Consider the following 72,089-nt stretch of genomic DNA (forward strand, 5'->3'; position numbering starts at 1 on the left):
GATAGGAGGAAAAAACTCCTTTTAAGAGTGAGAAACCTTTAAGAGAAACAGGCTGAGGGAGGACATCTGATGGCCTCGAGTGGCTGTGGTAAAAGGAGAGTGAAAGGAGGAAAGACGAGCAGTGAGAATTAGAAACAATAAACATTGTGCAGGGTGGTGAGGTCAGTCCCTGCAAAACAAGAACCAGAGCCAGAGATATCAGCAAAGATGCACAGGAGAGAGGGAACAGTAACGAACCACATGATCAAGGGGACAAAGTTTACAACATGCAAAAGTTGCAAATGAGCTGCATGAAACATGAAAGAGAAGTGAGCAGAGACAACGCGTTCTCAGCACAGTTTGACACACAGTTCTCTTTTGTCAGCTTCTCTATGCTCTCATACAGAAGGCCTTAAGAGAGAACAATTGAGGCATACGAAGTCTGCATTAAGAGGCTCGAGGGGCAGTGGCGTCAGACATCTCATGATTATCAACTGAGCAGACATTAAAGAAGGATGTGACAGACGAACGTCGCTTTCATTAAATCCCATGCACCATGGAGACCCTGTGCCTAATTGACACACCCCAGCAGTTTGGCCAAAACAGCATTATTTTATACTATAAAGAGGAGAGGTTCACCTTGAATTGCCCGGGAATCCAGCTCAAACTGTAGCTCTTTAAGTTTTCTCATTTACCAAGCAGTGCCTCAGAAGACCCGAGCCACTGCTTGCAAGATTTATAGACAAGAAGCAGGATTTCAATCTCTGCTCTGACACATTTGAAGCAGTGCAGAGACCTAAGAAATTCTGTTATATGTTCATTTTTCTTTGTTCTTTGTTGTGACTCTGCTTTCTAGGAGACCAGACTATTGATGCTTTTGGATAGGAAAAGCTTCTCTCATTTCTGTATGGGCATATATCTTTTGATTCGCTTTCTTTTTCAGATGACAGACTTTGTAACCAATTTATCTCTGATTTCAGGATTACATCATGATGTCTGACAGGTCTCAGATTTTCAGAGAGCACAGTCCAGGTAAGTGTTAACGCTCACCATTTTTCTTCTTTTTCAGCTAAATCATTGGTTTTATCTGCATCTAGCAGAGGTGTTTCAGGCACATCCCTTTTATTTGTCCCTTGCGGAGATAATCTATGGAGCAGTTGTCACCTGGTGAATTAGGATGGTGATATTGTCATCTGCATAATTATGTTACAGTGTAGTTGTTTACTGTGGCTCAATGAATGCTAGTAAGAAGGGGTGCCCCCTGCCCCCTCGCCCCAAAACACCCACAGAACCCATTAACTCTGGTCTGTCCAACAGAACTATAACTGCAAGATTTAATCAGACCAGGAGAGAAATTTTGCCTGAATCACTTTGTAAAAAAAAATAATTAAATGTTGGATTCTCTTATCACCAATGTTTAAATGCAGCTTTTTTCAGTAAACCTTGTTGATAAAACTCTGCTCCCAAAGCTCAATTTCACACAGTTCTTTCTACTCTTTGTACTGCATGATGTCAGTGAGTGCAGATATCATCTGCTGTGAGCACAGAAGCCCCTCCCTTATTACATTTCTTTAGAAGCAGCCAATCAAAAGAAAGTTGTCTTAAAAATGGCTTGTGGGAGACAAGACATGATTTAAGAAGCTACACCACAGACAGTCTAAGACAGAAATTATTTTAAACCATAAATCTAATGTAGTACAAACCAAGAATATAAAATCACTAATGAAGAAACTAAAAAATGGAGCACATTATGTGAATAGGTCTCCTTTTATCACAGCGGTCACAGCCCTTTGGTGGCAACAAACTTCAGACTGACATTTATCTAAAGCAGGCATTATACTTTCTGCATCCGTGGGTCCGCTCAGATCCCAGTGATGTAATTTTCATCATCAAACAGTTATTGCAAGAATCCACGTAGATGTCCACATGCCGGCTTGTTTTCTGATACTGCACGGACTTAACACTGTAATGCAACAGCTACCCGTGCTCCCCAGGCTGCAGACTTCACATGTCAAAAGAGTGTAACAGGTCTCCAGCTGTCCATGTCCACCAGTTTAATATAGGTTTAAGTAAGCATTTGAGGTTATATTGTATTAAATAGACAATGTTTCATAGTGATATATCAGTAATACATATACATACATGTTTATGTATGTATATATATATATATACATACATATATATATATATATATATATATATATATATATATATATATATATATATATATATATATACACATATATACATACACACACACACACACACATTCTCTTTTATGTTTACTCTCCATGAAACAGTTTGTGAATTTAAATTTGGAAATATTCCCACTGTATCCCTGGAATGTTTAAGTACGGTAACCAAGAATAAGCCTAAGCTGTCAGTCAGAGAACAATACAAACATGTTTTTTAAAATACTCCTTTAGCACATATTTATCTAGGGGTTACTCCTTATCTAACTGATAACTAAGACCTCCCAGGGTTACAGAGAAAGTTGTTATTACGAGGTAGACATGTTGCTGGTTGCACAAACACCTGATTTTCAAGTTCCCCTTTAACTTGCTGTTGGGATTTGTTTTGGGTAGGTTTACAACACTAAAGCACTAAGCTGAATTCACCAGGGTGCTTCATTGTGCCTCCTGGACGCCACATCACCAGCAGCCCCTTTTCACACAACCTCTAAAGGTCACTTATCTTTTTAAAAAAAAAAACAAAAAAAACAAACAACAGCTATGTGTTGTAATAAGAGTTTGCACAAACAACACAACATTGTTTTTTTTTTCCAAGGGAGGACAGTCTTGTTCAATGAGACCTCTTTTTTTTCTTTTTTTTTTAATGAAGAGTTTATTTTTATAGCTTCCAAGGCAGACAGATACTGTAATGATTGTTTAACTTTGATATAAATTATTTTTTACTCTGCCTGTTAATTATAGCTGTGATCTGTAGCAGCTGGCAGGGCGACAGACTACAGAACAACAGCTGATGTGTTTGTTTAAGATAAGAGAGCAGCAGATAATCAATCCTAACCTCATCAATAAACTCTGGAGATAACAGGCAGGGAGACAACAGCTCCTTCTGAAAATACCTACAGATAATAGAGTCACAGAGATGGAACGAAAGGAAAAGCTGCAATGCAATCATATTAATTTGGTAAACTGAGTGTTATAGTTTAAATGAAGACAAAGCAATTTTCTCACCATACAGACACCATCAGTGGCACAGTACTGTAAATCTTTAATAAACACAGTGCGTACATGTTTATATTTAAGGACAAAATGTCACACTGGCTGAGTTGGTGTCTTCTGTCTTTTTGCACAAAGTGTAAAAAACAGAAACTCTGTATCATCTTTTACAAAGAGAAAAAAATCTAGTGTTTAGTAAGAGATCCTAAAATTACCAAAGAAAAAATTTTATTTTTCATAAAAATCTTATGTACAGCTTCCTTCACATATTTCATTTCTTCTTCAAGACATCTGACACATATATGGGTATAGAAACAAAGAAATAGGGGTACATGGTTTGTCTGAACGAGAAGAAGTTCTGAATGATATATTGAACATTTTAATTGGGAGAATTATGTTGGCTGTATGTTGGGTCTTTTGGGTTGAATCGCGTTAACTTGGGAGTTCAGCAAATCCTTCAAAATGCAAACATTGAAAGAGAAAGGTTAAGTCTACTGAGCTCTTAGTGCTCACACGAGAAGGGGGTATAAATAGATCTGGTTAGGGGACAGGGTGGCCTGTGGATCCCTATAAACCACAGCATCAAAAAAAAAAAGAAAAAAAAAAGAGTCCCCATAAATCAGGACACAGTCCAGTCCAGCTACAGTTCAAAGTGTGTCTCTTCCTTCTGGATGCAAAATGATAGATTTCAGAAAATCTGTTTCTGTTACGGACTCACTTCTGATTTCAAGCTTTCAAAAATATCCTGCTGAGGCTAAGACACAGTTTCACATAAATCCAGGTGTTTCAAGGCATCAGATGAAGAAATACAAAGGAGAAAGCAGGATCAGATAGAAGAAGAAGCAGCCAGTGGGAATCATCCTGACAGCCGATGAACGATACCAGCGCACCTCATCAGAATCATCTGGAAAACAGAAACAGGAAAACTGTCATTTTGAGTAGAATTAAAGTTATGATTTGTTATCATTCTGTGTCTCAAAAGCCTTTTCACTAACTGTTTTATGGCCTTATTTTATGTTCTGTAGTTGGTCATTTTTTAAGGCCCTGTTTATTGCAGAAAAAACACATTTTCTCTCAAGAGGGCTCATCTTACACACAGCATGGTCACTTTACTTTTCACCCAAACCTGGCTTTGTACTGCACGGTGTCTCCTTTGTTATTTCTTGTGTTAGAAAAAAAGATGAAGAGTGGATTGTACTACTGACGGGCTAAAGAACCAACAAATATATTTTCTGCTTTTAATACTAAAAACATTTTGGGAGGGGGAAAAAAAAGCAGATACTTGCAGAAAAGGCATGAGGCGCTATCAGCAAAAAGAGCTGGAAAACTGCACAATTCTTAGATTAGAAGATTTAGGATGTCTGTATGTTCAGCAATGATAGGCCAATTTATCCAAAGTGTTGGCTTTAGGCTATTTAGAAAGTTGGCTAAGGAATTTTGAAATAATGGAGCTCATGATAAATAAAATAATCACTCAAAAAGCTGCAGCTACTCATACTTCAAAACAAATGTTGGATAAGCTTTATCTTAAAAGTGCTTACACGTTGTCATTGTTTGTGCTGAAGAATGCATTGCCTTGAGTTGTAAATGAGTGGGTGGGGTGAGAGTTTGAATACGACACTTACACTTGAAGGGAATTGTTTTTGTTGCAAGTCTGAAAAAGTGTGAACGACAGTTTTCAAACTGTCTGATGGCCATCAACAGCTCATCCACACAGAAACAAAAATAGCCCTCGCTTACCTGATCATACATCTAAAGGACTGAATGAACCACATGGAAATATACAAATACAGTCAAGACACGCGGGCCCTCTAGATTCTGAAAAAAAGCTAAACCTGGTCTGAACTGCAGCAAGTCTCTATTTAGTCCTCATTGGATCTTACCACAGTCTTTATGGAAGACTTTGGCGAAGCAGTGCAGCGTGCCATAACCACAGCGGCAGTAGGAGCAGCCCTTTTGAACCCACTCGCCGTGAGGAATCAAACCACAGGTCCTGCACACAGATGACCGAAATTAAAACCACTCCCAAGCACTTGATTCTTTAAGATATTTAAGATTTTTTAAACCAGTGACATAAGAACCATATTGGTGATAATTTCTGGTCATAAAACAGTCAGAGACATTGAAGACATATTCTCAAAGTCTCAGTTAGATTAGACCAAGTTGGCTCAACCAGTATAGTCAATATTAATTTGCATTTTAGAGTAAGTAGAGCATTATACAGGAGCACACATCTAATATTTTTGTATTCGGGTTTACCTGATTCGTTGGTCATACTCGCAGGTTCTCCCGGTGAAATATGGAGGGCAGGCACAGAAGCTGCCCAAGATGCAGGTTCCTCCATTCTTACAGCAGCTTCGACTCTGTTCAGCACCTCAAAAAACCCAACAAAAACAGATATTTAAATGGGAACCAACAACAAATCCATCCAGGTCATTTACAATCTAACCTGCATCCAATTCCTCCTGTATCTGTAAGTCACTTTGCAGACCACCTCCACGCCAGCTCCTCTGTTTCTGATTTTACCAATATCCTGGCGGTCTGCTGTTATCTCTAACATCTAAGGGCACCCTGCTACTGCTCTTACCACCTTTATGCTTTCCATGTATGAAGGCAGGAATGTGTCCCATCTCAAAACTGTGTTTCTCTGCTACTTCTGTAGCAACTATACAGAAGAATTAACAGTCCTGTAATTAGTAATGGAGGTCTTTACAGAGCTGATCATCTCTTACATGAGCTTTTCAGAAATATTGATCATTTTAAGTGAGAAAGGAACAACAAAAGCAACAAAAGTGTGATTAAATGAGTGCTTGCAATTATAAGTGTGAATATAGTCTTAATCTAAAGTATCTTATAGAATGATTATTTTAACGTTTCTGCCAGCAAATATGTTGAAGTAAGCAACTCTACATAACTGTACAAGAGCTGGGCACATTGGGGATCTATACTATTTTCTTCAATATTTTGTAAGAATTAGATACAGAATATGGAGCTTGTGTCTGCAGAGCCATTAGGGATATGCCTTTTTCATATGAACACCAAACCTTATGTATGCATTTCATATTTGTCCAGGTAAATCTGTCTATATGACCTGTAAGCTCCATTACAGGTATTCAGTCCAGTATCATTAATTATACTCAATATATAAAACTTTCTTGTGTCTTCGTTTTTCTGATTGTCTTTCATGGAGTTTTCATTTAACAGATGAACTTAGACTTTCTGATTTTAAATTTTGTAAGATTTATTTTTAGTATAGTAAGACTTATTTTGTGTTTTAATTTGTTGTTCAGGGTGCCACTGCTGTGCCCTCAGACCTCAGGTCAAGCATTTCTTTTTTTACTGTATCGGTATCTGTGAGATAAACCAGAGTCTCCAGCTGGCAGCACATTCCTGTGATCCTCTGCTTCACATCAGCAAACACAGAGAGTCTGAACAAACCTCCGAAAATGGCAGAAAAACACTAGAAGTGAACCAACAACGGCCCACACAACCACGCCTTTTAATTAAGGGGTTTGTTTTAGTATCTATTTGGATGGGTAACAATGAAAATTCATTTGAATTCATTTTATTTTAAAAGCTCTCACTTAAATCAGAAGAGAGAATATACTGTTTTTATTTTAAACAATTGGCCCTTTGATCAAAGACTTTATTTAATCTGAATAGATGATGTTGCCCATTACCAGTTTTGTTTTCACAGTTTTTCATATGATGTTTTATTTGAAGGTATATGACAGCATAAGACAACAAAACTTTCTGAGCAACTGGAAATATATCTTAAATGCATTACAAAAAAGAAATCCTGGGGAAAATTACGGAACAGCATCAGGTAAACTGTTTTAGGTAAACTGCTGAATTCTTTCCTTCATTGGTTTTTGGGGTTCGTCTCCCCCTTCTGTCTACATCTGTGTGTGCATTACCGAAGTGTGAACTTACTGCTGGTCAGGCCGATGAAGGGCAGTACGGCGCTAGCGTCACGGTGTTTACGGTCCCCGTTGTTTGGTGACCTCACCTGGGTAAACTGACCCAGGAAGTCCTGGGAGGTCTGTAAGGATTTCGCCAAAGAAGAAGAAGAGGAGGAAGCAGAGCTTGAAGGAGGAGAGGAAATGGAGGAGGAAAGAGATGAAGTTACTGGAAGTGAAGGAGAAGAGGTAACAGAGGAGGAAGGAAGAGCGGGCATCGTAGGGAAGGTGCCTTGAGTACTGCATTTGTCTCCTTTGCAACCTGCAAAAGAGAAACGCAACAAATTTTAAATGTCACACAGAGCAAAGGCAAATGTGAGCCAAAGAAACTGACCCATAAAATAAAATCAAAGGAGATTGTGGGGTATTGGTCTGACTGAAGTCCCACTAACATCAACATAACGTTACAAACTGAAGTGAAAACAAGCATCAACCCTCCTGACAAGCAGACCAGAAGGTTCTGCAGCAAAGAAGTTCACTACAACCAGGCTTCTTTGTGTTAGCTGACTCAACAAAACCTAAAACCCCATTCAGAGATAAAGGGTACCACGACAGTGATTATCAACTTTCTCTTTTAAACTGGGCTCTCCGCTTTGGGCACATTCAAATAAAGAGGAATTTTACACATCATGCAGTTCTTCTGTATAAAATGATCCCCACGAGTGCCATCTACTCCAATTAAAAAAAATGCTATTATAGAAAACACAACAGTAAAACTCAACACTGTTGCCAATAAAACAGATTCCCGCTGCAGAAAACTGTTAAAGTGGTGATTTCGTGCACAGGGCAGTAAAATACACGCTTTCATTTGAGTTCAACATTTTAATGCTGATTGTGCTCTAAGAGATACTGTTTACATGAAACATTAAAAGTCACTGTGGGTGTTCTGTGCTCTAGCAGCTACAACCCCAGCCGATTAAAATCAATTATAACAACATTCAAACATGCTGTTCAAATACTGCCACTGTTCACTGACAACACAATACACAGTTTGAGCTGCTTTATGAAGTGGTACAACTTGTGATGTTAGTAAGGCATGGTTTAACAAGCTGCACAAATAAAACCCTCCCCCCAAACATTTTTGATCACCAGGAGCTCATATTTGTATCACATGAATTAATATTCTGAATCATGTGGCCATATAGGAACTGATGACAAATTAATGGAAGAAAACAGTTAAATAAATGTCTGAGTAAAGCGCTACAGCTCTGCATTCCAAGTCTCTGCAGTCTACTGACATTAGGAAACACCATTCTTCTCAATTTTCTAATTTGGTGATCTGATGGTGGTGGTGGTGGTTTACACAATCAGTCCAAAAATCTATTTGGAGGGCTATTCCAGGTAAACTGCTGAATTCTTTCCTTCATTGGTTTTTGGGGTTCGTCTCCCCCTTCTGTCTACATCTGTGTGTGCATTCCACAGGGCTATTCCACTCTATTCCATTTTTTTTCTCTCATATTCTATTCTAGACTCAGCAATCAGTATAGGCAGTTTAAGGGAGAAGGGACCTGTGGTGGTGACCAATTATATCTTACACCAACTTAAAAGAAAAAAAAAGTTTTTTTGTTGGCCCTAAATCATAAATGGAACTCGGCCCAGAGTCCCAGAGACCGGAACTAGACAAGTGACTCCAAAGCACGGCAACAACATGACCCCTACTGCATCATATCCACCAGATTCCCGCACTGCAGGGGTCAGAATTTAGCAACAGTTTGTAATTGTGGAATTTTCCAATTAATTGTCACATTTTTGTTCTTATTAGAAACAAAAAACAGACAAACAAGCACAGATGACCGTATGTTGAGTGTGATGATCAGACCTGAAGCAGACACAGCAGCAGCAGACTGGACACACATGAAGGCGCAGAGCACAAACCTGGAAACAGATACATTTGGTTTAAAACAAGTATTTAAAAAAACAAAACAAAACAAAAAAACAGAGCTATTTTCACAGAGAGTCATTTGGACTTACTTGAGCATCTCCTTCCAATTCATTTTAGCGAAGTGGTGAAAAAAAAATTTAAATAGTAAAAACTCCAAACCACCTTCTTGATTTCTTGGCCGTTCTTCAACTCACAGTGGAGGAAAAAGTACAATAAAACCGCGAATAGCCGAAGGTCGAAAAAAATTCCCTGAAGTTTACGTTTGTAGCTCCAGAAGTCAGAGAAAAGTATCCATAGACATAAAACCAACTCAGACGCTGAGAACCTGAGCAGGTGCTACTCCAAAATATATTTTAAAAACTTCATAAAAGCGAAAACGCCGTATAAGAATCTAGTGAATCCTCCTCCGGCCTGAGTCTCCCCCTCGCAGTTTTGTGTCTCTAAAACTTATCTTCTGTCCAGGTGATTCTCCTGCAAGGGGGAGGGGCTCCGGAAGCCACGCCCCCTCACGGCCGTCTGGGTGGAGGTGAAGGTGGAATCAACAATACTGGGAACTGGCTGAAAGCTGTTCTGGTGGCCCAGAAAAATAACGTGTTTCCTAATTTAGTTATCAGGTAATTGGTTTTGTTTGCTGAGCTTTGGATGGAAGAAGAAGAATTAGATGGCTCTTACCCACGTATGTCAAGAAAAGTACAGCAATTCACTCAAAGCTACTTCATGTGGAAATGGGTTTTGTAAAATGCTTCACATGCTGCACAAAGAAAGAAAATTTTGGAGAGCCAGAATCTCTCATCTGTTCTACACTGGGTATAAAATGAGCCCAGTGGTTTTTATACTGGTGGTGATTTTTAAAAAAAAATGAAAAGAATACTGGAAAAAGAAAGGTTAAATTACCACAAACATAAAATTTATCTCCTAAAAAAAGAAATCTGCAGAGTAGCAAGCTCCTGTAATTGTTCAAATAAAACCTCACCTTATATTTGAACAAAAGGAACGTTTATGGCTAAAATAATATGAGAGGAAGTAACTAAATGAAAACTTTTTGAAGTTTTTCAGGTGTTGCTGAAAATGTTTTTTTTTTTTTTAATTGACTTTATTTGGATGGTCACCAGGACATAAAGACAGATGCACATAAAGATTCTTCAGTTTAACTTGATAAAAACATAACATATAGATAAAAGCCTTTTAGTTTAGGGGTTAATGTCTAAGAGAATATTACTAGGGTGACTTAATAACTGATTTTAAAGGTTTAAAATTTATTTAAAGTGGAAAAAATATTAGTATATAATGATTTTTCAGCGGTTTTTGGGAAGCTGACATTGAGGCATTAAAGAATTAAAAGATCAAAGTACTTTTAACCATCTGTGGTTCAGTAGATTCAATTCTTTGCTCATATAAAACCTCACAGGCCTTCTTTCTTTCTTTGTTTCCTCCACCTCTCTCGCTGACATCCCCCACTCTCTCACCCTGTAAATATGCATATTAACCTCACCTTCACATGTTAATGACCCTGCTCCTGAAAGGAAATCCACCTAAACTGAAACTTTCCTCAGTGCACAACAAGAACACACACACACACACACACACACACACACACACACACACACACACACACACACACACACACACACACACACACTTCTGTATCACACTTTCTTAAGCAGAAAGAAACATATAGAAAACATAGAAATCTGTTCTTGGTATAGTAAGATGCTTAACTTTCAGCCGCTGATTTTTGGGAGTAAAATACCTTTTTAATAAGTTTTATTTTATGGGTTTTATAGTACTTTTAAATAATTTGGTGAATAATTCCAGGTTCTCCTAAATGTAATTTGGTAAATGTACAAAATAAAACAACTTAAAACCACTCCATGCCCAAAAACCAAAATCACAGCATTAAATTTAATTGCAAAGAATGGCTGTATTATTAGTCATGAACTATTCATTTATCCAGGGGTAAATGCTTAAACAGATGTTCTGATTTCTTCTCAAAAACTCTGCTTGCATTGTGATGAATGGTTTCGGTGGCCGGTGGGTGAGGCGTATTCAGTGAGAGTGTAAACAGCAACAGTCATATGGCTCTAAGTTCTGCACACTGTTTTTTTTTCTGCTCTGCGTTTTGGTGCATTTAATCTCAATCTAATCTTTTTTTAAATAGCTTTTTATGTCATTTCTGTGCAATAATATTTGTCCACACTTAGATCACAAAATGTTTGCCACCAACTTAATGGAGCAACAAATGCCAAAAATATCCCAAATGGTGAAAAAAATCTTCATTTAAATAACCTCAGTGATTTTAGAAAAGAAGAAGATTTGGAAGATGCTGAGTTTTCAGAACATGAGGCTTTTTGCCGTCACTGGATGGGACAGTGCAGACAGTAGTGTCGGGAGAGAGTGGGAGGGCGAATGACACACAGAAAATGTGAAGGTTCTCTGTCATCCAGGTCATGGTAATCTAAGGAGCTTCACTGATGAGAGGCGAAACATCTTCAAGAAACTTAAAGAAGTCCATTCACTTTTCTTTCCCACCTGCTAAGATCACACAGGTAATGGTCTGGGGCGGACTCAAAGCCAGTATATGGGTCACCTGCACAAGGTGACCGGCTATGGTATGTAATCAGACAGTTTGAAAATGATGATGAGTCTGGCTGTAACTCAGCTCCAAAACAAGTCCATCAGAGCCAGAAAGTGAAGCAATATGGATGTCCAGACATGGTACTCAATGTGTGGGCAACTTTTTCCCTCAGATACCTTCTAGAAATTCATCTGTATCACAAATTGTTCTCTGATCTAAATTTTGCTCTAATCCAGTAGCAACAATAACAGCTACAATGTGTATGTGGACCCAAGATAGTCAGGAAAACACAGTTTATATGAATCAACACACAAATATGCAAGTTGTTCTGTGGGTCTGAGTTGTACAGAGCAACATGAATCTGATCAAATCAGACATCATGTTTCATCTAACTTGCAAAGCAGCAGTAGAAAAGCTCCGTTTGTTGCCTGTATTAGCATTAGAAGCTAACAGACAGACTGTAAACACTGCAGAATGAGTTCATTTGAATGACCTCCTAGTAGCAGTCACCTCACAGACAACAAAGCTACAAATCAGTTGAAATGCACAATGACAGCTGGCATCAAATCTAGGGTGAGCAGAAGAATTTGAGTTTTTGGTTAACTTCCAGGAAGTTCATATAGTTTATTTATTTATTTGAAAGGTAACAGTTTCTTCTATGTTCTCCTAATAAATACAAAATGCCATTTTTTTCCACTTGCAAGTCAAATGTCATTATAATGAAAGCTAAACTCCTAATATATATCAATAATAAATATCGCATAGATTACATAAAGCATCTTTTTTTGGTTCTGGTGGTCACAGATGAAGTAACCAAACTATCCAAAACAGTATTACAGCTCTGCCCCACCCCCACTCCACTCACCTCTGTTAATCTGTCTCTACTTTGAGGACAGAGGGGCAATCAGAGGTGGAAATGGGTATTTTGTAATCTGCGCAGCATCACAATGCAGACTGATCTCATGCTAATACACAGCAGGAGAGTCAGCAGCAGGAGGGGAAGCCCTGATCTGAACACTACAGGAAATCTGCATGTGAAAGCTCACAAAATGCAGGGAGACTCGGAGGGGTAGAGGGAAACTTTGCAGGCTACAAGTTTATCATTATATAATGATGAAGAGAAGCTGTGGAAGCCATCTCCTGCTGTGGAGCCAGAGAGAAAATAGAGCACTGAATTATTGGACACCCTTTTTGTAAACTGCACTTGTGGCGGTTTCACAGTATTTGGTCTCTATTTGAGATAATAATGGCCATTCACGGAAAGTGATTTATAGGTTTAATATGAGTCTCAGAGTCTTTTATCCATCTTACCCATTCCAGACTGACCAGCAGTCTAATAAGAGATACATATTTTACTTATTACTCCAAATTGAGTTCATTATTTATCACTTCCTTCTAATATTATGTTAAGCGCTACATTATTTATGCTTATTTATCTTTTCCACTCTCACTGGTGTGTTCTGTGCACTGTCTGCTGGGCCTGTGCAGACTTCAGAGGTGAGCCAGACACTATTAGGAGTTCAAGGTACTCTGTCCTACATACAGATGAACCTCATGGAGACAGAGCAACATCTCCCTCTAGTGCCTGCTTTATAAAGAACAGTCAGCACAGAACTGAAAGCAGACGAGTGTTTTTCTCAACCTGGGTTTGTGCTTTTGTTATTTCTTGTACCATCACAAGTTACAGCAAAAGTTTCCAAACACATTCAATAAATTGATTTTGCTCTCTGTTTGAGAATGCACTGATGCACAAACCTAACAAAAACTTTAACACTAGTCACTAATCCCAAAGGACACTCAACTATGTTACTCCTCAGCACAAAAACACATTTGCAGTGTAATGCATTTGTTATGCAGTCTAAAGGTATAATGAGAAAGGCTCCACTCAATCTACAGCAGGCGGTGCTGGACCAAGTGAAGGACCTCGGCCATCCCAACAACGGACTGTTCTCTCTGTTGAGGTCAGGAAAGCGATTCTGCTCCCTGAAGACCAAAACAGAGAGACTGAGGAGGAGCTTCATCCCGCAGGCGATACGGTCTCTCAATCACACCACCACATAGTACTGACCCACACATATGGTTTTTACACACACACTGGACATTCTGGACATTTGTTTACACTAGTGGCCACTGCACAACTACACTGCGTGGTCATCTAATCGAATCACTTTATCACTAAGTCACTTAAATAAATCACTTTAAGCATATTTGCACTGCACAAGACACTTACACATGTGGATTGCACAACCCTGGACATTATATTTCTTAATTACCATTTAGTACTTGTACAGCTGCTGTTGTTGTTCTATATTTCTTCATATATTCTTATACATTTCTATATTGTGTGTTTGTGTATTGTGTATTTTGTTGTACAGTTATTTTATTTTTAACTTTAATTTTTATATTTTATTTATTCTTTCCTAGTGAAATTTACCCTTCATTTTAATTTTCCTATTTATTTCCTATCCTATTCATAGTCGTTTTTTCTTTAGGTCACGAGCAGTTGTCTAAGTATTTCACTGCATATCGTACTGTGTATGTGACAAATAAATTTTGAATTTGAATTTGAATTTGAATTTAAATCCAAGATCCAATTTAAATCCACACTAGAACTCAGTTTGGGTCTCTCTTTTCCTTCCTTTCTTCCTTTCTTCCTTTCTTTCTTTCTTTCTTTCTTTTTTTACTTTTAATGATTTCTCAAAATACTTTGGATAAACTTATTTCAATTTCTAAAGACAGAGATTTTGATCTGCACACATGAAGCAGACTGACATCAGTCTTGACCGCTCACTCTCAGGAAGAAACTAAAATACTGAAAATGTGCTTATGTAGTGCTATTAAGTGTGAATAAGTTGTGCGAAAACAAACACGCAGTTTTTTTCTGTAAAATTCACAGTTTATAACTTTAATAAAAGTTGCAGTTTGATCTTGACTGTATCATAAAAGAGTGCAGTAAAGACGCACATCACCATATAAATGTTTAAGACTGATCTCTGCACAGCCTCTTCCATCTACACAACACCAATATGACATTTTCTTACTTTAAAAATCAGACAAACCTCAGTCACCTCTCTTAAAGTGCTTCATATTTTACCCCGTCAGTACATTGTGTTAACCAATTACAGCCATTAGCTGCTCACTGCTTGGCTATTGATTTTTATGTTTTGATGTGGGGTAAATTGTACATCTTCACAACACCCTCAGAGCTTTGGTGTCTAATGACACAAACAGTCTAGCAGTAGAAGGCAGTTAGCAGAAATTTAGTAACACAGGATGAAAAAGCAGCTATAACTGTAAACGTGAAAATAATAATATGTAATCTTATAGCAGGACACTTCCTTGTATGTTATCATTTTTAATATCAAATTTCTAGTGTCAAAGATGAAGATTTTATAAAGTTTAATCAAATGATGCTCTGGAGCATCAGCAAGTGAAGAACCCATAACATTTTATGCTTTTGATCTGGATAACTTTTTTAAAAGTTAAATTGTGAAATTTATGCTGGCCTTTCTGGAGGATATCCTCCCTGAGTGTACTTATCAAATTAGTTTAGCATCGAATGCTGAGTGTAAAGAGGCCAACTGGCATTTGGCTCCTTTCCTACATTCTTCTTAAGCTGTCAACCACTTTATCTTTGTTTCAACCACTGCATTTTTAGTCCAGTACTTGTGTAATTTGGCACTTCTCAGCCTCTCTCCCTGTCTCCCCTCTGTATAAATGGCTTCTTGACAGCCACCTTTCCACTGAGACCACTTCTGATGGGACTTTGGGAAACAGGAGATGAATCAAATGCCAGATGCAGGACACTGGATAAAGATACTGTTACATATTGTTTTCATTTTCTGCACCTTCTTTGTCCTCCATTTGATCAGTTTCCTCAAAGTTGTTAAGGACACTCTGCACACCATGTCAATATAAGCCATGTTTTCCATTAATAATTGTTTGTTTTGTGCAGAAATACTGTTTCATGAGTTTTATTAAATTATGTGTCTTTGTAACAAAAAAACTTTGTAAAATAATGCTTTAAAACTGGTTCTTTGCTCAGTTGTTATGCATAGGTTACACTCTTTTATCCATTGAGTTAGGTGGCCAGTGTTAAGTGGCTCGTGCTTAACAAATACACAACAAAAAAAAATTTCTCTGAAAATGGGAAGGAAAAGGAATGGACTGAAAATGACTGAAAAGAACAACTCTCAAAGACCTTAAGAAAACCTGGAGAACTCTTGCTGAAAGCCACTGATAATGAACTGTGGATTTCCGGGCTTATGTAAATGCTATTGTTTTTACCGACTGAGAGTTGGCTAGCTTGCATAGCTACCGTTAATTGTCATGCTAACTTTGTACTTTTCATTGTTGACATTCACTCAAGCAAGAAGGATCACAAAACAGCACCAAACTATATAAGAAGCGTAAAGAAAGAAAAAAAAAATCACGACTCATCAGTAGTTTTCAAATCTGACCTAAAGTAAACACAGACATGTTGCTAACTGTATTAGTTACTTCCTTCTGGGCATGTGAGGTTGTTGATGGCATCAACAGTTGAAATAAATATCTTTTTGCAGTTTTCCAGTAGCCTAGCCTAAACGTAAACATGCAGAACAGAAGTTTGGATTAAAAGTATCTCTGGTCAGCATCTGAAATAAGACATGACAATCCCAGCTTTTGACACATTTAGTTCATATCAGGTATAAATAATACCCAGCACTTCTAATTTCCCCTCTCAGAAAATTTTAACTTTCTTCTTCTTCTTCTTCTTCTTCTTCTTCTTCTTCTTCTTCAGCATCTTCATCTTTTTCTTTGTTCATTTTCCAGCTCAGAGTCCACTCACTGTTTGGCATGCTGTCTTCTTCATGCGTCAGTCCCATATACCGCTGACTCCGGTGCTCCATAGAGAAACACACCACGTCATCATCATCTGGCTTTCTATAGCGACAAATCCTCCATGAGTCCTTCCAAGCTCTCAATTCCGATTCCTCACCCTCTTCGTAAGCCTCATCCTCAGCATCACAACCTCCTCTGTGAGCTACTGCCACCATCCATGACTGCTTCCAGGAGGGAAAGCAGGCGTTCAGTTTGTGGAACTGCAGATGGAGCGGGACATCGGGCTTATGTTTCATTCTTTTCTGTGACTTCTTCACCTTCTTTTCTTCTTCTGTGTTTTTCTCTACTATAACCTCTGCTTCATTTTCTTTCTCACCAGCCTCCTTCTCTTCATCCTCCTCCTCCTCTTCCTCATCCTTGTGATGGTCAGCTTTTTTGTCATTCTCTTTAATTTCTTCTTCATCTTTCTCAAATATTACACCACCTTCCTCCTCGTCAACATTTTCATTCTCCTCTCTGTCTTTACCATCCTCATCATTCTCCTGGTCGTTGTCTGCTTCATCCTCTTCTTCCTTCTCTTCTTCTTCATCCTCGCTATCTACATTATTGCCTTCATTCTTTTGCACATCATCCTCTTCTTCATCTTCATCAGCTTTGTCATCATCTTCATCTTTTTCATCTTCCTCCTTATCTACATTAACCCTACTACTCTTATTTCTTTCTGTTTCATTTTTTTCATCCCCACCACCCTCTCCTTTTTCTTCTTCTTCTTCCTCTCCTTCTTCTTCTTTTTCTTCTTCTTCTTCATCTTCATCTTCTTCTTTTTCTTCTTCTTCTTCATCTTCATCTTCTTCTTTTTCTTCTTCTTCTTCTTCTTCATCTTCTTCTTTTTCTTTTGCTTCTTCTTCTTCTTCTTCTGCTTCTTCTTCTTCTTCTTCTTCTTCTTCTTCTTTTGCTTCTTCTTCTTCTTTTGCTTCTTCTTCTTCTTTTGCTTCTTCTTCTTCTTTTGCTTCTTCTTCTTCTGCTTCTTCTTCTGCTTCTTCTTCTTCTTCTGCTTCTGCTTCTTCTTCTTCTTCTTCTTCTTCTGCTTCTTCTTCTTCTTCTTTTTCTTTTGCTTCTTCTTCTTTTCCTTCTTTTGATTCTTCTTCTTCCTCCTCTTCTTCTTCTTCTTCTTCTCCACCTTTATCTTTCTTGTCCATCTCTTTGTATTTTTCTTTTTCACATACATTTGTTTCATCATCATTGTTATTATAATCTTCATCTTCCTCCTCTTCCTCATCTACCTCTGCATCTTCATCCCTGCCACCATCATGGTTTCCTTTCTCCTCATTTATGCCATTCTTGTTCTCCTCTTCCTCATCTTCTATGTCTTCCTCCTCCTCTTCTTCCTTTATTTCTGCATTCACTTCCTCTTCTTCGTCTGTGCCTTCCTCATTCAGCTTTTCCACTTTGTCATCCCTTTCATCTTCATTCAATTCACTGTCCTGCTCTTCCTCTTCTACTTCACCCTCATCATTTTCATTTGTGTCTTTTTCCTGCTTCTCTACCTTAGTTTTTTCATCCCCTTCCTCCACCTCCTCCTCTTCTTTCTCCTCCTCATCGTTATCTGTTTCATTGTCATCTTTTTGATTGCCTTTTTTGTTTCCATCCTCCCTTCCACCATCTTCATCCTGTTCCTCTTCATTGTCTTCTTCCTTGCCCGCCTTCTTGTTGTCAGTATCTTCATACTCTTCTTCCTCCTCCTCCTCATTTTCATCCACTCCTTCATCTTCTTCCTCATCATCCTCATCATCTTCAGCCTTCTTGTTAAGGGCTTTTTCTTTCTTTTCTATAACTATTTCTATTTTTCTCTCCTTTTCTAGTTTTTTGTCCACATTATTTTTATTGAAAGCTTCCTCCTCTTCAACTCCTTCATCCTCCTCCACACCATCCAGATTTCCATCCTCCTCTTCCTCATCCATATCTCCGTCCTCATTATTCACTCCTTCATCATCCTCCTCCCCTTTGACATATATTTCCTCTGCTTCCCCCTCCTCCTCTGTTTCCTCCTCCTCTACCTTAAACCATCCTCTTGGAGCCTTCCAGGCCTCCATCCACTCAGTGGTGTCTGTCATCTCCTCGTCCAACTCTGATGTGAAGAGGAAGTTTGTAGCTTTGCGTTTTCTCTCCAGCATGGCACTGTGTTGATGATTGGAGTTTACAGAAGCTTTGCACCACCTGTGGATGAAATCACGGTTTGGTTAAATGGACATGAAGAAGAACTTTTCATAGAAATATAACAGTAGAAATAGTAAACCATGTGTGATTCAGGCTAGGGCTGAATCAGTTAGGCCTGGATCAGGTGACCCCGAATCCTCCCTTTGTTATGCTGCAAAAGGGGGATGCTGCTGGGAGATTCCCATGCATTCACATTTCTCACTCACTATATGTTAATAGACCTCTCTGCACTGATTCATAGTTGTTATTAATCTCCAGCTCTCGTCCACAGCATGTCTTTTATCCTGTCTTCCTTCCCCAACCGGTCTCTGCATGTATTATTGTAAGGTCTACCGTATAATACAAAGCTACTTGAGGGGACTGATTTTGTGATTTAGCGCTATATAAATAAAACTGAGCTGAATTGAATCTGAAGACATTTGAGCTGATTTGCTCATCAGGTCCATCTTTGGGAAGATCACAAAAACAACCAAGAAAGACATGCAACTCCAAAACAGAGGGGTTTTGTAGCTGTTTTGTTTCTGTTTGTGTCACGGCAAGTGGAGTGAGCCGTGGGGAAATAATAAAGGAGGATCTAATTGCAGTAGTGAAGGTGAGGTGGTTTATTGAACACAAAATGCAAATGGAGAAACAGCAAAAGGGACTGAAAACTATTTAAACTGAGAACAACTAAACTACTGAACACAAACCAGGACCTGAACATGAAGGAGGATGAGCAGAGGTAAATGACGACGGCCATCATGAAGCATGGTGGATACACAGACAGACCAGCCACTACAATGACAGAAAACACGACCTAAAAACACTCAGAGAAACACAGGGAGATTACAGACAGGTGAGGGACACAGCTGGGAGTGATTAACGAGACGAGACAAGGGAGGTAAACTGAACACGCTCACATGAGACATAGACTTTCACAATAAAACAGGAAACAAGAAACCACTAAACAAAGTTTATTTTTTGCCTGTTTGACAAATTGTGATAGTTGACAAAGATAACCTGAGTAAATGCAAAATTGTTTTTAGATGACCATTTCATTTATTAGGGAACAAAAGCTTTCAAACCTAGGTAGAGCAAGAATTAGAGCAGGCCCTCTACTAACTGGAAGATTGGTGGTTTGATCCCTGGCTACTCCAGTCTGCTTGCCTTGGGCAAGAAACGGAACCCCAAGTTGCTCTTTGATGCATTCATCAGCGTGTGAATGTTAGCCAGAAAGCATCAGGTGTAGAAAAATGTGCCTGTTTGAAGGTCTGTGTTTTTTGTGGAGTTTTACAAACTATCAAGTTGCCTTATCATAACGCAAGATAACAAGTCTTCATGAATCTTATTACAAATATAGCCCTTTTATGTTTAGCATCAGGTGCAGAACACAGTGGTAACTCACCTGAGCTGCTGCTTATATCCCCAGCAAGTGCTCCAGCTTTTCTGCCGTTCTTCACCTTCCTCTGGAGGAGCTGCTGACAGTAGCCAGGATTTGCTCCATCCTGGTACGCACACATCAGTTATAGTCATCATAACTTCAGCGTCCGCACTGAAGGAACTCTCACTTAGCGTCTCATCATCTGTGAAGTCGTTTGTTTCAAAATCTGCTCCAGACATTTTCCATGAATCCTCCCAGTCAAAGGGTTCATCCTGTTTGATGATTCAAGAGTGGTAATACAAATATTAATAAGTGTTTATCTGATTCAGTGCTCATGTAGCATCTGGCCAAACCATAAAGAGCAGAAATCAACAATACAACAGTCATTGTAATGATCCCCACCTCCTCCTCTAGCTGTTGTATTTGATCAAAGTTGTTGGTTAGGTTTTGTTGGTAGTCAGTCCAGATATGATCCCAGTCCTTTTTCTCCTGCCTGAAGGGAAAGTTCATGATCTTCCAGGTACCAGCCCAAACAGGAAGAGAATATGTTTCTATCGCAACCTTACAAACGTTCTCTCTTTGAAATAGAATATCCCAGTGAAACTGTTTTGCCTCAGAAAGCTCCACCTGGCCTGGACTCTTCACCTGGAAACAAGAAAAACAAGACAACACTGCAAAGTTATCTACAAAATCTGAACAGGATGTTAACTGAACAGCAAACTCTGTTTGATTAAGATCAGGTGACTTGTCCCTTGAAGGATATTTAACGATTTGTTTTGTTTATTTTTCTTCTGACCCTGTTTGGGTGTTTTAGGCACTTTTACATGTATGGCACCTTGGAAGTTCCTTCTATTAAGCTATGTTGTGTAGTCAGGACTGTACCCAAAATATTTCCCAGACCTCAAAAACTGCAGGCAATATTAAATTTTAGTGTTTGTACCTGTTTCCAGGATTGATTCCACTTATGAGCAGGAAACATCCATTCACCCTTCAGTCCGCTTCCCTTTGCTTTGTACTTGCTGTTCTTAGTTAGCTCTATGGTTGTGAACCCTAGAATTCTGGTTTGCAACTCTTGGGCTTTCAGAAAAAGATACTTTGGTGGCTTCAAGCTCATCCAGGAGTCCTTCCAGCAAATTCGAAATGCATCAACCTCTACTTTGCGCTTTTGCCTTCGAAGTCTGGGTGATGTTGACCTTCTCGGAGGAGGTGGTGGAGGAGGAGGCTCGGCTTTGGGTTTGGGAGGAGGAGGGACAACTTTGAATCGAATTCTGGGCTTGTTTTTTTCTGCTTCAGCTGCACCACTTGTGACCCTCTTAAACTCACTCATGCCATCTTTCATCTTGTCTCCATTAGCAACCAGCCAGTGATAGTTCCATTTTGAGAGTAGCCTGCAGATTAAAATAAAAAAACACGCTGGATCAGTGTATATGAATACAGATCTTAGGTACAGAAACATTCATCAGCTGTGGACCAAGGACCAAACCTCCTGGCTGGCGATTACAGGCTGGTCTCAAATTATTAATTAAATGATTTGTGAAAATTAAAATGTATTTTATGTAAAACTTACTTTTTAAAAATGTTTGACCAGAAACAAACTTCTGCGTCTTTTCAAGTCAGCCCAAGCTCCATAAACAAGTACCTTTGGACCAGTTATCTATTGACATTAAAGTTTGATTTTACTGTTGTCTTTGAATGATGGAGGTGATTCAGGAATTCGTAGAATAATGTGATAATAAATTGGGAAATAAATTATAAGATAAAAATCTGAAAATCTTTATAGCTGCATTTTCAAATTTTCAACATTTTCTTTACATTGTACAAAAAAAAAGGTTTATTCTCACAGATTGGTGGAACTTTTCTGCTTCCATTGTTCCTCTTTTTTGTTGTCGTCGGCGATGCTCTGGGCTCTCTTCTCCCACTGGTCTCTCAGACGCCCATTGCTGAATGTTCTCTGCTGCCCCTTTGTAGACAACATCTTGTTACCTGAGAGATGTAGAAATAATAATAATAATAATAATAATAATAATAATGATGATAAAACAACCATAAGAAGCCTTTAGAGTTTTTTTTCCCCAAATGACAGAAACATTAGGATCCAATCTCTAATTCTTAAGGCCTGGTCAGCTACAGCACTGGAAAAAATGTTGAATAGACCAAATGTAACCCAAAACTTGTGAACTATAGGCTTGACAGTGGTTTCAGCAACTTTGTGAGCCAAATGTGGTCCATATGCTACAATGTGTCTGTTATTTGGTCCATGTCAGGCAAACCCTCAGCTAAGTTGAAGCAGCCTGGTCTTTGGTCAAAACTCATAGCCAAAGAAAATACTGACAACAACAATCAAAAGTATGACTCCCATGAGTGTGGAGTAAAAAAAAATTCCATTTGTTGATTTAAAATGACGTTTGTGGCAGACCTGCCATGAGGGGGGGAAAAAAGTGGAACAGCTTTCAAGAAAAATGATGAAGAATGGATTTTTTGTTTAGAAACAAATCTTGTTTCTCATGAACAACTCGATGATTGCACAATCAACAATTTTGTCTGTGCTTGATTGTGGAGATGCTGCAGGCATGCATGTTTCTATATCTGTAGAACCCAAAAGGTTGATATTTTTTTTTATTCTGTTCATCTGAATGTAGCGTTTTCAGTGGGAGAAACGTTTCGTCCCTCATCCAAATGACTTCTTCAGTCTCAGCTGACTGCAGGTTTCTCAAACCCTATAAACAGTACATTTGCTTAATAACCAGTGTTGGGGAGTAACGGAATACATGTACCGCCGTTACGTATTTAGAATACAAAATATGAGTAACTGTATTCCGTTACAGTTACCGTTTAAAAAGGTGGTATTCAGAATACAGTTACTTTGTTGAAATAAATGGATTACACTGCGGTACTTTCCTGTTTCATTTTGTCGCGGGTCAGGACTGTTTGGGTTTTGTTTGACAGCTACGTTCTTTTGTTCCAGGCGGCAGCGTTACGGTTGCCATGGTTACAGGGCGACGCTCTCTCTCTCTGCGACTGTGTGTTTCCTGGGTGAGAGAGCGCCTTTTCGTTGTTGTTGTTGTTGTGCTAAGCTAACAGGCAGAATGCTACAAGCATAGCTCTAAAGCAGTGGTTCTTAACCTGGGTTCGATCGAACCCTAGGGGTTCGGTGAGTCGGTCTCAGGGGTTCGGCAGAGCCTCCACTGCGGAGGTCGCAGAGGTCCAGCCACGCCCGAATTATCTTGTAAATTTGTGATGACACGCCCCCTTCTGGCCATCACTGGCTGCAGACGATCATGCTACACTGCTTGGCCAATCAGGCCTGCGGGGAATGTAGCGCGCGCAGTAGTCAACATGTGAATGTCGTGGTAGTACTTCGCGTGATTTTTTTTTTTAACATTTTAATCCATACTAACTATGCCGGGCAAAAAAAGAAAGTGGTTGGACGAATATGTACAGTATGGATTTACATGTATCACGGAACGTGATGGGAGTGAGCGTCCTATCTGCATGATTTGCAACGCCAAGTTGAGCAACTCTAGTCTCGCACCGGCAAAACTAAAGGAACACTTCTTGAAGCTGCATGGAGACGGGGAATACAAGAACACAACACTTGCTGAATTCAAGGTGAAGAGAGCCAGATTCGATGAAAGGCCCACTCTGCCTGCTCTTGGATTTGTACCCGTTAACAAACCGATCCTCACAGCATCGTACGAAGTTGCTTACCTGATCGCAAAGCAGGGCAAGCCACACACCATTGGTGAAACACTTGTGAAACCAGCCGCGTTAAAGATGGCAAATCTGATACTCGGAACAGCGGCCGAAGGTAAATTATCACAAATTCCTCTTTCAAATGACACCGTCAGCGACAGAATAGAAGACATGAGTAAAGACATCTTGGCTCAAGTAGTCGCCGATCTGATTTCAAGCCCGGCAAAATTCAGCCTTCAGCTCGATGAGAGCACAGACGTTGCTAATCTAAGCCAGCTTACTGTTTTTGTGCGCTATGTGAAAGATGACATGATAAAAGAAGATTTTTTATTTTGTAAGCCTCTTACAACAACAACTAAGGCAGCCGATGTGAAGAAGCTTGTGGATGACTTCTTCCGAGACAACAATCTTTCATGGGACATGGTTTCTGCAGTTTGTACAGATGGAGCTCCCGTCATGCTGGGAAGAAACTCTGGTTTTGGTGCGCTAGTAAAAGCCGATGCACCACACATCATTGTGACTCATTGTATTTTGCACAGGCATGCATTGGCAACAAAAACCTTGCCCCCAAAAATGGCAGAAGTATTAAAAACCGTGGTGGAATGTGTGAACTATGTGCGAAATAGTGCTCTGAGGCACCGCATCTTCAGTGAGCTGTGTAAAGAAATGGGCTCTGAATTCGAGGTACTTCTGTACCATTCTAATGTTCGGTGGTTATCCCGGGGACAGGTGCTGAATCGTGTTTTTGCCATGCGTGTGGAATTAGCCCTGTTTTTGCAAGAGCACCAACACTGTCATGCAGATTGCTTCAAAAATCCTGAGTTCATTCTCATTTTAGCGTACATGGCTGATATATTCGCAGCTCTCAATCATCTCAATCAGCAGATGCAGGGTGGTGGAGTCAATATCATAGAAGCGGAAGAACACCTGAAGGCTTTTCAAAAAAAGCTAACGTTATGGAAACGACGAACAGAGAACAACAACTTTGCAAACTTCCCCCTTCTGGACAACTGTGTAAGTAAGGTCGAAGATGTGTCTGGAATCTGAGATGTTTCTATATCCACGGAACTGAAGCAAACAATTGCAACGCACTTAGATGAGCTTGCAAAGTCTCTCGACAGATATTTCCCTACAAGAGAGTCATATCCAGCATGGGTGAGACAGCCGTTCACGTTTGCTGTTGAGACAGCAGATGTCAATGATGAATACCTTGACGAAATCATTGAAATTCAGCAGAGCCAGGTTCAACAGCAACTCTTCAGAACAACAACACTCTCAACGTTTTGGTGTCGACAAATGGACAAGTATCCAATTATTGCTAAGAAAGCCCTGGATTTTTTTATACCATTTGTTACAACATATCTTTGCGAGCAATCCTTTTCGACGATGCTGGACATAAAAACGAAGAAAAGGAACAGACTTTTCTGTGAAAATGACATGAGACTGGCACTTGCCAAGGTGAAGCCACGCATATCTGAACTGGTCTCTCAAAGGCAACAGCAGAAGTCACACTGATTTGCAGGTATGTAATTTGTTGTAAGTTCATGCATTGTGTTGGTTTTGTTCTTTGAACAAGGTGATGTTCATGTACGGCTCATTTTGTGCACCAGTAAAAAAACATATCTATGTCTTGAATTTGAAAAAAAAAAAAAAATTCACTAAAGAGGGGTTCGGTGAATGCGCATATGAAACTGGTGGGGTTCGGTACCTCCAACAAGGTTAAGAACCACTGCTCTAAAGAATGTAGCATCATGTTCAGTGTAGTCCGTGCTGCTGGGAGAATGGACTGCCATACACGTTATGTGTCTGTGAGCGCTAGGAGGGAGAAAAAGGGGAGTGGAAAGGTACGAGCAGTCATCGAGCAAAAACGGGAGCTGGAAGCATGTAAATATAATAATAACCACTGCAGCCAAGAAGAGTGCCTGACGAGCCCAGTTGTAAGTAAGCTATTAAGACTCGACTGTACACTGTGTTCGTGTTTTCCTCCGAAAACAAGAAGTTCCGTTGGAGCAGCCTTTCAACGCCTCTCTCTGTCTGTCGCAAGAAAAGTTGACCCACACAACAAAGTAGAGCTATTTTTCGGCTACCAGCCGACAGGGACCCCGCCGTATTATGCTGGGCTTACACTGTGCGATTTTTTCAGTCGCGCGATTCAGCTCCTGCTCAAACTGTACGATTGACTCGCAGGGGTTAGAAGTTCATAGGTCACGATGCAGGGTCTCACACTATACGGCCCGATGCTCTGATGCGACCTGAGTGCTCACACTGTGCGTCCATAAAAATGAAGGTTATAACAGAAATTCTGTCGCTCGCTCTCCCTCTCCGTCTTTCACTCACACAGACACACCACCACCATCAACTTTGCTAAATTGCTAATGAAAAACATTGGTCAGGCAGCTGTGATTGAGCAGCAGTGTCGATCCAACTATTTTCACGGTTGTTGATAATTTTGTGAGGCCACATCGAAAGGGCTCGGATGGTTCTACAGGTTGTGCCTCCATCGCTTGTGTCCAGATCACACGCTGCACTGCCGTGCTACGCCGTCTTTTTCGCTGACATTTGTGTTTGCGCGTGCGCAGTGTGGCAAACTGCGGTGACACCCTCACGACCAAGCGATTGATGATCGGGAGCTGGTCGTGAGGTGTCAATCGCTTCTCGTTACCCCACGTATACTACACGATGCACGACGCACGATGAAGGCCAAAATCGGGCCGATCGCCAAAACGATCGCACGACTCAAAAATCGGCTCAAAATGGGCCAAAAATCGCACAGTGTGAGCCCAGCATTAGTCAGAGGTCCCTTTACTACAGTTCGGAGTCGCGGACCTTCAGTAATAGTAATAAATCACACAGCAATAGTACATTCACGTTGTTGTAAAAAGCATGATAGTATTGTAGCGGGTCTGGGCTGTTCGGGGTTCTGCTTGTACAGTTATGTTTTGTGTATGTTGCCATGGTGACGGGTGACGCCCTCTCGCTGCGACGGTGTGTCCTTCTGGGGTCAGAGGGCGCCCTATGTGTGTTGTGGTTGCCGCGCTGAGCAGTTAGCTAGTGGCAGTGTGTTCTTCTGCAAATGTAATAAACGGCTGTGCTCCCTGGCTAGCTCACGGGAAGCAAGACCAAACGATACCTCCGTCTCCTCCTTGTCTGAACTCGCTACAATATATTAAGTAATCCAAAGTATTCAGAATACGTTACTGTCATTGAGTAACGTAACGGAATAGGTTACAGAATACATTTTGGGGCATGTATTCTGTATTCTGTAATGGAATACATTTTAAAAGTAACCTTCCCAACACTGTTAATAACTGAAACCAGCCCACTGAATGAACAGTGGGCTGTGAGGTTGTTCATTCAGTGGCAGTCAGCTGAGACGGAAAAAGTAATTTGGATGAGTGACGAAATGTTTCTCCTACTGAAAATGTTACGTCCAGATTAACAGAATCAACCTTTTGGGATTTACTTACGTGGATGACTGAGCATGCATCAAAATATTATTTGTAGAAGTACATTATGACTCATCACAGGTATTTTCTTACTCCTCTGTATGTTATATGGAAAAGTGTGACAATGCTCCCTAGCAAATAGAAGACCTCTACTTCTTGTTTGAATTTAAAGTGAGTACTTACAGCATCAGGTCACAGGACATTTAACATTAGCTGTACTTGCTGTTCATACTGAACTTGGAAAAACTGGAAATAATTTGCAGCCAATAAATGTAACGAGCTACAAAAAACTATGAAACTGCATTCTGTGATTCAACTGGAACATTTTAAAAGGTTATATTTGTCTATCTGCAACTAGTTTTGCATATGTTTTTCTTGATTTGTGATCAGTGTAGCTGTTTGTCTCAATATTTGGACTGTTTGTTGTACACGTCTCTAAAAATAGATCTAAATTTCAATGAGACTATAAAGGATTTAATAATAACAATAATGCGACAGCGGTAGGAAGAATGTGTACATGCCAGACTGGAATTGGATGTCTGTATTCCTCATTTAGACCCTGATTTATCCACTGGAAACTGATGCAGGAAATTGAGTTCCTTAAAAGGTTTTGTCTCTTGCAAAGGCACCTGTGTTGAAAATGGGGCTTTTTTTTTTTTGGTGTGCTGGTAAAGAATCACCAGAGATCTGTTGATTCTTTTACTTCTTCCTAAAGTACATCATGGGCTACTTCTGACTTTAAGTGTCATTAGTTATTCAAGATTGCAGGAAAAAAAATTAGACGTATGCTGCACATTCTTGGAACAATGCGCCTCAAAATGAAAAATGTTACATAGATTATTGTTATTAACTTTCTTGTGGGGTCTTGCGAGATACTGAGACACAGATTTCTATCTGGTCTCAAAATGGAGATCTTTGGAGTGTAAGGTAAATATGTTAACAACTGCACCATGGAGCATCATTTGGTTATTCATTACAACATTTATTATTAAAACGAATTATTAAAATATCCTTTCCAGGTTTTTATTTCTTAGTTCAGATGTCATATTGTCTACCTTGACTGTATTCCTTGAAGTTTAGTTTGGTTTTTCAGTTTGACTGATTAATTTGACACTTTACTGTTTTCCCAAGTTATACTGCAATAATTTCAAAGACATAGACTAAACTTTGAAGTAGTGAACCTATTCAGAAGATCATCACAATTCCCACAGTACACAAACACAATACAACCCAGAAATGTAGCACAACATTTGCAGCCTATAAACACAACACACCAAATGTCCATTCTTTACCTTGTTTTCTCTGTATGGCTTTTCAAAATATGTTTCCAGTTTTGAGTAATCAGTAAATTAAGTTGCTAATACACCACTGAGCTTATCTAGATAAACATACTTTCATTCCGTATTGAATTCAGAAACGGTATTCGATATGAAACCGTTCCAACATTTTAAATTGGTACTTAAAAAGTAATCACCACCCAGTCTCCTCTTAGATACATACCGATAGTTCAACACAGTTTTGAGCCCAGCTTTGGTCCAGTTCTCAGTGCAGCGTCTTGTTGAATACTGGCTCATGTAACTGTGACACCAGACCACCACTTATGCTCTAAAATTAAACTCAGCTCTTCTTCAAGGAGCGACAACAACAAAACATCACAGCACTGATTCAGGAAAGATGGAGATTCTGTGTCATTTAAACATAATAATAATGTCAGTTTGTTCATTTTAATCTGAAAATGTGTATATGTTAATGCCTTTGCTGTCAGTCAATGGTTTGTACTCTTCAGTTCATTATGATTCAAAAATAGAGAGAGGCTTTCACTATTTAAATAAAATGAAGATTCTCAACATTTTCTAGAAATAATCAGTCAAATTATACACAGGATATGTATATGATACTTTGATAAACTACAATAATATGGACAACCAGAGTCAGAGTTACAGTGAACTCAGAAAGGTCCCCGCCTTTAATCTGTGTCTGCTTGGAAAACTGACTCTGGACTTAGCAGTGTCTGTGTAAATAAATGAAGCATACTTAACAGACTAATGGTGAACTAAAATTAGAAAATGACCTCACATCTCCTTCACCACCTCAGTGTTCAGGATTTCCCCATCGGACACTTAACAAGAATCAAATGACAATAAACTCAAGAAAAGAAATGACTACAGGCCTGGAAGGGTTACAAATATAAATGAAATGAAACCTTTCCAAACATACCACAGATTGCAAGTATCAGCTATGATTATCTAGGCTAAAGATGCATATCTCTCTTTATTTTTGACACAAAGTTAAAACTGTTATCCGTCCTCTCCTCGGAGTCTGAGGAAGTGGTTAACAGTTTTCATTTTTCTTTGTAAGTTGGAGGATGCGGGGGTATGAGAACACACAGGTTTCTGAGTGCTCCTGTCCTGACTAAACTTTTGTGTTGAACTTTTAGGTTTTGTCAACAAAATTGCTTGGTTAGTAAAGTAATCCTGCCACAACTGGTGCAGTGCAGATATGAGGACCCAAATGCAGGACAAAGTAACAAAAAGGGAGCTTTAATGGCTGATAAAAAAGTTAAATATAAACTAAGTCTAAAGGATAATGATACAGAAATTCAGAAACACAGAAAATCACACAGAATTGTGAAAAGTACAGCACAAGAGAGAACCGCGAATCAGCAAAGACAAAAAAAGGGACTTAACATGAACGGTGGACTAATTACACCACAAGAAACAGGAGGGAGCATAAAAAAAAGCAACCATCAACAGGCGAAGAGAATCAGGGAAACAGGGGGAAAGCTAGACAGGAAATAAAAATGACACATGGCACATAAAGGACTTTCAAAGTAAAACAGGAAATAACCAACAGAGAACTAACACAGACATGTCAGTGAGAAAAGAACACCGGGGGACAAAGGTATTAACACAGTACTACAATTGCTCAGTACATAAATCAGAAGAAAAGATATGACAATAACTTAAACGCAGCACTATAATAATCATAAAGTAAAAAATGGAAACAAAGACTTAATATCACATCAATTAAAACTCACAAAAGAGATCAAAAGAAACCAAAAATCCAAACACTAACCAAACAAACCAAAACTTAAGTTCATTAAAAGAGAATCCAAGTTCAAAAACACAAAACCATAGCACCATGACCAGTGTTGGGACTAACGCGTTATTAAGTAACACGTTACAGTAACTACGTTATTATTGTGGTAACGAGCACGGTAACTAGTTATTATGCCAAAATCAGGAACGCGTTAGTCGTTACTGGGATTTAGATAGGGTCGTTACTCGTTACTTCGTGTGGTGGCTATCGCGGAGCTTCCACAGATTCAGTAACATTAGCAAATGGTGGAAGCCAGCAGGTGGATGAAGGAAAAGGGACGCAGAAGGAAAAGAGACCCGAGGCGGCCGCCGGTCCAAGTGTGAACTGAACTTCAGGTAAGAAGTTATGACCTGCAGTCTCTCTGGGTCAGATATGAACCAAGTTTAGGTGGAGTTTGTTTTCGTTATTCTGACTTTTTCCGTACTGCATGCTAGCTAGCATGACGGAGTTTCTATACAGCTGGGTGGGTGCTATGAAGTTAATGATGTTGAACTTTATTTTGTTCATAAGTTATTAGAGTTGCCAACCGTCCCGTCTGGTATTCAGAGAAAATATTACACGTTTCTTATTGAGGTGAAAAGTTTGCCCCGGACTTCAGCTACAATGGAAAAGGCACAAAGCTGGAGTTATTCTGTGTCTTTGCTGCACAGCTGCCTCTTCTTCTCTCATCCTCCCCCCTCCCTCTCCCGTTTCTACTTCAATCATGAACCTGATCAATGATCAGCTGATCGGCTCTCTTGTTTGTTTATCGCCCACTTTGCGCCGAAAGAGGAAACCAGCGGATGTCGCGCTAAACAACAGCAGCACTTTAAGCTTGATCAGCTGTTAAAATTTATTTAATATTAATTTCTAGTATCAGCTGATGTTTGCTGGAGCCACAGCTATAAAAAAGCTGCTGGTCATGATATGGTTTGTATATGTGGTGAGAGGGAAACATGAAGATGAAACCAGGAGATGTCCTTACTGGATCATCAGAGCTGAACAGGTGATGGAGAAGGAGGTTTACCTTTTAGGTGACATGAATGAGTTGAAGGGAAGTTATGAACTGTTTCTGAGAGACAAATAACACCAGGATCCTTTTTTAGGTAGCTGACAGCTGGTAACTGTGCAGGGGCGGGTCTAGCAAAGTGTTGCCAGGGGGCCATGTAGGGCATTAACAAGGAGAGGGGGGCACAAAGAAATACTTTTCTTTCTTATTCTCATTTAAAATGTCTAGCTTTTAAAAAATAATTAACTGAATCTTACAACAAACGATTGATAGATTGATGCATATATACCATCAAAACAGTGAACATCACTGTCACAACAGCGTTTGTTTTCATTCAAAGGCTTTATGATTTTTCCTATAATGGTGGGCCGGTCTCTAGTCAAAATGCCCGGGCCAATTTTCTGTCCCAGTCCAGCCCTGTATGCAGCTCATCTGCAGTCTGGTGTTGCCTACATCTTCCTATTCAGAAGGCAGAATTTCCGAGTTCTGAGTACAATCGAACGCACCACGACTGCAGTTTTTGTGTTGGATGTAAAAGGCACACATGACGCTGTGACGTAGGCTAGAATCATGGCAGCAGTCAATGACGGTCCAGGCGTGGGATTTCTCTCGTGGAAATATGCACATTATCTTTTCCTTTCTATTGGTAGGTGGCACAGTGCACTTGTGGCAAGTAAGCAAGCTAGAAGACTGGCAAAGTTATGGAAGAAACACATTAACAAGAGAATTCTGAGTAAAACCAAAGTTACTTTCCCTAGTAACTAGTTACTAGGGAAAGTAACGAGTAACTTGAAGTAACTGAGTTACTTTTGAGAGAAGTAACTAGTAATGTAACTAAGTTACTATTTTAAAGTAACTTACCCAACACTGACCATGACACATGCTTTGTAGTGGTGCTAATAAACACTTTCACAATGTCTTCAAAAGACCTGAAGGCAAACTTCTCTCATATTCTGTACCTGATGAAAGATGTTGCTTTATTGAAGCACAGTACAGGAATCAGAAAAGTTAGAAAAGCAAAAAAGGAAATAAGAATAAAGCTTGGACTGACAATCAGAGCTCCTGGGCTTGAGAGGATTCAAATCTTACTTTTAGTCGTTATTGTAAAGATTAGATCAACGTCTGACCAAAGTTGCCTTTTGTTACTTTTTGCATTCAGGAACATTAACTTATTAACGGATAATGTTGGGTTTTTAATTTGAGCATATGTCAAATATGCTCAAATTAGGTCTTTCAAATAATGCATTTATTACAGTTTTCTGTTAGTGGGTGGAAATTATTTCTCTGAGGTCTAAGTCATCAGGTGCTAATCCTGTCCCACATTTGGAGAAAGGTAAACAGACTATTCTGGAAAAGTTTTTAATGTTTGTGAAAATGGTTGTTCTCCTTGATCCCTAATTGATGAGACCTGAGAGAAGAAATTCATAAAAAACAAGCTTTAATTACATAATCTGACTGCCCAGGGTTAGAGTTCAGGTTTGGGTCATCACCAATGGTGATGTAGACCTGAGAGGGTTAAAAATGTCTTTTAAGTTTTGCTTTTATTAATGTAATACTTTTGTTATTGTAAGACTTGACAGTCCAAGCAGTTAACCCTGGGAGCCTACATTACCCACAGTGCAGCTTGACCAGTGGCATGTCCAAGATAAGTGTTTTATGCTTCTAGCAGTATTTGAGCCTTGAGCCTCTGTGTTATAGTCTAGCCCTAACTTACAGATGCACACAGACATGTAATGTAGCTTTCTTCATTCGGTATCTTTAGTATTTTTTTTCTTCAACAATCTAATTGAAATGAATTATATGAGTGACTAATTCATTACAATATACAGGAAGTTCAATAAATGTAAAATTAAAAATAACAATCCCAACTTACCTGAAGTCTTTCTGTGTCTCAGATGTTTTATTTAAATCCCCTCTTACATGTAACTCTGCATTAATGTGGACCACAGTTTGTGTTCACTACTGACTGTCAGTGTCTGCGCCTGTCTGTCTCTACACTTTACAGCAGCTTCAGTGGTTCCTGTCTTACTCTCTCTCTCTCTGTTTTCAGTTCGTTTCTGCTTTTAACTTTTACCAGCGTACACTCAGTGTGTCCCGTGTCTCTGCTCTGTGGTGAGAAGGCTTCCCTTCTTTGCTATTTTTACATCATACGCTAACAGATCCAGAGCTCTAAATTTAGTTTCAGGGTGAGGCAACGAGAAACAGGACAGGAGCAGCCGGCTGCATGGAAATACGGAGAAGTGACATGAATTGTGCACAATCGAAATGGATTTTTAATTAACAGGTGCAGCTGCATAGACAAACAGGACAGCTGTTTGCAAGTGTTAACCAATCAGAAACCAAATGGTTTTTGAATCTTTAACAGCTGTAACATGCACATTTACTCCTCCAGAGATTTCTCACGCCGCCTGGCAATCAGCCAATCAGCACAAAGAGTCTGAAACACCTCTCCATATCAGATTGCAGGCATCCAGGCTCCCGTGGGAAAAGCTGGGTTAACTGTCTTCCTGACAGTTGGAGTACTTGGAAGTGAAACTGTCCTGCTTTACAAAATTGGTTCTAGCTTTAAAAAAGGTGTCAAGTTTGTGGGAATGAAAGCTAAAGGAGACTGTGCCATTACCCAATTAATTTAAAAGCTGCTAAGTGGGAAAAGATTCCAGTTTCCTCCATAATAGCAGTTTGTTGGCTGCAACTAAAAAATAAAGGCAATACAGGAGTTTCACCAAGGTTCCCACATTAAAATGTTCAGCTTTACAACAGAAATAAACAGATATGTCTGTGAAGGTTCTCAGTCATCCAGGTCATCGTAGTCAAAGGAGCTTGCAAAGAAAAGCGTCTGGACTTCTTTAAGTTACTTGGATACGTTTCACCTCTCATCCGAGAAGCTTCTTCAGTTCTAAGGTCAAATGGTGGAAATAAACAGACTAACAAAAGTTTACAACCTGATAAAAAAAGGTTTCTGTGGAGTGTTCCTGCTTCATAACAACAGTGAAGTGACATATCTTTTCACAACTCATGCTTGAGTTAACTTGGTCAGGCCTAAAGGTAAGGGTGTGACTGCTTTAAATGATTGTCATATCTATGCAAATGCCACAGACTGGTAGGTAACCATCTGGAAACCACCAGTCAACTGAGAAAAATGTATTCTTCCTAGCTGGTTGGTGAGTAGTTCCTGGCCCTTGCCAGGCAGAATAAATCATAAAGAGGATATGTCACCAAAAACATCCTTGTGATCGGTATTAAATTGCTACAGTCACCTGTAGCAAACCAGAAACAGAACATGATCTTCAAAATAAAAGATGTGCCTTGCTACTGTCAGCACTCAGTCAACACATTTCAAAAGATCCAGTGTTTTACTTCCAGTGTTTTCAGTACTGCCTGTACAGTAGCTGCCAAATGTTTAAAGACAAGTTTGTTAGCAGCCAAACCAACTGCAGTCACCTAGCAAGGTCACCTAGCAATGACCTCTCCCTCCACCCTGCCTCACCAACCAGTTTGAGAATAAACAGTTTTCCTTCATGACATTTGGCCATGAAAACCTGGGCTTTCCAAGGTGGATGGGTGACTTAATAGTGTCTACATTCACCTTTTATGGTCTATGAGGTCAATTCCTGTGAAATATTTGGGAGGTTTCAATATTTAACATATACTCTGATGGGGCTTTATTTGTTGACGTTGTCCACCCACCTCACCTTTTGTGTCACCTCTAGATTTAGTGGTTTATATGATCTGGATAAACTGTCTGTTTGTTTACAGCCCTGTGTGATTTATTTCTAGTGATGTTACCACATTTCTAGTTATTAACTTGTTGAAAGCATTATAGAGTCCACAACATCTCATTTCTTCATTATTTATGGGAAACTTCCTGCTGTTTAGACTAATAAAGGTTTGTAAACAACTATTTATACTTCAAGGCCACCTGAGATGACCGAAATAAGGCTGCAAGGCTCAGTGCCGTGTAGTGTGACTCAACAAAATACACTGTTGACATATAAAGACTGATGGCATCACCAGAACTGTCCAATGACTTGTTTGCTGGGCTGCTCATGTGACCATGTACTTCCTACACATCTTACTGAACTCTCTATACATACTGAAGTTACAGACCAGGTATTGGTGCTGCTCTCGGGTCAGGTTTCAGTGAGGTCAGACAGCAGCAGGAGTCCGCTCCACCTGTAATGGGATCCTCAGATCATCCTGCTGCTGATGACAGAAAACTACAGAAGGGCAACACAAACTGATGACCAGACAAACAGGCTTTATCACGATTTCTACAATAAAAACTGATTTAATGTGAAGGAGTCTTCACTAAGTTATAACTGCTGTGTATGTACAGTATTTCTTGATTCAAATCAAATGTTTCTTTAATGAAGTTGTTTGCTAAGATTACTGCTGTTTTATTGTGTTAGTTTATCAAATAACAAAATGGCAGAACATGTGGGTGGTTACACGTGTATTTTTTCCCACTCATAAGTTTTTTTCCAGGTTTTGAAGAGATCATCAAAAGAGAAACAACACTCTGTGGTGTCATTTAATTAATACGACGTTAACTAATTTTATTAATTTCATCTTTGTATCAGTGTACTAAAAGTCCTTGTTACTAAAAATATCCTTTCAAGTCTGACCTGGCAACAAATGCAACAAATTCTTTAAACGTGTTTTACTCTATATTGTCAAAAGTATTCACTCACCTGTTCAAATTATTGAATTGAGATGTTCCAATCACTTCAGTACAGGTGTATAGAATTAAGCAGCTAGGTATGCAGACAAACATCTGTGTAAGAATGAGGCCATGTAATACCACAGAGTGGGGTGAGTCGATGCTGATAGGGATAGCACAGAGGTCACTACTTTCTGCAGTCAATCACTACAGATCCAAACCCCATGTGGCCTTCAGATTATCACAATAATGGTGTGTAGAGAGCTTCATGGAATGGGCTCTTTATGGCTTTTGTGCCAAATGTAAATGTTTGGTGGAGGGGGGGCAGAGACAGAGGTAGACAGAGCAGAGACCGCAAGCCATTCCAGGTCTTTACATTCAATATCAGTGTCAGACCTCAGATCACATCTGGAAAAATAATCCCAAATTCCCATAAACACTAAACCTTGTGGAGCCTTCGACCAACATCATATTAAAGCCTATGGATTGAAAATGAGATGTCACTTAAGTTCATATGTTTGTCAAGGCAGATGAGTGGATTGCCAGTGTAGTATATATATAAGCCAACCAATAAGAAAGTCTGAAGACATAGAAATACTTACCAGCAGCATACAGAGAACAGTAATGTTTCCACAAACTGTAAAGCAGAAAATAAATCTGTACACCTGTGACAGGGGATTTCTAAGAATCACCCTGCTGTTCTTCAGCTTGAGACACCTAAACAGGTCAGATACGTACACAAACATGACAGCTGTGTGCAAGTGTGAACCAATCCTGAGCCAAATTGTTTCTAAACCTTCTTCCTGCTGAAACAGGCACATTTGTTATAACGAGGGTCCAAACGGTACCTCTTCCACCTGACCTGTTTAGGCATATAATCCAGTCTTGTGTCTCAGTTTTCTGGGTCAACTGTTATTTCTGTGGCGCATTCAGAAGTGTAACCATTTCAATCATTTAATGATTGCACCTTTCATGCATATACAGAATGCAGGCCGAATCTGTCATGGTTCTGTATTGGAAAAACACTCACCCCATCAGTAACTGGTTGTGTTTGGACTAGAAAAGATTAACATGTTCAACAGACCAGTTCAATCAAGTCATCACTTAATGACATCATTTCAGTCACTTCAAAAAAGGTACAATGTCACTGTCCGTCTCACATACTGACAGTGACACCATCACAGTTTAGTCCCATTATCTCTCTTTTCTGTCTCTGTGATTTTACCAACTTGTGAAGTACATACCCAAGTTTTTAGCAGGTAATAAAAGGGGTTTTTAGAAATGTACTCTCTGCAAACAGCTACCTGTTTTTACCAATAACAAAAAAGATTAAAATATAATCTGTGACAGTGAACTGTTTGTTGGCGAGAGAGCAAGAAAATTAGCTGCAAGTGTTGATTGTGCTGCAGATATTTTTATCTAGTTTAACCATTTTCATGTTGGCACTGAGATATTATTATGAAATTACTAATTCTGACTATAATCTCATTAAATTATTATAACAGTCTTGAATGATAGAGTGTGTTACAGCAAAGTAGTCTCAAGAAATATATCAAGACAACCACTAACAAGAACAATCATAACTTTATTTATTGCTGTATCATCTTTATTGTAGTATAGGTACATGATTCAAAAACAACACAAAAACCCTCAAAACAAAGAACATAATACCCTCAACGTAATAATAGCAACAAATTTATATTTTCATGCCTATATATTTTTAATCAGGGGAAACAATAAATATGTCTGACAGCATTAAAACTCTAAACTTCTGTCATGTTGATCCTGTCCACTAGGTGTTCTCAGTGAGCCTATTTCTTTTATAAGCATGGCAGTCTATAAGTGACCTGCCTCAGCAGATGCTATTATCAGCTTATATATTTCCAAAACATGTATTTTGTAAACATCCAGATTTCCTGTCTCCTTGGCACTCAAGAGGTCTCACATGAGTAACTTATGCATCTGACCTATTATTTAAAGCAGGTTATTTTTAAAATAGCAACAGTGTCGCTCTTAATTTTAACTACAAAGCTTAACTTCTCAAATATCAATTGCGATTAAGAAAACAATCAGCAAAATGCATAAAGAAACAGTAAATAATTTCCCCCCTTGGTTTGAACCAAATGAGCTGAAATACAGATACAAGAGTGACTTAAGGGTCCAATTTTATGGTATGGCTTTTTCTGATTGTTCCAACTTGGACCAAAGTGTGAAAATTATGCATTTTAAAACTGACCATATATTTAGCACTGCCCTTCCAGCCAAGATAGAGGATTGTAATCAAAACAAACATTCTTTTATTTAATGTGCGCCAATATCAGTATTAAATGTAAATGTTATGTCCTATAACAACAATGAATGCAGGGAATTTAGTGAAGGAAATATGAAACTGTGATGCACAAACATTTAATGTCTGAAACCAGATTTGAAGTTCCTTTTAGCTACTAACGTACAAGTGAACATGATATTCATATTTATAGTAGTTTTTGTACCACTGTGCAGAAATTCATGAGACAAATTTTTTACTCCTTCAGTTGAAATACATTGTTTGACATAATATTCACTTTCATAAACACTACCAAGCACTTTCATGTAACTTTGTCCAGCCACTACAATTCTTTCCTCAACAATTCAAACTTCACGTACAACTTCACTTACTCTGTTTTTCCTCAATCATAAATATTAGTTTTGATTGTGCATACCAGAAATTAATTGGTTCAGCTCTTACAGTAGCCAGAATATGTTAGGGGAATGCTTTAGCACACTTTAACAAGACTTTTCGCCGTTGACTTAATTAAAAAAAATTTAAAAAAATAGACACATCCTTGCAAGTGCTAAAATTAACCTTTGTCTTTGTGTCCTAATGATTGGAAAAAGTGTGCTATGCCAATCAAACATTTTGTCCAGCCCTTTTAAGCTGCTTGTGAAAAAGACCCAGAGTCCCTTCCTCTCCTTGTGAAACTGACAATACTATAACTCATAATTTATTGTAAGTATTTTTGTTGTGAAGCTCTTTATACAAAAAGGGAAAAATGTGAACATTTCTTTCTAGAGGCCAATTTAAAAAATTCGTTTACCAAAGATTAGCTAGCCATTAGCTTGTTAGTAAAGGGTTTGCATATAATCTGAAAGACAGAGATTCACAAATCAGATGAACTACATAGTCATGTTCTACCTATTTTGCTTTTGGGCCATTGAGAGGTTTGTATGGTGGAACTAGGAACTTCCAGGAATCATTCCAACCTGACAGCAACTTGAAGGACATTTGCTTTTTCAAACTATCAGGCCTAACCAAGAATCTCCAAGATTCTTCCCACTCTTCAGGGATCTGTTCATTGGTTTTATCCTCAGGATTTAGCTTTTTTCCTGAGCTAACTTTCCTTGAACATGGTTGGGTTTTGCGCAAGAGGTGGCATCCTGCCCACTTCTTTTCTAATTGTTTGTCCTTGTCATTGTTGGAGTACAAATGCCTTCTTGTTTTGGCTGTTTTTGTTATGATGACCCTTGGGTCATTGGTTCCCTTTAGCTTTCTTTTCTCTTTGTTATGCACCTTGGCACTCTGCAGGAACTCATGGGAGTTTCTCCAAAGGCTGTAGTTTGGTGTATTGTTGTCACACATGTTTCTGATGTCATTTTGTATTTTCTTTTCTCTTGACCATTCGACTGTATACTGACAATGGTTAGAAGGGGACTCCCACCAGGATTTTTCCACTTGTGGCATTGGGTTGGCAAGTCTGAATGACTTTCCCCACTTGCATCCATGCTCACTTGCACTGGCATGTTGCTGTTGAATAGTGTTGCTTATGCTTTGCCTACTTATTTCTGAAGATTCAAAATGACTTGGCTGATGACTGAAAAGAGATGCAGCTTTCCATGAAGGGCTCCAATCTTTCTCATGGTATCTTTCCCTGAAAATCTGGCTGTCAAAAGACCAGCTCATTTTTGCTTTGATTCTCTGCATGGAAGTCTTCCCCTTTAGGGGTTCGATTTCCAATGATTCATTCACCCAGTTCTCTCTACGCATTGATTCAGTCCAGTGTGTGTGGTACATCGACCACTTCCAGGCTTCTCTCCACTGAGTTAAGGAGGGTTTATCATGATGCAACTGAGTCTCTGAGACCATCCAGGATGTTTCCCAGTCTGAAATTGCAGTGACATGTCTCCCTTGTGTCCATGAGTTGTCAGGATTGTGAGAAGTACAATTTCCTTGGTGGATTTGCACCTTTTCCTGTCCAGGTTCTGATCGATTCTGGTGTCTTGAGAACTTCCACGATTCCTTCAAGCTCCACTCCCCAGTTCCCTCACTACTAGGGAATTCTACAAGTACAATGTGGCTCTGGTACTTTGCTCGAGCTACACGGTTTTGAGCTGGGGTGGACCAACCCTGCTGCCACAGGTCAAGCACTTGGTACAAGGGCTGGCATGTAAACTTCCATGAGTCATTCCACTCTGCAGCAGCTGGCTTCATATAACCCCCCTTTTGTGAATCTTTGAAAGAGCTGGGTAGGTTTATCCTCAGTCTTCTTCTCTCCAACCTCATTCTATGCTTTATTGTCCTCCAAGAGTCCCTCAGTTCTGAGCAAGGCAAATTGTTTTCTAAATATTTCAGAAGAAATAACCTAGACTGGCTGAATTCGCTCTTTGGCTGATATATTATGTTGTGTTTCAGTTGCTCATACTGTAAATCTGCTTCTTCTGAAGTTGAAAAATACACCTTAGAGTTGTTGTCCAACAACTGAAACTCCAAAGCAGTTTCTGCCCTTGGTGGCAAAGTCTTAAGGACTTTCTCTATTTCCTCACATGGTTCTGAGTTGTTTTTGGTCACCTGCCATGACTTGCTCCACTCAGAGACTCCATTAAATTCTTTGCAATGCTGCAAGTATAGATGGTTGTCTTTATGCTCATGTGACATAGGCATGATTTTGTGGAAACAGGGCTCTTTCTGTTGGTTGTGGTCATTAAAGTCATCATCTTTTTTCAAAGTAGGATTTGAATTCTGAGACTTGTTAACAACCACCATAGCTACTTGCCATGAGTTTGCCCACTCTGAACTCTGAGATTTTTTGTGTTGAGGCACCTCCGATTTGTTGTAGCAATGGTGGTTTACAAGCCTCCAACATTCTTCCCACTCAGAGCTTATCTCTTGATTTTTGTCTTGCTTCCTAGCAACACACTCATTCAATATACCATCACCTGGAACACTGATTGGATCCTGCTGAATTGCTGATTTGGTTGATCTCCATGACTCACTCCATTCTGATGAGTGCAAGACTTCATCGTGGTGCTCAGTCTCAAGCAGCAATGTAAAAAATCCAGATTTGGGGATATTCTCTCCATTTGTATCTTCTTTGCTGCATGGATCAGATTTTTTCCAGGACATCTGCCAATCTTCAATGGGAAGATTCAAATTTAGCTGCTGTGAATCCATCTTCCTATTGTCAGGTTTTATCCAGACATTAAGGTTCTGTGGATTTATCACATTTGGCTCATTTGACCAAGGTTTCCCAGTTTCAGAGCAAGGTTGCTGGGTTGCAAACATCCAGCACTGGCCCCAGTCTATGGCACTCTCTGTTGGTGATCGCAAGGATTTGTTGTACTTCCATGATTTCCCCCACACCAAAGTGGAAGGTTGAGTTTGAGTTATGAACATGAGTAATTGCATCCCATTTATTTTTTTGTCCTGACCTCTTTTGTCTTTAAGGTTGGGAACTGCAGTAGAGAGGCCTTTGCTGTGGCTTCTTGGTCTGCTGAGTGGACCTGAGCATGTGACCTGAGGAAGAATACGAGGAAGCTGGGGCTGTTTGCTCTTCCAGATATTGTTGTCTATCTGAGCCTCAGGTGACTTGATTTTCCTTTGCACCCCTTTGTATCCTACCACTTTAGAAACCATACGATTTGCCCAGTCCTGGTTAATTCTGTAGAAACACACATAGTAGAAAAAATGCATAACCTATAACAATCATCACACTTTAATGTAAACAATAAGCCCATGATGATTATGTTGTTCTTGCACTTGCATTTTTACAGCCTAAAGTGATTATCATGTGATACAACTAACGTTATTCATAAAGTACATATTTCAACTTTCAGGTAAAAGTCTAAATCAGTAAAAGAAAGCTGATTTTGAAATTAGAATAAAGAGCACTTCATGTTTGTGATTTTTACAGTATTAAAATTAGGACTTTTCTGACAAATTGTTTTGATCAAGCACTAATTTGTTCAGGACAGAATGTTATTAGCCTCACTCAACTTTTTCCAACTACATAAACATGGCCATAAATGCAGGAATAATTGACCTTTTTTTTTTTTTTTTACAGAAGACTGAAGGCTGGAACTTCATGTAATGCTCATGTTGACAACCAGATAATTTTAACCACCTTTAATTGGAGATTAAGTATCAGAATTTCAGAACATGGACCCAGCTAGTGAAATCCAGTTTAAAAACTTCTGCAGTGGTTTTTACAAAAACACATTATGAATTAGTTCGCGAAAATTTATTTCATGTTTATGTTCTTTTACATTGTCCTGCTTATGGAGTCTTACTGTAATATACAAAGCCTGTCTTTATTTGGAAACTTATTGGAAAATCTTACATAATCAGGAGACAAGAAACTAAAATTAACACACAGGATTATCTTAGGGTCCTGAAGATTTTTGTCTATATTTCCATCTATATCATTTTACCTACACTGATTCTATGATATCATCATGCTGCCTAGCAGGCAGGAGGACCATGACTTTACAGATGACCTTGCACGTTGTGGGAATGAACAAAAGTATTTTACCAGTACAATATAATCTGCAGTATAATCATTGCTTTAACAATGTAACCGATAGTTTTAAGATGGCCTTAAGAGGCTTATGCATACTGTTATCATATTAACCTTGTATTCCAGATGCAGTTATAACTATTTTATACATATTGCATATCTGTGCTTATTTTGAGTTGATGTTCGGTTCATTAAGAGTCTTAAGCTTCACTGGCGTGATGGTCCAGGTGATACATGCTGAGGGAAACTAGAACATAGAAGGAATTGCAATACAGGCTTACAAAACACTTATATCAGGTTATTTTTAATTATCGTTTATAAGTTCATATTCTTGTATTAAGCTTTTAGTAGAGGTTCTTGATTAAAACATTTATTCAGTAGATGACATATACATAATTTCAGTTCGGTTATTACATACAGTGGGGCAAAAAAGTATTTAGTCAGCCACCGATTGTGCAAGTTCCCCCACTTAAAATGATGACAGAGGTCAGTAATTTGCACCAGAGGTACACTTCAACTGTGAGAGGCAGAATGTGAAAAAAAATCCCATGAATCCACATGGTAGGATTTGTAAAGAATTTATTCGTAAATCAGGGTGGAAAATAAGTATTTGGTCAATAACAAAAATACAACTCAATACTTTGTAACATAACCTTTGTTGGCAATAACAGAGGTCAAACGTTTACTATAGGTCTTTACCAGGTTTGCACACACAGTAGCTGGTATTTTGGTCCATTCCTCCATGCAGATCTTCTCGAGAGCACTGATGTTTTGGGGCTGTCGCCGAGCAACACAGACTTTCAACTCCCGCCACAGATTTCCTATGGGGTTGAGGTCTGGAGACTGGCTAGGCCACTCCAGGACTTTCAAATGCTTCTTACGGAGCCACTCCTTTGTTGCCCGGGCGGTGTGTTTTGGATCATTGTCATGTTGGAAGACCCAGCCTCGTTTCATCTTCAAGGTTCTCACTGATGGAAGGAGGTTTTGGCTCAAAATCTCACGATACATGGCCCCATTCATTCTGTCCTTAACACGGATCAGTCGTCCTGTCCCCTTGGCAGAAAAACAGCCCCATAGCATGATGTTTCCACCCCCATGCTTCACAGTAGGTATGGTGTTCTTGGGATGCAACTCAGTATTCTTCTTCCTCCAAACACGACGAGTTGAGTTTATACCAAAAAGTTCTACTTTGGTTTCATCTGACCACATGACATTCTCCCAATCCTCTGCTGTATCATCCATGTGCTCTCTGGCAAACTTCAGACGGGCCTGGACATGCACTGGCTTCAGCAGCGGAACACGTCTGGCACTGCGGGATTTGATTCCCTGCCGTTGTAGTGTGTTACTGATGGTGACCTTTGTTACTTTGGTCCCAGCTCTCTGCAGGTCATTCACCAGGTCCCCCCGTGTGGTTCTGGGATCTTTGCTCACCGTTCTCATGATCATTTTGACCCCACGGGATGAGATCTTGCGTGGAGCCCCAGATCGTGGGAGATTATCAGTGGTCTTGTATGTCTTCCATTTTCTGATGATTGCTCCCACAGTTGATTTTTTCACACCAAGCTGCTTGCCTATTGTAGATTCACTCTTCCCAGTCTGGTGCAGGTCTACAATACTTTTCCTGGTGTCCTTCGAAAGCTCTTTGGTCTTGGCCATGGCGGAGTTTGGAGTCTGACTGTTTGAGGCTGTGGACAGGTGTCTTTTATACAAATGATGAGTTCAAACAGGTGCCATTCATACAGGTAACGAGTGGGGGACAGAAAAGCTTCTTACAGAAGACGTTACAGGTCTGTGAGAGCCAGAGATTTTCCTTGTTTGAGGTGACCAAATACTTATTTTCCACCCTAATTTACGAATAAATTCTTTACAAATCCTACCATGTGAATTCATGGATTTTTTTTTCACATTCTGTCTCTCACAGTTGAAGTGTACCTCTGGTGCAAATTACTGACCTCTGTCATCATTTTAAGTGGGGGAACTTGCACAATCGGTGGCTGACTAAATACTTTTTTGCCCCACTGTATATGAGAGTGGCTTCTGTCTCTCTGTCTGGTGAGAGGTCAGGAGCTAGTCGACGAGGTGAAATAGGGTGCAATTGTGGTTAGCACACACACACACACACACACACACACACACACACACACACACACACACACACACACACACACACACACTCAGAGAGAATCATTTATAGGTGAAAGTTTAATCATGTTTTGCTCGGGGTTGCAAAAAGAGCAGTTTGTCGCAGAACTGCTGCTGATGTGTCAAGATGATAAACGAGCATCCGGCAGTGACAGGAAGTACCTGCCGTGAAGACGAAGACAATGTTCTTTTTAAACTGTGTTAAAAGTTATTGTGGTTTTGATCTGACCTATGTATGAAATGGATCTAACATTGAGGGGGCGTCATTAAATTTAAGCCATGATGGTATAAAATATATGCTTATGCTTTGATTTGTCAAAGATCATCAATTGCTGTCTGCGTACGCAGTGATCTTCCCACGCGTGCATTAAATCATTGTTTGACTTCACCCGGCCGGATCAGTGTGGTTATTCTTCGATCACCTCTTGTACCCATCCTCAATATTGAACCCTTAACAACGTCTTAAAGTTGATGGGTTCCGAGAGATTTTACTGTGCTTGCACCTTAAAATCATCCATTAGAACAATAAAGTCCTGGAGATCTACAGCAAACAAGAGGAGCTATTGGGTTGATGGACAGGCAATGGAAAATACGAATGAATTCACTTTATATGAAGAGAAAAATAAGCATTTCAAGAGATACTGTCATGGTCCTGAGTCTGAGGACTCGGTGTATTGTGTTTCTTTATATTATTCTTTGTTCTCGTTTATTCTGTTTTGTCTTTTGTTTAGGTTTGCTATGTGTTAGTGTTTTTGTTTCATGCCTGCCCGTGTTCTCTCTGTCTGTCCATGGTGTTATTGTGTCTGCTCATGAGTCTGCCTGTCAAGTTCAGTGTCCTGTCTGGTTCTCTGTGTCTGTTAGTTTCCTGTTTTATTCTGAAAGTTCATGTCTCATGTCAGTGTGTTCAGTTTTACCTCTCCCCTGTCTCGTTAGCCTAATTGCTCCCAGCTGTGTCTCCCTCCTGTGGCCTATTCCCTGATTACTCCCTGTGTATTTAAGCCCTGTGTTTTCCTGTGCTCTCTGTCGTGTCGTCTGTTTAACTCCATGTCCGTTTGCATAATTCTGTGTAACCCGGTGTTCAGGCTGCGTCTCTCCGCCAGCTTTCTTTGTGCATTTTGTTCCTCCTCCTGTGCATGTTTGGTTTAAGTTGAGTTCTTTAGTTTTCCCCAGTTTAGGTTTGTTTTCTCCTCGCTCTGCTCCTCCTGTTTTTGTCACCTTATCACCTCTGTAAATAAACATTCACTCGCACCCCAGCCAGTGCCTGCATTTTGGATCCTTTTCTCAATTCACCACACGACTGTTGCGCAGCCGTGACAGATACAGAGAAGGGCACAGCCAGCATCAAGAAAGCTCAGCAAGACTTCACAATCCTGGGACCTGTCTGGAGATCAAGAGCGACATTAAAACCAAGCTCCTGATATTCAACTCTAATCTGAACCTGTCAGTGCAACCAGTCAAATGTCACTCGAAAAATTGTTTAATTGCAATTCATAAGAAAAAGTGAAAAAGAGAATGCCCCAACATGACATGAAACTGCTGAAGCCCTATGCTTCTCAAAGAGTGTTGAAATTACAGTCACAACTTGGCTTTTGAATTTAAGGTATTAGTTTTATAAGAATATTAGATCTAACTACTAGAGATGGACCAATCCGATATTACGTATCGGTATCAGTCCGACACTGACGTAAATTACTGGATTGGATATCGGAGGGAAATAAAAAATGAAATCCGATCCATTAAATATCATAAAAGCACCTCACAAAACTTGCAACATGGCGTAACTCAGCTAATAACTGTAGCACGTTGTAGCAGTATGCATCACGTGCTGTGTGTATTTGTAGCCTTGAAGTTATCCCAGAGAGAAGTAAAGCAAGTGTGTAAGTTCATCTCTGAATGTTTGTAAAGCATTCCCACATTAAGCTTAACAACCGATATATGGAGCGACTGCCTCTTCGCTCTCCCTCCCTCTCCTGCTGCTACTTCAATCATGAAACTGATCAATGATCATAGCTGGACTGGTGATTTTTTGTTTTTATGGGCCGATGTTTTTGCTTTGTTTTTTTCCGTAACGGTATAAACACTGAAAGGTGGTGGATTGGCCAGATGCTGGGAGATGTGTAAAAATAACTCAGTTGTTTGGTGGTGGCTATTGCGAGCTTCCACAGATTCAGTAACATTAGCAAGTGGTGGAGGCCAGCAGGTGGATGACGGAAAGGCAGGAGGAGCAGAGACCCGAGGCGGTGAACTGAACTTCAGGTAAGAAGTTATGACCTGCAGTCTATCTGGGTCAGATGTAAATCAAGTTTAGGTGGAGTTTATTTTCGTTATGCTGACTTTTTACAGTCAGTTACAATAACTCGTACTGCGTACTAGCTAGCATGACGGAGTTTATATCAGGGGCGATTTTAGCACATTTTCAAAATGAATCAACGTGTTTTCCGACGATGTTTGCTACCCTACAATCCGTCCTGCTCTGTAGTAAATTCAGCGACATTTCACCGTCCTGTTGCTAACATTGAAATGTATGCAGACTATTTAAAATCTAAAACTTTAAATTCTCCGTAGCCTGCTGTTGTTACCACTGTCCTGTTTGAAATGGATACTAGCTAACTAACTGAATGCCCATCAACCTTATAACTCCTGGTGTGTGCGTGTGTGTACAGAGACAGCCAGGTTCATAATGGATATGAGGAAGTTTTTTCAAAAAAAGGAGCCACATTCAGGTAAAAGTGTAAAATCAAATGATCCATCAATCAAGAATAATGTTGGATCAGTGTTTCAATATTTATGTCTTTTATTAGATGTTCATGTGGTTATTTGCCTTATGGTTGAAAGTACACCGAGAGAGGACTTTTTGTTAGTGATCTTAATAGTATTTTTTCATCTAAGCTAATACAATCTATTTGTGTATGATTGTCAGTCCAAAGAGGGAGAGAGGAAAGAGGGAACGTGAGGAGAAAGTACAACGTCAGGAAGAACCAGGTAAGAAAACAGACAGGGAACAGTGACAGGCACAACAGAAACTGTTAAACTGACAAAGAGAAAAAACCAAAAAACCTGATTTTACTCAAACAATCTGGAAGTTGTGTCCTCCCTATATTAAAGCTGCTGTACAGAATCTGCAAAACAAACTGGGTTGAAACATTTTTGACCCTCTTTAAAAACATTCCAACATAACATTATCATTGATTGGGGAGATTAAAATTAATGATATATTTTTATGTGGTTCAGCCACAACTCTACTAAAACCTCAGCCAGTAATAGGTAGGCCAACTTTTGGACCGTCCAGTTGTCTGTATGACTGCTGCAGTACATACATCACATTTGCACACTATCAGAAAAAGCCAAACAGCTCTGGTGGAGTGAGGAGCTGTAAAGAGAAGCAGAGTGCTCTGTTTATATTCTAAAAAATTTTAAGCTTGTTTCAAAGATTCTGTACAGCAGCTTTAAATGTTTTCCAAAAGCACACATACACTTATTAGTGTTTCTCAAACTTCTTACAGTGTGTACCACCTGATAAAATGTCAAGCTCTCCCAAGTACCACTATGAAAGAATGAAACTCATAAATCTTACAACACAAAATTAGTATTATTAAATTAGTAAAATTAGTGTCTGCAGTAAAGATTTTTTCATACATTTTATACATTCTACCACAGGCAAAGTTGCCTCCATTTTTATAGTTTTTTATTAATATTTTGTAATAATTTATTTGTAATAATTTATTCTGTTTTGGGAGTGTTTTTTATGTATCTGTATTATATTATACATACACATTAAAAGTAAATCTCTGTCCAAAAAATGCACTCAGTTTACTTTTTACTCACTATGAGCATCATTCATTATTCTCCCGCAGTAATTAAGGTTAGGATATGTATTTTTTTTATTCCAATCCATTCTTCTTTTGCAGCATTTAAATAACCTTTATGAGATTTGATGATTTTGTTACAGACTTCTCAAAAAGTGTTTTGCTTTTCTTTCACAAATGTGGGAATTAAATTGTGTTAAAATGTACAAAACAGTGATGTCATGTTTTGTGACGAGGACCCAGGCACAGAGAGACTTGATGAATTTAAGAATCTTATGATTTAATAAAGAAATTTGCAGACTTGCACAGAGATGGTACAATTATGATGACTGATAACGGAGATGAAGACAACAGACAATGAGGACAGGGAGGAACAGGGGTTTAAATGCACCAAAGTGACAGTCAGAGAGAACTCAGGACAACATTTAAGGATGCAGGGACTGACAGAGACAGGTTTATCTTGCCTGGCTGGGCAGCTCTCTGGGTGCTCAGCACCCCCAAAGCTCTGATTCTAGAATCGCCCCTGGTTTATATACTACTGGGTGGGTGCTATGATGTTACTGATGTTGAACTTGTTTTATCTTATTTTATTTGTGAGGTTAGTTATTAGAGTTTCCAACCATCCTGTAAAAAACGGAATCATCTCATATTCAGAGAAAATATTATGCGTTTCTTATTGAGGTGAAAAGGAACAGTTTGTCTCGGACTTCAGCTACAATGAAAAAGACACAAAGCTGGAGTTATTCTTTTTTTTTTTCTTTTTTTTTTTTACAGTTTTTTCTGATTGCCCAAGCACATTTTTTGTAACTATTGGCTAATTTTGCAAAACTCTTCACACAAATAAGAGAACCAGAAGCTGGAGTTATTCTGTGTCTTTGCTGCACAGCTGCCTCTTCTTCTCTCATTCTCTCCCCCCTCCCTCTCCTGTTTCTTACTTCAATCATGAAACTGATCAATGATCAGCTGATCGGCTTTTCTCTCTTGTTTGTTTATCGCTCACTTTGCGCCAGAAAGAAGAAACCAGCGGATGTCGCACTAAACAACAGCAGCACGTTTAAGCTTGATCAGCTGTTGTTAGAATTTATTTAATATTAATTTCTAGTATCAGCTGATGTTTGCTGGAGCCACAGCTGTAAACCTGCTGGTCATGATATCGGTTTGGTTATCTGGTGAGAGGGAAACATGAAGATGAAACCAGGAGATGTCCTTACTGAATCATCAGAGCTGAACAGGTGATGGAGAAACAGGTTTACCTTTTAGGTCACATGAATGAGTGGAAGGGAAGCTATGAACTGTTTCTGAGAGACAAATAACACCAGGATCCTTTTCTAAGTAGCTGACAGCTGGTAACTGTGCAGGGGCGGGTCTAGCAAAGTTTTGCCAGGGGGCCAGGTAGGGCATTAACAGGGAAAGGGGGGCACAAAGACATACTTTTCTTTCTTATTCTCATTTAAGATGTCTCGCTTTTAATAAATAATTATCTGAATCTTACAACAAACGTTTTCATCTGATGTAAAATGTATAGAAATCCATTATTGTACATAGTACTTTTTTAGGGTCCCATCATAATTTCTTCAGAAGTAACTAAGTACTGTATATGATGCCAGTATTTTCCCACATTTTCAAGTCAATTAAGTTTTATTCTTTCTCACCTGTCTTTCTGTCTCCTTTCACTTTTTAAAGGTTGCCATGTTAGAAAAAATATTTTGCCCTGCCATGCTGTTTATTGATGTGGCAAATGAATGGTTTATGAAAATATATTTAAATCTGTCATCAATAATCAGTAATGATCATGTCTCACCTCTAGTCTCCTGTGTCTTAATTTCAGGTTTACACCATGTGTTGTAGATAGTACAGGAGGTTAACTCGACCAAGCAGTCGACTTTCGGGTACTGTTTAGAATACCAGAACAGGGAGGATGGTGTAGGTTTAAGTTTATTAGATTGATACATATATACCAACAAGACAGTGTACATCACTGTGACAACAGTGTTCGTTTTCATTCAAAGGCTTTATGGCTTTTCCTATAATACCTGGTGGGCCGGTCTCTAGTTAAAATGCCCGGGCCGATTTTTTGTCCCAGTCCAGCCCTGTCAATGATCAGCTGATCGGCTTTTCTGTCGCGAGTCCGTCTCTCTTGTTTGTTTATCGCCCACTTCGCGCCAGAAAGAGGAAACCAGTGGCTGAACAACAGCAGCACGTTTAAGCTTAAGCTGTTGTTAGAATTTATTTATTATTACTTTCTACACCAGGATCCCTGTGCAGGGGCGGATCTAGCAAAGTTTAGCCAGGGGGGTCGATAGGGCATTAACAGGGAAAAGGGGGCACAAAGACATATTTGTCTTTCTTATTCTCATTTCAAATGTCTAGCTTTTAATAAATAATTATCTGAATCTTACACCCAAAGTTTTAATCTGATGTAAAATGTATAGAAGTCCATTATAGTAACTATTAAGTCTAATATACCCTAGTAAGCTATAGTACTTTTTCCTTTGGGAAGATACCATCTGTGCAGTCTGCAATTCTGTTGAAGAAAGATGTTGAATCTATTTAATTATTCTTGAAAAATAATTGATTTCGGTGCATTTTTTTTCCCCACACTGCATCAAATTAAAGTTGATTACGTCAATTAAGCATCATGAGGTGGGGGGTGGTTCCCTATTTTTTATTTTTTTGCTGGGAGTTTGCAACCCTATTAGTTAGGTTGCTTACTCTTTAAAATACCAGAATAGGGAGGATGGAGTAGGTTTAAGTTTATTACATTGATCAGTGTTGCTGAACTATGAAATATTTTGGGTGCAGGGTAGTTTTTGCATACAGGTATGACAGAATAGGTTTAGTGTTTTGTTTTGTTTTTTAACTTGAGTATGAACTTATACAAAAAGCAGCAAGATATTAAAAACAGTTTTGTTGATTAAAAAATTCATATCTGTATCGGCCGATATCCAAATTTATGATATCGCTATCGAACATAAAAAAGTGGAATCGTGCCGTCTCTACTAACTACTGCTAAACACTGAATTCAAATGCACTTTAATGAATATAGCGAGAGAGGGAAATTCCTAGACAGAAATAGAACAGAATCTGATTTTCCTGGTTCAGGAAATTAAGAAACCTCTGTATTTGTTTGTGGTTTAAAGTGTCTTAATTTTTATGTTTAATGTACGTACGGTAACTTCACTCTGACCTTCTCTCTTTCAGTTTTGAGGGCCAACTGTGATTCGTGTCACTTTTTTCAGGTATTCATTACATGTCCCAATAAATCAGTTCAGCTGCCTGAGCTACCTAAAGTGTCATGACATCCAAGGCATTCTAGCGCATGTACCTCCTCTCTTAGCTCTGATATCAGGGTTAACTGTTGACCTTTTAGTCTCATGATGGATCAAATTCTACTTGTAGGACACCATAATTTCTACCTTTTTATTATTTTTATTATTATCATCCCTGATATTTTATGTTCCTTTTATGAAAGCAAATTTTAGGCATAAGAAACACTTTTAATTTCAATAATTTGTCAGTCTTTCAACATTATCATCTATTAAACTTTTCTTCTCTCCCCATTACTTTCACCAGAACTCTGGATTTTCTTGGGTATTAGAGATGAAGAGAATCTAGGTGTCACTGAAAGAAAGTGCTAGTGCAAAAACATGTACACTGTGGCAGCAAAGCTCATATTTAGAGCAATAAAAAATGTTAGAAGTTAGTAAAAATCTAGTTTAAACTATTTTAAGACATTTTAAGACTTGGGCTCATTTTACTGAATTGGACATAAGCCAAATGAAAAAATGGAAGTGCAAATAAGTGCAACAAAAAGTCATATAGAAACCAACTTACCTCTGTAAGACTTACACATCAAAATGACTTGTTCTGCTTTATCAGAAGTAACTAATATTCTGAGAGATTAAGACAGTAAGTTCTGTAACACTCTTATACTTTAGGGCTGTTAGAAGGTAGAGTTTACTGTGCTCTAGACTCAAATAACTAACAAAAATGGTCTTAGTAAAACCTTTATAAATAAAATAAATAAACAAACAAAACACGTATACACATGCATTCCCTTACGAGGGCAGAGCGCTCTTCAGTATCCGTTCCTCCTCCAGCTTTATCTTCAGTTCATACTCTCGCATTCTGATCTCCCAGACGTTCTTCATGATGGAGGCGCCGCAGCCAACCACCTCTGGGTTCCTCTCACTGGACATCTTTAAGCTGTTTCAAACTCCCTGCACACAGAGAGACACAAACCATTTGAAAAAGTATTAGATTTGTATTTTGACTCAGTTTTGAATGCCATTAATATCTCTTACATCCTGCAGAGATCAAGGAGCTGTACCTTGAGTGGTGATAATCTGAGTGACCAGGGTGGTGACACTGCCAACAGCTCTGCTGCTATATATACTGTCAGTCTGGGAGTCATTAACCTGCTGTTAGACATTTAGATAGGCACAGCCCTATCTAAAAATATAACAGCCTCTAACACACATACGCCTGCAATATTACTGTTGTAGTAGCACCTACTGTACTGCAGTGGAATTAGGCAAGGTATCTTAAGTAGGGCTGGGCAAAGGCTCTTTTTAACCTTGCTGATTATTTTTTGTGATTTGTGTATTTTGTTGTGCTAATATACTTGTCTATTTATTAGAAAATTCCCCTTGAGATAAATAATAATAACCTTGTAAAGCAGAAAGGCTGAAGGTGGTGCCTCTTTACTTTCTGTTGTGTTGAATAAGAACTGAGAGTTGGACAGATACCTACAGAGATTCTGTATAATGTATTTTGTGTAAGTATTAATTTTTTTTGTCCGTCAAATTTCTGAGCTAAAGCCATCCCAGAGCTCATACTAGATAAGTTATAGGTATACATTGTTAGCGCTGTTAGACAGACAGATTCTGCACCCTTATTTTTTGGAAATGTGTCTTATTTCCACTTTTTTTTTAAACAATGTAGAGGCTGCAAAGCATCCTTTATCAGATTGCTTCTTGTAGATCAACTTGGCTTGCCGCTGTAGCTCCATAAACTGGCCCTGTTGCAGTCAGTAGTTAACTGATTTTCTAAACTTCTCAATTTTTGCTGAACACAATTAAAAAAAACCAAAAAAAAAACCATCAATGCTGCAGTCATGTTTACCATTGCTAGAACTTGCGAAGAGCAACAGATATGGACCAGTGCTGGTACTATGTTGCTTGGGCGGGAAAGACTGTTTGTGGCACTCCTCACTGTGACCATTTTTCATCCATCACATGGTTGGGTTAGAAGAAATAGAAGTGAATCCAGTTACCTGTGTCAAACAGCTGAAACACTTATATTGGTCAAGAATACACTACATTACACCCACACTGAGTTCTAACGGCACTCGCATTGACAGAAGTCTTTATTCTAAGTATTCATCGACTGAGCAGGCCTGAAGCACTGCATGAGTTCAGTCATGAAATAGGTCTGAGACCTTTGGCTGCCTGCAGTGGTCTCCTGCTGGTCCCAAAGCCTGAATCTGATCACCACTGTCATGTGTTATTTCAGGTTTGAGTTTTATGGGGCATCTATCAAGCTCACACCTCGTGCCATAAATGTACAGTTGGAAATGTCAGACATCCTGGAACATGCTGAAACAGTCCAATAACAGGCTTATCTTACAACAACCAGAAACATTTACTGCAGACATTATTTTAAACCAACATAACTCCTTTTTTTATTACAACAAAATTATTTTTTCTCTTGTTGACAGATCTTTGGCATTCTTTCTGGGAGGCCCCCTAATAGGGGTTCTTTAACCTATAACCTTTCTTCCCTCACCTCCAACCTACAGCTTAGATTTTGTCTCGTGACCCTCCACACCACAGCTTTGGAATGCAGTCTGGTATTCTGGGAATTCACTGTCCTAAAATAAAATGGAGCTCCTAAATTAAATGAAAGCCATTTAGTGTCTGGGTATGACATTATACAACTAGAATGGAATCATACTGAAAAACAGCACTGTATTGATTGACAGAAAATAGATCAGACAGTGATCTGATCTGTCATATAAGTTATCTAAGTATACATGCACTGGCAGCTGATGCCTTTATAGTGCCACATACATATCACATGTCTGCTTGAATAGTTTGTGTAGACATGGAGGACTGATATCTTCTTTCATACAGAAAAAACATCAGATAATTCTAGATGATGTGTCAAGAGAAAAGCTGTCGTAAAAAGCAGATAGAGAAAGGGATCCTGGGTGAATCATTCACTCTAAATGGGAATTAATGATTAATCCAGATTTTGGATTTGTATCCGAATCCGTTGTGGTTAAATGTGCTTCTTACGATTCTCTTTTTTCTCTTTGGTATTTTTCATGTTTCTGTATCTGTACCAGTTCTGTAAACGTGTATGATGTCTGCTAAAGCCACTTTCCTTAACTCTGTGAAGCCTCTCAGACTGGTGTTAAATCTGGTGAGACTCTTACCATCAAATACAAAGATTGCAAAACTTTGGGTAGTGATATCAGGTGGCCCCACATTCAAGTTTAACGCCCACATGTTCAAGATATTATAAGCCACTTTCAGTTATGTTTTATCTTATATATGGTCATGCACTCATTTACACAAGCACTTTAAGTGCTCTCTTTAAAAAATTACCAGTCCATTTCACATTTATCATGAGGTCTTGTGACAGGTTGATGCTATTTCCAGCACTTTTTGTGATATAGACAAAGCGTAAACTTGTAATCTAATTATGACAGTTCCTGTCTAACCTTTTATTATGTTCTTACAACAGGCTAACACATCCTTCTGTGTTAGTTGAATTCCTTATGTAACAGGTTGTCAAATCACCCAACAACTTCAGCCTGTCAAACATAGCAATGGAGCAGTATGTTAAAAAAAAAAAACCCAACTAATTAAGCATGCACTCAGTACCCTAAGAATTATTATGGTAGTTAAACACAGTGACAGTCACATATCATATCACTTCAAACAGAGGTGATCCAGTAATGCTGCACTAATGAATTACACTAACTATTCACTTTAGCTAAAGTTATTAAGTTAGCTAAAGAGTTGGGATGCTGTGTAAGACATAAATAAAGCAAAAACACAAAGGTTGTCATGCGCCGCGGCGCGCGTGCACAAAAGGATCCAGACGCAGACTCAGCACTAACAGAAAAGACACTTTATTATAATAACGAAAGGCGACCCGGGAAAACTAGGGAGCAAAACAAGGAACTAAAAACCCGGGGAAACAATGACACGAGGAAGCCGGGATCGGGACCGTGGGAGGCTGCAATAGAAAGGGGAGAGGATTACTAGGGAGCCGGGAAGCGGGGAAAACACATCAGGACTGAGTTAGAGTAGGGGGCTTACGATAGAACGGGACCGTGAAAGCTCGGGAGGGAAGTGTGGCAGTCCGTGAGCAGGATGTCCGTGGGGATAGCGAATGGGCCAGATGATGCACCGAGTGATCCAGTTGAGCCGGAGGACAGGCAGGTGGCAGACGCCGAGTCGAAACCTGGACACAAGTAGGCGGATTAAACACAGTTCCAACCAGAAGTGAATGCACGCTTTCGTAGAAGTCTAGTTACCACTGTGAGGTGACTAACGGACTGGCGTGGAGCATCCGTCAGCGCCGGGTTAAGTAGCTCTTCATGTAATCACCGTGATGGAGAGCAGGTGTGCCGGTGATGGCCCAGCCCGGGGGTGTGGCTACCCCATTATCACGCATTCCACAGACACAGGACCACGGACCATGACAAAGGTTTGGACACTGTTTTACATGTTTCCCATCTGTAGGGGTCTCTGCAAGCATACAAGATGACAACTTTGGAATTCTACTAGAAACAGTTGATCATATTTTTTTATCAAAACTGAATTCAGGGCAAACTACGCTAAATTAGTCAAAGGAGCTTGCAAAGAAAAGCGTCTGGACTTCTTTAAGTTGCTTGAAGACGTTTCACCTCTCATCCGAGAAGCTTCTTCAGTTCTAAGGTCAAATGGTGGGAAGTCCCAGATTTAAACCTAGTGGGAGTATCCCCCCCACAGAGGGACAAAAGGACCCCCTAATTTATGCTAAATTAGCGTTTTTAGCTAACAGCTACAATAAGCATAAAAGTTACTGTACGGCTATCATTTGTTAACATGACACTTGTTCTTATACATGTAATACATTTAATAGCAACCTGAGAGTTTATCCGCTGGTCATTCGACATGACGAATACTTCTGAAGTCTTAATTCAGTTCAAGACGCTGTAGATTCCCGTCAGTGACACTTTCGGTCCGCTAGTAAAACGTAGTTTCTGCGCTCGCTTACTCTTGAACAGTCCCAAAAAACTGAATTTTGGAACTGAAATTGAATTGTAGAAGTGAATCTGCAATTATTCAAGAGCTAAATTTTTAAAGGATAAAATACAGTGGGGCAAAAAAGTATTTAGTCAGCCACCGATTGTGCAAGTTCCCCCACCTAAAATGATGACAGAGGTCAGTAATTTGCACCAGACGTACACTTCAACTGTGAGAGACAGAATGTGAAAAAAAAATCCATGAATTCACATGGTAGGATTTGTAAAGAATTTATTTGTAAATCAGGGTGGAAAATAAGTATTTGGTCAATAACAAAAATACAACTCAATACTTTGTAACATAACCTTTGTTGGCAATAACAGAGGTCAAACGTTTACTATAGGTCTTTACCAGGTTTGCACACACAGTAGCTGCTATTTTGGCCCATTCCTCCATGCAGATCTTCTCGAGAGCACTGATGTTTTGGGGCTGTCGCCGAGCAACACGGACTTTCAACTCCCGCCACAGATTTTCTATGGGGTTGAGGTCTGGAGACTGGCTAGGCCACTCCAGGACTTTCAAATGCTTCTTACAGAGCCACTCCTTTGTTGCCCGGGCGGTGTGTTTTGGATCATTGTCATGTTGGAAGACCCAGCCTCGTTTCATCTTCAAAGTTCTCACTAATGGAAGGAGGTTTTGGCTCAAAATCTCACGATACATGGCCCCATTCATTCTGTCCTTAACACGGATCAGTCGTCCTGTCCCCTTGGCAGAAAAACAGCCCCATAGCATGATGTTTCCACCCCCATGCTTCACAGTAGGTATGGTGTTCTTGGGATGCAACTCAGTATTCTTCTTCCTCCAAACACGACGAGTTGAGTTTATACCAAAAAGTTCTACTTTGGTTTCATCTGACCACATGACATTCTCCCAATCCTCTGCTGTATCATCCATGTGCTCTCTGGCAAACTTCAGACGGGCCTGGACATGCACTGGCTTCAGCAGCGGAACACGTCTGGCACTGCGGGATTTGATTCCCTGCCGTTGTAGTGTGTTACTGATGGTGACCTTTGTTACTTTGGTCCCAGCTCTCTGCAGGTCATTCACCAGGTCCCCCCGTGTGGTTCTGGGATCTTTGCTCACCGTTCTCATGATCATTTTGACCCCACGGGATGAGATCTTGCGTGGAGCCCCAGATCGAGGGAGATTATCAGTGGTCTTGTATGTCTTCCATTTTCTGATGATTGCTCCCACAGTTGATTTTTTCACACCAAGCTGCTTGCCTATTGTAGATTCACTCTTCCCAGTCTGGTGCAGGTCTACAATACTTTTCCTGGTGTCCTTCGAAAGCTCTTTGGTCTTGGCCATGGCGGAGTTTGGAGTCTGACTGTTTGAGGCTGTGGACAGGTGTCTTTTATACAGATGATGAGTTCAAACAGGTGCCATTCATACAGGTAACGAGTGGGGGGACAGAAAAGCTTCTTACAGAAGACGTTACAGGTCTGTGAGAGCCAGAGATTTTCCTTGTTTGAGGTGACCAAATACTTATTTTCCACCCCAATTTACGAATAAATTCTTTACAAATCCTACCATGTGGATTCATGGATTTTTTTTTTTCACGTTCTGTCTCTCACAGTTGAAGTGTACCTCTGGTGCAAATTACTGACCTCTGTCATCATTTTAAGTGGGGGAACTTGCACAATCGGTGGCTGACTAAATACTTTTTTGCCCCACTGTATGGTTTCAAAGCAAATGGATTCATTTTCAAAATATAAAATTCAATTTCAATTTAGTGATGATCATTTTCAAATCAATAAATTGAATTTCAAATTAGGCTAATTCATATTCAGTTTTTAAAAGCATTTATTCAAGTTACAATTCAGATTCAATCTGAGCAATTCAAATTCAAATTTAACTTATTCAAATTCAGTTTCTGATGGCACGGATTTCTGCCCATACACCTGGAGCTAAGGGGGCAAAACAATGGCACGAGTGCTGCTGTTTGACTGAGGAAGAATAAAGTAGTCGTGGTAAGTCAATCACATGACCACTTAAAGACAAAGCAACAAGGTGATATAGTTTTTAAATTGTGCTGATAGGCCACGTAAAACCAGAGTCATGATAAACAATATATACTCGGTGTTTTGTTTTGTTTTGGGTTTTTTTTTTTTTTCTCAATAGACATTAAACATGGCGAAACTAAGGACAGCGCTAGCAAGCACTCTCTGCTTATGACCAAAAATAAAAAACTAAACAAAAACAGCTCTTTCCTGTTGGTGGGTAAATGCACCATGTCGACCAATCAAAAAAATGATATGGCAACATGACATTTGGTTGTTTAGGAAGAGGGGGAAGTTTTAGGAGTGACGATGAGAGAGAGAGAGAGAGAGAGAGAGAGAGAGAGACAGCTGAAAAAGAGAGAGAGCAAGTTTTGAGATGTGAGAGATTTGTATGGGCTCAAAATGTGGTCATAAATATTTTGTACCGGTACTTATAAATCGGTTTTGTACTTGTAAATCAGGATTTGTATGTGTAAAAAAAAGTTTGTGTGTGTGTAAAAAAGATTTGTATGTGTAAAATAAATTTGTGCGTGCGTAAAAAAGATTTGTATGTGTAAAAAAGATCTGTGCGTGCGTAAAAAAGATTTGTGTGTGGACTTAGCCAAAAAAAAACCTGCAAGTTACAAGTATGAATTTTGACCCTATTTTTCTTCCTTTCATCTGATTGGTCAATGTCATGTCAATCACAAATGTAACAATCCAATCAGAGAACAGATGGGTTTGGCTGTCGGAGGGGCGCTTTTTTGAACTGCAGGTCCTTGAAGGGTAGCAGCTAGGTCCCCTAACTTTCAGTAGCTGTTGAAAGGATAAAGTTGTGGTCAGTGGTTAGAAATACCATTATTACTTTAGGATTAGTTTAACACAAAGTCAGGGCTGACCCGGGACCATGGCTGTGAGTCACAGTGCGCAGCATAAAAGTCCTTTCACATCAGACGCGGGATGTGCTGCTAATGCTAACTGCTAACTAAAAGCAAAGGATCCAGAATTTGTTGCGCTGGCTGCTGGGCTCTGTGGGTTTTTGCAGCAGCTCTACCTGTACTAGATGCACCTGCTCCTTGTCTTTTCTATCTCTGATTTTATGTCCTCTACAAGAGTTTCTGGGGTTTTTTTTGCTACTTCTTCAAATGTTCAATAAAAACATGTATGCTAATTGATAACGGAGAAAGCTTTGTAATGAAGACTGTCATTTCCAAAACACTGCCCCCCCCCCACGGTCCGCAGCGCTGTTGAAAAGGCTGTGGAAGTCCCTATATTAAACATGTAGACCTGTGACACAAAAATCACCAAACTCGGACGACCACAGACTGTTTTCCTTCGTGGTGATGAAGGAAAACGCTGGGTTGGCATGTAAACGGGCATTTATTCCCTTCAAAGACCTGTAGTTCAAAAAAAGCGCCCCTCCGACTGCCAAACCCATCTGTTCTCTGATTGGATTGTTACATTTGTGATTGACATGACATTGACCAATCAGATGAAAGGAAGAAAAATAGGGTCAAAATTCATACTTGTTGGTCGTGTCCAAATTCATGGGCTGCATCCTCCTGAGGACCCGGCCTTCGCGGTCTACGTGGGCCGGGTCCTCAGAAGGTCGGGTAGGCCAGAAGTAAACGGCCATGAAATTGGACAGTCTAGCCTTCTGATTAGCGTCACCGCTGTCTCGGTGGAGTTTAATAAACTCAGCCGTCTGCTCCTTGCTATCTAAAATATAACGGGACACTGGCGTAAATTCTCGACTGTCTCATACTTCTGTTTAATCAGTTTTCTGTTTGACGTTTAGTCAGCTGTGTAAAAACCAAGGAGAAACCCACCCGGGGGATTAATAAAGTTTTATTTTATCTAATCTTATCTAATAACTTTAATCTCAGCCAAACCGATTTACTCACGAACAAACAAAACACTGAAAAAAGCCCAACAATAACATTTTTAGGTTGTCTAATTGTTGTCTAATTGTCTAATATATTACGTTTAACCCGAGCAGCGAAAGTCCGCGGTGATCTGAAAATGATGTGCCGGGAGTTGTGCCGTTCTCGGCCGCATCAGTAACCCTCGAGCTCCCGGCTAGCTATCGAGCTGGTGGGTAGCAGACGCCTCCGAAAACGTCGAAGCACTTTTGCAAATACGCGATATCTTGATAAACAGAGCAGATATTTGATGTTTACACAACTACTTCCTCGCCTGAAAATATGTTAAAAGTTTATTTTGTGACCCAGAAAGATTAGTATGAGTAATTTTAAAACTTAGTAGCGGCCGCCATTGTTGGAAACTGGAGTTTGGCTGGGCCGCGCTATGAATTCTGGGATATGGTAGGCCACGAAGGACACACCCGACCCATCCTTAAAATTCGGGGAAAAGGAGGACGCATTTGTCGGCTACATTTGGAGGAGTCTACGAATTTGGACAGCCTTCGGCGCGTCGCTGTGACGTAATCGGTCTACAAATGCGGCCTCAGGAGTATGCAGCCCATGAATTTGGACACGACCCATGTCACTACCCGATCCGTACCGGAAACCCGATCGGTACCCTGCATGCGCGAAAGGTGTCTACTTCCGGTCGAAGCATTTTACGATAGTTACAGGTCAGAGTACCTGTTAAGATGTTAAGAATAACAAGTATCTCTTAAAATGTTTCCGATAATGAAACATTTAATATAATGTAGACAAAAACAAAAAAATAAAAAGATAGTGACAGATCGGAACTCCCGATCCTTACTGCGCATGTGCAAAGTCGGACCGTACAAATTGGGTCTACCCGATCCGTACCGCGCATGTGCAGGGGCTTTCTTCTTCTTCTTCTTCTGTTCGTTTAATGGCAGTTTACTCCCCAGTGTACAAGGATACCGCCACCTGCTGACTGAGCGAATGAACCCTATTGTAAACTGAATTAGCGTCATTACAAACGTGTGTTAAATTTGATTTAGTGATAATCGAGTGTGTTTATGCTTGTCTGTGTGGAGAGGATTGTTGGAAAAGTGATGATAATGTCCGCTATCACTGTCAATTGCCAGTAAACGCTTCATCTGGCTGCTGAATCTTCGCGTGACATATTATAAAGTCTGTATTATTAACTCGCCCCCTGGTGTCTGGCTGCAGTATAGGTCATAAACCCCACCTCCTCCATGTTAGCGGATGGGACTGGGGTCAGACTAAAATAAATTTATTCTCCTCAGATAATTTTTTTTCCAAAGATTCTTTCTTTTGTTATCAATAGTTCTCATCACGCTGATTAATGTCCAAGGGGACTCCTCTCCCATAAGTTTGATTCTAATTCCTACCACGGTGACGTTAAATTGGGGTGAAACGTCATCATAACAGCTTTGACTGGCAGCTGCAGTCACAGAGAAACTTGCATATCTCTGTTCGGGAATAGCAGGTAGAGCGTAGGCTCTGAGAGGAGGGCCAGCATTTACGCTTCGCAAACACGACGAGTGTTTTAACCTGACAGCCTGAGGTGTTCTTCAGTAAACTGGACTACCCGACAGAAGGACCCGAGGCCCCGCTGCACTTTTTCGGTAAGTTAGACGTGTTTGTAAGCTACTCCGTAACTACCGTCCTTAGCTCGGTCCTGAGATCTAGCTAGCTAAGACGAGGACTCTGCTGTCAGGGTTAGTTTAACTAACCCGTGCAGGTGAATGAATTTACCCTGACTAAAGAAATCAAGAGAAACGCTCCGGGCTACTCACTAATTACTGTTATTGTACTTTTATTACAAGTATTATACTGTAAAAGCAACAGGCTGCACTCTGCTTTAGCTCCTGTGCAGAGCTGATTATTAAATATGTGCAAACAACAGCATGTTTTCAGTCTCTTGCCACATCTATAAAGACAGTAACTTTTTTTAAAAAAAAAAGCTTGTACCTTGTAGCTCCTCATTAATCAGGAACTATGGATTAAAGTACTGTAGTGTACTGTAATACTGAAAAAAAAATGTAAGAGAACAACTTCAGATCCTGAGTGTGTGAGGACAGAAGAATCAGCTTTATTTCAATTTTGAGGGATAAAATTTATGAGTTTGATGGTTCTGTTCTGTGATTACAGGAGCTGCCCTCAGATTCAGACCTCAGCACCACCCAGTGACAGCAGACAGATCAACATGTTCACATGTTAACTGCAAAATGAACTGATGAAAACAGTACAAAGGTTAACGTACCACATGTGCTGCAGTGAAAGCTGCAGCTGTTTTATTGATAAAGTTAAACACAAAAAAACAAAAGGATTAATCATCCCTGTAACAGTGTCACTATATATCAGCATTAACTGGACCTCAGTTTGTATCTCAGACCTGCACAGCTTCCGTTTTAAACACTTGATGTACTCAGCTGCATGAAGAGCACGTTTGAGTTTCTCTAACACAATTAAATAAAACCTGATGAAAGTCAAAGGTCGTTACTTGTATGTTGAACTACAAACTTGTCATCTGGAATTCTTTCACAGTTTTTTTGCACATACCAGAGTAACCAAAGAGGATCACATATTTTTAAATATATAACTTTCTACAGGACTGAATATAATATCTTTATGTGAAAGTCCGGAGCCTCTGGGGAGTATCCAAGTATCGTAATTGTCGGGCTACAAGCCGCTACTTTTTGCACAAGCTTTGAACCATGCGGCTTTTAGTCAGGTGCGGCTTTTCTATGGATTGTCCATGATTTTTGTCATATCGTAAGACAATTTGTTTTGTTTGTTCCGCTGTTGTACGGCACTACGTTGCCTGGCGGAAGGGCATGTGATCAGACACACAGTATCGGGGTTCAAGAGTGGTATGTTGGTCATGTGTCCATCCGCCAGGCAACATAGTGCCGTACAAGTAGCGCGAAAAACAAACTTCAAATTAACGCTACGCGTTCAGCGGGAGTCGTGGATGACGAGCGGCAATAAACTTGCGAAAAGCAAGTTATGCCCAACTCCACCATTGGATTCTGACAGCGTGGAAAAGTGTGAAAACATCCACGATCACCAATGGATTTTGAAGGGCTGGACTGCTGCATTATGGAGAGGAGGACACCGCCACGGCCCTTCAGAGGGTGTTCGACTCTGACACTGACAACGAGGATTTCTTTGGTTTTGTAAGCGACAACGAATGAAAGAAGCTGAGAGTGGATAACGTAGCCATCCTGAGCCTGTTCGAATCAGACACTGGAGGAGAGGACTTTGGTGGTTTTAGTGCGCAGGAAGATGGTGGTGAATGACTGACTTTTCTTCTTGTTAAAGCCGTGTCACTGCACCTGAGCCTAAAAGGTAGTCTGAATCTATTTTCTGGTGTGCTGTAGGTTATTTTTATGTACTACATTTGTTACTCATTTATGAAGCACAGTACATGTTTCGTACTTGTAATTACCGCTACTTGTACATACACCTAAAAAGTTATGCAAATATGTACCCATAACTTGTTTTTCAAAATATTAATAAAAGTGATGTCTCCAAACAGCCATCTCTTTCCTGACAATTCCCTTTGTGCATATTCTCTTACATATGATAAGTCAACATTGAAACACCTGCGGCTTTTGGTCAGGTGCGGCTAATGTATGTATGTATGTGTATATATATATATATGTGTGTATATATATATATATATATATATATATATATATATATATATATATATATATATATATACAGGGCTCTAGAGTGCGACCAATTTGGTCGCAAATGCGACCAAATTTTTCAGTGGTGCGACTAAAAATAAATATTTGGTCGCACAGGTGCGACCAACTGTTCCGGTAACAAAAAAAAAATCTCTGTAACTCTCCGTGTGGTCAACAACAGACACACATTATGCCCCTATCGTGGACTAAACCAATCAGAGATAGTCAGGGGCGGGACCTCTCTGATTGGCCGTGGTCCAGTTGAAAGTGCAGGTGGAAGAGAGAGGTGAGTAGCTTGAACAAAGCGATATCAATTCATTAACGGATTCCACACAAAGACCTAAACACGGAGCGGACCCAACACATCAGAATCAGCTTCGTCTTTCTCGGCTTTCTCACCCGACGGCCTGAACACGGACACGCTGTCGGAGCTTAGCGATTCTTCGGGTCCGCGCTGTGTTTACGTCTTTTTGCGCTGATTCTGAGCTGCAGGTTTTGCCTCTCTCCAACCAAAATTCACCGAGCCTGCAGCAAAAGAAGCAGCAAACTGCGCTTCACATTTGATCAATGTCGTCATGAATTCCCTCTGACTTTTGCTGTTTTGCTTCCACCACGATAAAAATCACACTTCCTGCACAGCTCTCTCTCTCTCTCTGTACTTCAGGAACAGTTTCCCGTCTCAAATCTGTTTTCTGCATTATTCATTCGCTTATTACCCACCAGTCTAGCGTTGTTTACAGCGCTTTTTCTTTTTTCACTTAAATGACCTCGGACAAGAAAGCCTAATTTCTGCTGTTCAATACTGAAGAAATTTAAATTTCTTAAAATTATGCAAAATTGCAGAATATTTTTAAGGTTATCTGCTATAAAAAGCCAGACCAGGAAAATCTCCTTCATGTTTTCCTGTGTTTTATTCTCAGTTACTTTCACACAAAGGCATCTGCTGTGATTTTCACAATTCTGATGAAGTCTCATGTGTATCAGTACTGATAAATGATCAGAATTATAATATTTCTGACTGTCTGAGGCTAAATTGAATCAAATCAGGACTTTGAGAACCGGAATTGAATGGATTATAGAAATCAGTGATGATACTCAGCCCTAGTGAGCAGCCTAGGCCTGAGAGAAGTGGATGTACTGTAGCTGTGGGTAATAAGAAAAGATGAAAAGAACTATTGATAACTTTTTTGTTAAGTTAAGGCCTGATCTGTCTGAAATTCATAGCCAGTGCTCTGACACGGTGCCATCAATATTTGAATGCTGAAAAAGCACATTATATGCTGCAGTAAATGCACTGCCCAAGTGTCCCCTCTCCCCACGGCCTTTCAGCAGCAGACAGCAGCAAACAGGTCGTCAGAGGAGGCCAAGATGATGATTAAGTTTTTAACATTTTCTACAATATTGACAAAGCACTTTAAGCACAAGTTTGTTAGTTAATAATTTAGAAATTAATATTGTCTGTATGGACTTCCCCCCCCAAAGAAAGTGCACATGTAAAACTGCGGTGTTAAGCGATGCGGTTGAAAAATTTGAGTGCGCCTAACTTTTGTGCCGGTACGCCTAAATTTTTAAAGTTAGGCGTACCGGTGCGCCCATGTCAAAAAGTTAGTCTAGAGCCCTGAATATATATATATATATATATATATATATATATATATATATATATATATATATATATATATATATATATATATATATATATATATAAAACACCCAGCACGCCCCTGCGGGCGGTTTATCCTTCAAGCTCGGGTCCTCTACCAGAGGCCTGGGAGCTTGAGGGTCCTGCGCAGTATCTTAGCTGTTCCCAGGACTGTGCTCTTCTGGACAGAGATCTCCGATGTTATTCCCGGGATCTGCTGGAGCCACTCGCCTAGCTTGGGAGTCACCGCACCTAGTGCTCCGATTACCACGGGGACCACCATTACCTTCACCCTCCACATCCTCTCGAGCTCTTCTCTGAGCCCTTGGTATTTCTCCAGCTTCTCGTGTTCCTTCTTCCTGATATTGCTGTCATTCGGAACTGCTACATCGATCACTACGGCCGTCTTCTTCTGTTTGTCTACCACCACTATGTCCGGTTGGTTAGCCACCACCATTTTGTCCGTCTGTATCTGGAAGTCCCACAGGATCTTAGCTCGGTCATTCTCCACCACCCTTGGGGGCATCTCCCATTTTGACCTCGGGACTTCCAGGTTATACTCGGCACAGATGTTGCTGTACACTATGCCGGCCACTTGGTTATGGCGTTCCATGTATGCCTTGCCTGCTAGCATCTTGCACCCTGCTGTTATGTGCTGGATTGTCTCTGGGGCATCTTTACACAGCCTGCACCTGGGGTCTTGCCTGGTGTGATAGACCCCAGCCTCTATGGATCTTGTACTCAGAGCTTGTTCTTGTGCTGCCATGATTAGTGCCTCTGTGCTGTCTTTCAGTCCAGCTTTGTCCAGCCACTGGTAGGATTTCTGGATATCAGCCACCTCCTCTATCTGCCGGTGGTACATACCGTGCAGGGCCCTGTCCTTCCATGATGGTTCCTCGTCTCCCTCCTCTTTCTTGGGTTTCTGCTGCCTGAGGTATTCACTGAGCACTCGGTCAGTTGGGGCCATCTTCCCAATGTATTCTTGGATGTTCGTTGTCTCATCCTGGACTGTGGTGCTGACACTCACCAGTCCCCGGCCCCCTTCCTTCCGCTTAGCGTACAGCCTCAGGGTGCTGGACTTGGGGTGAAACCCTCCATGCATGGTAAGGAGCTTTCTTGTCTTTATGTCAGTGGCTTCTATCTCCTCCTTTGGCCAGCCTATTACCCCAGCAGGGTACCTGATCACGGGCAGGGCGTACGTGTTGATGGCCCGGATCTTGTTCTTACCATTCAGCTGACTCCTCAGGACTTGCCTGACCCTCTGCAGGTACTTGGTGGTTGCAGCTTTTCTAGCGGCCTCTTCATGGTTCCCATTCGCCTGCGGGATCCCCAGGTACTTGTAACTGTCCTCTATGTCTGCAATGTTGCCTTCTGGTAGTTCAATCCCCTCAGTTCTGACTACCCTCTCTCTCTCTCTCTGTGTGTGTGTGTGTGTGTGTGTGTGTGTGTGTGTGTGTGTGTGTGTGTGTGTGTGTGTTGAATCCTTAAATAACACAGACTATTAAGAGTAGCAGGTGTGTAGCATCGCTAACTAGCTAGCAACAAGCCTCCAACACAGTGCATATGCTAGCGGCTAATGTAGCAAACGAATTAACAACAGAGCAATTTTAGAACTATAAGATAAGCTGTGTGTCTTTTTTTTTTTTTTTTTTTTTTTATAACAGTGACATGGTTGTATTTACCTTAATTAAACGAGTCGTCAGTCGCAGTAAACCAGCAAAAAACTCGAACCACAGGTGCTACGTAAAAAGTGTAGGGGGGTGTGTGGGCGGGAGTGTTACACAGTCGCTCCACCTCAAGTCACTACTGCTCAGACTCTGGCTCCAAATTTGCAAGATGGCAGCCTCCACAAGCAGGATATTTTGGCTTCATTTTTGCACAATGGTAGGAGGCGGTGTCGCGTCGTCCATCTTTTATACAGTCATTGCTTGTAACTTGCAGGGTTTTTTTTGGCTAAATCCACACACAAATCTTTTTTACACATACAAATCCTCATTTACAAGTACAAAACCGATTTACAAGTACAAAATATTTATGACCACATTTTGAGCCCATAGATTTGTGGCGTTTACCGTGTTTGGAGTGTGTAGTTAATGTGTTGTCTTGTGTAGTTGGTGTGTAGTGTTGTGCATCCAATCGTTCAGTCTGACGTCACTAGCCGTGTCTGGGCTTAAACTCCGCTGCAGGTCCATATATCAAATGATCACTGTGGCATTACTGAGAGTTAAAACACTATCTTAAGTCTTTCATCTTTAATAAAATTATCAGCGTTCTGCTCTACCAGGTGTAACAATTGAGTTTAACATCCAGGCATCCATGAAAATGGAATTTATGACATTTAACGGAGTTAGAAGAGCCGTACGTTTTAATTTGTTTCCAAAACCCCGCAGTCAGGACATGCTATATTGTATTTAGATAGAAGTTAGCGAGCTAACTCCCTGCGATCACTTCCAGCATAAATGAAGACAGAAAACTAAACAGCAGTGACATTTGTAGGGTTACGGAAGTTTGGCTAGCTGGTATATAATGATGTGCTACGTGACCGCTAGCGACACAACTATGTTAGCATAATATAAACAAGCTAACCTTTTTCCACTCGATAAAAGTTAACGTGAGTGTTCTGGGTGGTCAGGAACAAATGTAATCGCATGGCAGGATGCTGTAAAAGGACCAAACTTCAGCCAGGAGAACAACTGAGATAATCCATCCACAATACGAGGTTAGTCATTCATATACTGCTGCATGGGCTGTGCTGTAGTTACATCGTAAGGTTTTAAAAACTGAGCTTAAATAAATGATTAGCGGTAATAAAAGCCGAGGGAGGTCAACGGTGATCACCGACTTTTTTAGGAGCTTTTTGAGATTAAATAGAAGAAAATACAAAGCTTTAAACATGTTAACAACACAAAAGCCATATTAAATGCAGACTACTTAAGGCCCGCAAGTAGGATTCGTCACGTCATCACTTAACAATCGGATAGTTTTGTGTTGTGTGTCAGAACAATGAAGCGACTGCTGTCTCCAGGTAGAGAACAGGAGTGATACACCTGCTGCTGTCAGACCTGCAGGTATCAGGCTGTGATGTTCTCCTTTATAGTGGACAGAAATAATTTTTTTTTTGGAGTGGCACAAATAATTTGTGTGGCATCTTATTGAATGCAGCTGATTGTTATGTAAACAGTTTGAAATGCTTATTAAAAAGGGTAAAAGGTAAATGGATGCAAATAACATTGTTGTTTACAAAACTTGTGCATAGGATTTTAAAACTGACAATTTATATTTGCATTTAAAGGTATGAAATATGATTCCATAAACATGTTTGTGGTTGTTACAATAAAAAAAAATTAACTTTTTCTACTCTGATTTTGTTTTTTGACTGATTTTAGATCAATTGTGTTAATACAGTATGTCAAAATGAAAACATAACTGTAAATTCAGACACCTGAGGTTGTGCTGAAAAGAATGATGCCAAACAAGGCAAAGAAAACATCTAAAGTAGTCAAAAATGGCCAATTATAACCTGGAGCCCACAGGGATAAAAAAAAATTATATATTTTTTTAAAGTAATGCAATAGCTACTTCAAGTAATTAACTACTTTTAGAATCTTGTAACTCAGTTACTTCTTCAAAAAAAGTAACTAGTAACTATAATTACTTTTTCAAAGTAACTTGCCCAACACTGCACACAACATCTCTCTCGTTCACTTAAATAACTTTAAATGTGTGTTCCCCAATCGACTGGCACAGACAAATCAGTTGTGTTAAGTACCAGTATAAAACTGAGCATGAAAATGTAAATGTACCACCATGCAAACAAGACACTGCTATTGTGAGAAAGCATGCTGCAAGTCCCGTCAATGCAAAATGAAAGTAACATCACTGAAAGAGGGTTTTGTGACAAGAACATGTAAAAGTCAAACAGTTGTCTCATCTTAAGGACTATCAAGCATATACCAAAAGCAAAAGTAACAGGTCAGTGTGTGGAGTTCAGGCAACACAAACTAAGTCTTCTGTTTCACCTATTAGTACTGTAGCCCACTTTACAGACAAACATACCAAAACTTTATGTAACACTGATCAAACGCTAATGAATTAATACAGGCTAGGTATTGAGTGAAATATTATGGTTATTATTAATCAGAACATTTAGGAATGCTACTGGAGCTGATGGGCAGTAATTAATAAATACACACAACACAAAAATGCTTTTGCAGGTACCATGTATTTAACCAAACCCCAAAGAAAAATAAGAAAAGAAAAGGAAAACTTAAATAATCACTCCTGCTGCAGCTATTCAATTAATCAAAAACCCAGTGGGGGTGCACAAAGACAACTAAGCAAATTCTTCTGGCTTATACCAAGCAATACAGATTCTCAAAAAAAAAAAACAAAAAAAAACAACAGTTCCCCATAAATAACACATATTAACATCAAATCCACTGATCCAAACTGAAGTCCATGAGTTCTAGCTGAATGTCCATGAGAGATGTCCAAGCGCTATTGTCCATAAATGAGGGGAATGGTGTGTATGATTGCGGAAATCAGTGTATTTGGAAAATGGGGACAGAGCGTCGTCTTTGATAGCTTCCTACCCAACCAGTGGAAGCTTCAATTGCAGAATGAGTCCTGCTCCTAGCCGTTCATTGGCTCGCCACCCTTTTTCATACCCCAAAAAAGGTTCACCTGGCCTGCATTAAATAAACAAGGCCAATAAGAAATCACAAGAATAATACAAAAATGTCAGCCAATTAAGCTAAATACATTAGGTTATTCTTGTTCCTGTTTACACAATTTATAAATAAATAAACAATATATTGGTTAAATATAATATATTTAACCAATAATTTAACTGAAACATTTCAACTGCTATATACATACATACATGATATGTAGCGTCACAACATTTTTTATTCAACAAATATTGGTCAAATCAAAATCAAAACCAAATTGTTTGGACAGGTGTTGTGCCAAAAACTGATTTCCGGTATTTGCCAAAAAGCGATTGCTCATATTTAAAGTGCTATAAGTAACTTGTTGGGCTATAATATGTTAAACATATGTCAAATGCATCCCTTATGGATGACATAAAGTCATCTTGAGCCACAAACAACATTCGTGTAACAAGATACAAGCCGCAATCAGTTTTTGGCAGCGACTTTTATATAACCTTAATTTATGCAGTAAAAAAAATCTCATTAACATTAAAAATGTATTTTGTAAGAGTAAGTTGCCCAACAGGACAGCAGAAATGGCAGCAAATATTACAATAGTTCTGTAAAAATATTTTAAGTGGGGATAAAGGACCGGATTGGTTATAATGTAAGTACAAGTTGTAAAGATACTTAAAAAACATAATTTTTTTAATTCTTTATGTAACCCCTTTGTATCCCCTGTTCACCGAAGTCTATTTACGAACATACGTAAAAATATTACACATAAAAAATACACAGAAACACTGGAAATCAGTTTTTGGCAGACAATCACTTTTTGGCACAACACCGGCAGCAGCCAATTAGCGTCAGCTGGTAGCAATACAAACAGTAAATTAAAAGTTCAAACTCACCAATTCCGTTCTGTTCAGTGCACAACAACACTATGGCTCTGGCTCACAGTAATCAGCATCTAAGTTGCATAAGTTAGTTGGTGTTAAAAAATGCATTAAAACGGGAAAAGCAAATGTTTGCCAATACACACCTGCAACAGCTCTGTCACCTTTGCCTCCACGCATCTGACGGGAAGAAGCCGGTAGTTACCCCCGTCAAAAATTGTTTCCCCATTCACGGGAGCGCGCAAAGTAGGAGGAGCCACTTGCCCAGCTCCGTTCTGTACGCTACTTGTCACTGATCTGCAGTCGACGCGATAAAGAGTAAAAGCTGGAAAACAGCAGACTCGATGAATTTAATATTAGTTTCGTGTAGCACGGTGGCACGGTGGTTAGCACTGTTGCCGCACAGCAAGAAGGTCCTGAGTTCAATTCCACCATC

General features: G+C 39.7%; 3 protein-coding genes across 4 annotated transcripts; all 3 read right to left on the reverse strand.

Annotated features, from left to right (window-relative positions):
* Positions 1–3,151: 3,151 nt before the first annotated feature.
* On the reverse strand, positions 3,152–10,035 carry tdgf1 (teratocarcinoma-derived growth factor 1). 2 transcript variants are annotated; one of them, XM_085357936.1, is made up of 6 exons: positions 9,092–10,035; positions 8,940–8,995; positions 7,095–7,382; positions 5,421–5,535; positions 5,045–5,154; positions 3,152–4,065 (listed from the first exon to the last, which is right to left on the reverse strand). In XM_085357936.1, exons 1-6 carry the CDS (start codon positions 9,112–9,114, stop codon positions 3,956–3,958), a joined length of 702 nt encoding a protein of 233 aa, XP_085214062.1. In that variant the 5' UTR covers positions 9,115–10,035; the 3' UTR covers positions 3,152–3,955. The 2 variants fall into 2 exon arrangements, with proteins under 2 accessions (XP_085214062.1, XP_085214061.1); XM_085357935.1 differs by having other exon boundaries at positions 8,940–10,035.
* Positions 10,036–10,135: 100 nt separating this feature from the next.
* LOC146628595 (uncharacterized) lies at positions 10,136–33,284 on the reverse strand. The gene is made up of 6 exons (XM_085359611.1): positions 33,075–33,284; positions 21,817–21,958; positions 20,916–21,363; positions 20,378–20,620; positions 20,000–20,247; positions 10,136–18,615 (listed from the first exon to the last, which is right to left on the reverse strand). The coding sequence occupies exons 2-6, from the start codon at positions 21,948–21,950 to the stop codon at positions 16,308–16,310; spliced, it is 3,381 nt and encodes a 1,126-aa protein (XP_085215737.1). The 5' UTR covers positions 21,951–21,958; positions 33,075–33,284; the 3' UTR covers positions 10,136–16,307.
* A 4,176-nt stretch (positions 33,285–37,460) lies between these two features.
* On the reverse strand, positions 37,461–52,968 carry LOC146628596 (uncharacterized). Its single transcript, XM_085359612.1, has 3 exons — positions 52,910–52,968; positions 52,642–52,799; positions 37,461–41,776 (listed from the first exon to the last, which is right to left on the reverse strand). The coding sequence occupies exons 2-3, from the start codon at positions 52,776–52,778 to the stop codon at positions 39,037–39,039; spliced, it is 2,877 nt and encodes a 958-aa protein (XP_085215738.1). The 5' UTR covers positions 52,779–52,799; positions 52,910–52,968; the 3' UTR covers positions 37,461–39,036.
* Between the last annotated feature and the right edge of the window lie 19,121 nt (positions 52,969–72,089).

The sequence above is a fragment of the Diplotaxodon limnothrissa genome, linkage group LG7 (assembly GCF_057381915.1).
Source record: "Diplotaxodon limnothrissa isolate DT_005_m linkage group LG7, D_limnothrissa_male_GT1.1, whole genome shotgun sequence".
Lineage (NCBI taxonomy): Eukaryota > Metazoa > Chordata > Actinopteri > Cichliformes > Cichlidae > Diplotaxodon > Diplotaxodon limnothrissa.

What these genes read in the sequence shown, in the direction of transcription:
- tdgf1 (XM_085357935.1), bottom strand. Translation starts at nt 9,081, where the DNA reads ATGACTCTCTGTGAAAATAGCTCTGTTTTTTTGTTTTGTTTTGTTTTT. An exon ending in CTTCATCGGCCTGACCAGCA is followed by an intron (nt 5,536 to 7,094) that starts GTAAGTTCACAC and finishes GGGTTTTTTGAG; the next exon opens with GTGCTGAACAGAGTCGAAGC. An exon ending in AGTCTTCCATAAAGACTGTG is followed by an intron (nt 4,066 to 5,044) that starts GTAAGATCCAAT and finishes TCTGTTTTCCAG; the next exon opens with ATGATTCTGATGAGGTGCGC.
- LOC146628595 (XM_085359611.1), bottom strand. Translation starts at nt 21,950, where the DNA reads ATGTTGTCTACAAAGGGGCAGCAGAGAACATTCAGCAATGGGCGTCTG. An exon ending in CAGAAAAGTTCCACCAATCT is followed by an intron (nt 21,364 to 21,816) that starts GTGAGAATAAAC and finishes TTTAATCTGCAG; the next exon opens with GCTACTCTCAAAATGGAACT. An exon ending in TACAACAGCTAGAGGAGGAG is followed by an intron (nt 20,248 to 20,377) that starts GTGGGGATCATT and finishes ATCATCAAACAG; the next exon opens with GATGAACCCTTTGACTGGGA.
- LOC146628596 (XM_085359612.1), bottom strand. Translation starts at nt 52,778, where the DNA reads ATGTCCAGTGAGAGGAACCCAGAGGTGGTTGGCTGCGGCGCCTCCATC. An exon ending in CTGAAGAGCGCTCTGCCCTC is followed by an intron (nt 41,777 to 52,641) that starts GTAAGGGAATGC and finishes GTGTTTCTACAG; the next exon opens with AATTAACCAGGACTGGGCAA.